Below are 70,561 nucleotides of genomic sequence, written 5' to 3'. Positions count from 1 at the left end.
CGCCCGATCGGGCGGTTGGTGATGACGTCAGTACGAGGTCTGGAGATGAATTCAAGGTTGAAGAGTCAAAAAGAAAAGGTTTCGCATATTGACAGGCGATTTTCGCGTCGTTATACGAAAACCACCTAATCAAACAAAATTTATAAGAACACCTAACTAACCAACTATGTTGATTATAGTGGCAAGTTCGGGATCGTCCCAAGAGAATGAATATGTTTGACTCTTCAATCTAATGCGTTCAAAAGCTAATTCGAATGGAAAATGAGTTTGAGTATTAAACTAATGAAAGCAAGAAAAGCACAAAATACAAACAAGTAAAGAAATTCTAGAGATTTCGGGAATCGGCAATGGAAATTAAATTAAGGGAAGAACAAGGTCAAAACAATCATGATTATGCAAAGACTTGATGCATAGGGGAATATAAACTAATGACGTGCTCGCCACCTCTCGGATAGAGCACGCGAAGCATCTAATCTATGGAAAAGCTTTCGCATAGTCCTAAACTAGACCACTTGCATATAAGACCTACTATTCACTTGCATAAAAGAGGTTCATAATGTCTTGCCAAACCTAAACTATGCATTCCAATCAATTCTAATCAACTAGCATTTGCAACTACTACTTAATTAGTCATGGATATCCTATCATCAACTCACATTTAATCACAACATCGATCATGAATTTCCCTATAATTTCCCAAATTCAACCCCAAGGCTTCACCCTAAATCTCTAGACTATGAACTACTCAATTAGCATAATTAAAACTAAGATTAAACTAAAACGAATCCTAATCATGAAACTACTTAAGTAAATCAAACTAATTCAATCAAAATATTCAATCTAAAATCAAACAACAAAATCATGAACTAATTAAACAATAAGAACAAAAACAATTAAAGAGAGAACTAAGGAACAAAAGAGAGAAATTATACCATTAGAAGTTGAAATTGAAGCCCAAAATTGAAAAACACAGAAACTGAAAATGAAGAACAAAAAGAACCAAACCAAAGAGAAAGTAAACTTAAATTTGTATTTGTAATTCATAAAACTGAGAATCTAAACTACAAAATCGAAATGCTAGCTTCTCTAATCTACTCGCTACTGCTGCTAACTGCTATGCTAATGCTGCTGCAATCCTACGCTAATGCTGCTCCCTCCTTTCGAAGAAATCAGCCCCAAACGCAGCACCAAGAACGAAATTCAAAACCTGAAAACAAAATTCAATCTAATCTACCTATTGATTCTCAATCTCTACTCTACTATTAACTAATGCTAGGCTATTCTATTCTAAATCGCCGCTTGAACTCGGCTATGAAAACCTAAAACGAAAACTAAAACTAAAACCTAAAACTAACTACTGACTCTCGAATTGCTGTTTGTTGTTGCTTTTATATGAATTGCAGTGCGGGCGCGGAGGACTGGGGTGCGGGCGCGGTGGCCGGTGCGGGCGCGGTGGTTATCGGCGCGGGCTCACCACAAGGGAACTCCAATTTCTGTCTCCAAGGCAGTAACTTTTCGAGTGCAAGTTTGGTGAGGCTGCGGGCGCAGTGACTTTTGGTGTGGGCGCACACCCTGCGCGTTGTTGTTGTGGGCGCAATGCCTATGCGTGTGGGCGCAATGCCTATGCGTGTGGGCGCAGTGCCTATGCGTGTGGGCGCAGTGCCTATGCGTGTGGGCGCAGCAAGCTAGCAAGGCTGCTATTGCTTGTGTGCTCGTGGCATGCCCATGGGGCTTTCGTTGCATCGTATAGCATTCGTCGCTGCCCATCGTCAAGCATCGTATAGCACGCAATGATATCGTCGCTGCACACAATAAAGCATCGTATAGCTCATTAGAAAATCGCCTAGCACATTATAAAATCGTATAGCACAAAGACAATTCGGAAAGCACGTTATTAATTCGGAAAACACTTTATTAATTCGTATCACATTTTTACAAATCGTAAATCATTTCAATCGTCTAACACCAAATTCATATTATTTAACACTTTAATACTCCAAATGACCCTACGCAACGAAAATGAGCATAAAAGGTGCATTTAGAGCAAAAACGACTAAAATATACGAAAAATGAGATAATATTACGATTAATGCAAAAACGCGATAAACGAACTAAAAGGCGATAAAACTAAGTAAAATAATAATAAAATCCTAATAAAATGAAATAAAATCATAGGCTAAGAGCGACATAAATGTCGCTCATCACATATCGCCCGATCCGGATCGGGCGAGGAGCGCCCGAGCGGGCGCGCAGCGACAGTTTCAGAATTTTATTTTTTCGCCCGATCGGGCGGTCTGCGAACTCAGCGTAAAGAAGCACGGGTTTCTCACTTTCCCCTCATTCTATTCATCTTCAACCTCAAAACTCTCTCTCTTCCTCCATTAAACCCCAACTTCCCAAAACTTCAATCCCTCATATCTCCCTCAATTCTTCACCAAATTCAACACATCTTACATCAAAATCTTCCTCTCATCATCCTCTATAACCTACACCTAACTAATTTCAGTTTCCTCCACTCTCCACCAAACCACCAAATTCCACCAAAAACCTCAAAAACCTTCAAAAATTCAGATTTTCAAGATGTCTAGCCGTCCTAAGAGGAATTGCACACTGCAAGCAAGGAACCAACATGAGGCTTCAACTAGCCGAGCCCGTGAGCCGACACCACCACCGCCGCCACCCTAGTTCGAACCCGACCGGGACTTTTCGGATGTTATTTTCAAAACGGTGTGGCAACGGGATCGATTCGTCCACCTCAAAAACAGGGAGGTAATTCCAACCCGATTTATTTGTCAAAGGTCATTGAATGATATGGGTATTGAGAATGATGTTAAACGAGTCTTTTATGGTGTCGGTATGAAAGGAATGTATAGCATGTTGCGTCTCACCTTTAGGCGTTTGACTTTGGAATTTTTGAGTTCTTTAAACTTGCGCAAAGATGGTTATAGGAATGTGTCTTCGGTTCATTTTCGTTTAATGAACCGTGATGTTAGCTTTAGTATTGCTGATTTTGGTGGAATTTTTGGATTGTCCACTACCCCTAGTAGGAAGCCTGGTGGTGCCTATAATAATTGTGAAATATGGGGAAAGCTGACTGGTAATAGTGATCCCGGTAGTATGCAACACTTGCATGCTTCCAAGATACAACACCCTGTCCCCATTGTTTTCTACAGGTTCCTAGGGTTTACTATATTTGGTAGAGAGGACACTCAGAATGTTAGGAGTACGGAGCTGGAGATTTTGGGTGGCTATGTTTTGGAGGGGGAACAGAGATATACAATGAACTTAGCCCATCATATGGCTTCCCAACTTTATTCTATAGCCACTAGCTCCCACACCACTCGCATTACCATTGGTGGGTTGATCACCCACATTGCCATGGCCACGGTAAACTTTGTTGAGGCTAACCAGACTCCGGTTTTGGGTAGCAATTTACTAGACTTGGCCTATTTTGCTGGGCTTCGCCGCTTGCAGGGTGAGCATGGGTTGTTTCGCCCGGGTGCCATGTATTGGATGTTCGAGGGTAACAGGCTTTTCTCCTTGCCTGACCCTCAAGGCCGCACCCGTTTCAGACCCGGCCAGGCTCACTATTTATATATTGGATTTGAGCAAGAGCAGCTTGACCCACAGCCCCAGCCTGACCCACAGCCAGAGCCCCACCAGTTTCAGCCCGAGCCTCGTACCTACTTTAGGAGGGGGCGTCGAGGGGATGAGGGGAGGCAACAGGGTGGCCCGATACCAGAGGAGGAGCAGGGGTCCGTTCATGAAAGGTTGGGCAGGCTTGAGATCGGTTTTCATGAGTTCGTGAGTGATCACCAGAGGGCCATGTTCCCTATCTATGATCAGTATGCCAGACAGGGTTATATTGCTCCGGATGCCCAACACCCTTCCTGGTTTACCTATCCCGCGGAGGGATATGGAGCTGCCGGTTCCATGGGCACCTTCACACCCACCCACTACGGTGGGTATGGAGCAGGCACCAGCGGTTATGGTGGTGGAGGTGGTGATGATGGTGATGATGGTCAAGGCCATCAGTGATGCTGAGAAGGATCGAGATGGTTTGATACCCCTTGAGCCAATGAGGACATTGTCTGATTTAGCTTGGGGGGGTGTTTCACTCACTTGTACATTTTAGGTATGTTTTCTTTTTATTTTTGCATTTACTTTTTTTGGTGTGTTTATTTTGGTGTGTTTATTTCTTTCTAGATTAGTTTATTGCTTTGGGAAAAAAAAAAAAAAACAAAAATACGTTCCGATGTATACAAAATCATGCTTCCTTGTGACCCTTGATTGAAAATTGTTTTGGATTCTTGGTATTTGATGATGAGCAATGTAGATGTGTTAGCCATGATTTGATATTCGATTGCTTTGATGCCTTAGCATGAGTCAACTCTGACTAATTATTTGTGGACTTGGTGCTTGGCTAGTTGACTTGGTTAGGATGTGTGATAGCTTCCTGGTGTGTCTTTGATTTTGAGTATTGGTTTGCAACTGTTAGTAGCGTTTTATGACTCATATACATGCACATTGTGGAGGACGAAGGCAATTTTTCTATTTATGTAGCCTTCGGATGAATTTAGATACATTTGTTCCCTCTTCTTCTACCCATGTTGTGCTTGTGCCCTTTATTCGGTGACTAACCACATTACAAGCCCGTAAATTCCCCATTGGTTACTAGTCCCAAGCCTAGCTTGGGGGAGCTAATAGTAGTGAGGTGAGGGAGTTGTAGTGTGCTACATTTTGAGCACAAAGTGAGTGTTGAAAAGGGAGTTCTTCTTATCATGTTTGTTGTTGAAAAATGAGTTGAAAATGAAAGAGATGAAAGAATGAAACAAATGTGAAGGTTTCTAAAAGAAAGGGGAAAAAAAATTGAAAGAAAAATGAAAGAGAAAAATCTATTACTCTCAGAAAAAGTTCAAAGTATTGTTTCAATCAAGTTTTGCAAATTCATATCCTTATGAGTGATTGGTTATAATTGTGAAAAAGGCAAGAAAGTATGGTGATTGGTTATTTGTTGTTTTGTCATGTATTGAGTGGGAGAGTTATGGTCATTATTTCGGTTGATCATGGTTGTATTTAGGATTTATGCTCCCCAAAGCCAAGGCTTTAAGCTCACATTTTATCCAAATTTACCACACCCTTACCTAAGCCTAGCATTACAAGCTTTGAATATCTTCCGACCTTTGTGCATAGAATCGTATTTATGTGAAAATAGTTGTTTATCAATGCAAGTTATGACATGACACATTTCGAGTCGACTACTAGGTTGAGTGTATGTTTTTCTAGACACACGAGTGTTGTGAGTTTGGGAGGGCATTGTCCACTTATATGTTGGGAGGAGAGCGAACGGGTACATCTTTTACCCGCCACATAAATGAGTGACGAGTGTGTGAGCACTAGTCTTGAATTCCAATGTGTACTTGTGGTTCGCTCTGCGTGACGATTGTTAGGGAGGATTTGTGGTTTGGTGGATTTGATTGGTTGACATTGATGCATGCTCGTTAGATTTTGCCTTGAATTATGTTTCTCATTTTGAAATATGTTGGGGGTGAAGTTGGTCTTGTATTCATCGATGATTTCCTTGCCTAGGGACAAGCAAGGATCTAGCTTGGGGGAGTTTGATATGTGTGTTTTATATAGAGTTTTACCCCCCCCCCCCCCCCCGTCCCTTAGTACTTTTATGCATCAAATGAGCTCTTAGGAGCCGTTTTTAGTACTAATATGTGTTATTGAGTGTGCCTTGAGTTTCAGGTTTGATTAGTGAGAAATTGGTCTTTTTAGACCCGTTTCATGGTGATTTAGGCCACTACACGAGCCCGAGGAAGTTCGGGACCATTATCGTCGACTTTCGGGAGCCTTGGATGCTTACGATTGAGCCCCGAGAGTTAGACTCGGTGATATGGGCGAAGGATATTGAAGATTGCAAATCGCCCTTTGAGCTGAGGGCGAAATGCAAAGATCAGGCGAATTAAGAAGGAATCAATGCTGTCAATGCGCGCCCGATCGGGCGCACTTTGCCCGGTCCGGATCGGGCGGCCATCTGGGAGCTACTGGTGCCTTTCGCAAACCGCCCGATCGGGCCGACTATCGAGTACATCGCCCGATCGGGCGAAGCGACGCCCGATAGGGTGACGCCAATCTCCAGCAGTTTTTCGCGAAGGTTATTTCCGTTTTTGAGTGTTATTTTGGCAGACTATATATACTTAGCCCTTTTATTTTGAGTGACATTCATTATTCTAGTTTTCAATACTTAGTTTATTTTTAGTTTTCTCTCTATTTTGTTCAAACACCTAGTTTTTAATTCCAAGTAAAAATTCAAGCTTTATTATTTAATTGTTCTTCAATTCGGTATTGCTTCTTACTTTGATTTATTTTATTGTTTTAATCATGTTTTCCATTATGTTAATTGCGTTTATTTATTATCATGAGTGAGTAGTTCAATTTCTAGGGTTTAGGGGATCCATGAATGCATGATTGGGATTATAAGTGGACTTGATTATTGATTGATTGATTATAATTTCTATAGCTTATTATTATTGCTCGTCAATTCTGTTCGGCTGGACTTTTTTTTATTAGAGTTTGATTAACCTTAGATTATGCGCCGAGAGGTATAAATCTGATGTTTTTGGTCTGTGGATTTTAGATAGGAATTATTTCTATTACATAGCGAGAGCCTGCTAGTTGTTTTATCCTAAGGAATTCATAAGATTCGAGAGATGCATGTTTTCCTAGTTATGATTGTTAATTGACTGTTAATGTCCGTTGTCCAATCCCGGTCTGCATTTGTGGTGAACCGCTACCTTAGATTCCCTTAATATTGTTATTTTCCAATTTAGCTTAGTATACAAACCAATTCAAATCTTTGATACCAATAGTCTAGATTAGTTAATTAGTAATAGAAAGAACACTGTTTCCCTGTGGATTCAATCATGATTTCCCTTTGCTACCTAGCTAGTGAACTTAGGTTTATTTTTGATAAGGTGATACGACTTTAGCCTATCATAATGCACCTGCTACATTTCAACGTTGCATGATGAGCATCTTTTCTAAGTTTATTGAGTCTGTAATGGAAGTGTTTATGGATGATTTTAGTGTCTATGGTACTTCTTTTGATTCCTGCTTGGTTAACTTGACTAAAGTCTTGAAAAGATGTGAAGAGTGTAACCTGGTCTTAAATTGGGAAAAGTGTCATTTCATGGTTACTGAAGGGGTGGTCATGGGGCATTTAATATCTGATAAGGGCATTCAGGTGGATCGAGCTAAGGTCCAAGTGATTGAACAATTGCCCCCTCCAATTAATGTGAAGGGTGTTAGAAGTTTTCTTGGTCATGCGGGGTTTTATCGCCGATTTATCAAGGATTTTTCTAAGATTGTTAAACCACTGACCCAACTCCTCCTCAAGGATGCCCCATTTGTGTTTACTGATGCTTGTCTTGAGGCTTTTGACAGGATTAAACAGGCACTAATTTCGGCTCCTATCATCCGTTCTCCGAATGGGATCTTCCGTTCGAGATAATGTGTGATGCTAGTGACTATGCAGTTGGGGCAGTTTTGGGTCAGGGAAAGGAAAAGGTCTTGCATGCCATCCACTATGCTAGTAAGACCTTAGATGAAGCTCAAGTTAATTATGCTACTACTGAGAAGGAGCTTCTAGCCATAGTCTATGCCTTGGACAAGTTTCGCACTTATCTGATTGGGTTCAAGGTGATAGTCTATACTGACCATGCGGCCCTTAAGTATCTGCTCTCTAAAAAGGAAGCCAGGCCTAGGCTTATTCGATGGATACTACTGTTACAGGAGTTTGATCTAGAGATCCGCGACAAGAAAGGGGCTGAGAATGTGGTTGCAGACCACTTGTCTAGATTGAGGTATGATGATGGTACAGTGTCTACACCGATCGATGATTCATTTCCGGATGATCACTTACTTGCACTTGCCAGTCAGTCACCATGGTTCGCAGATTATGCGAACTACATTGTAGGGGGTATTCTTCCGGCCGATCTTACATATCAACAGAAGAAGAAGTTCCTACATGATGTCCGGTTCTACTTTTGGGATGATCCTTACTTGTTCCGTGCAACTGCTGAAGGGTTGTACAAGCGATGTGTTTGATGAGTGACATTTATGTCACTCTTAGGATAGTATTTTGCCTCCTTTTTATTCTTGTTTTCGTTTGTTTTCTTCCCCTTCTGTGCTCATTTTAGTCCCCTTGCTCTTACGTGCTTAGTTGACTCGGTTTTTCTTAATTATCGTCCTTTCGCCTTGTTTTTCTTATTTTTTGTCAAGCTTTTGCTTTTCACGGGTTTATTAATGTGTAGGAAAGCAAGTAAAACGGACGGAAAAGTAAATGGAAGTCAACGGTACCCAAGGAAAGGTCGAAGTAGAAGAAAGGAGTCAAAGAATCAAGAACTCAAGATGTTCGGCCGAACTTGAGAAGTGTTCGGCCAAACCGAAGCAGAATAGCCTGAAACAAACAAGCCCAGAGTTCGGCCGAACATTTCCAAAAGTTCGGTCGAACTTCCTTGTGTTCGGCCGAACATTGATAAAGGGAAAAACTAGGTCGTTGCTAGTCTTACTCCTGAATCAATCCAAATACCTAGACCAACCACTAAAAACAAGTAAAGTGGCAAGCAAAGGGTCGAATCCACAGAGAATTGCGGGTTTCTTAGCTAAAAGTGCTAACACGAGATAGTTCGAAAAAGGGGGTTGGTTGTTAAAAAGGAAAGTTCAAACTAAGCAATTAGAAAGATAGACAAGGGTTAAAAACACTAGGTAATTGGGGTTAACCAAGGGGCACATGCGATAGGGGATTAAGGATTTCGATGATCAACTAGACATGCAAAGACAAGTCGAAAAAGAAAATCGATTCTTTAATAATCTTAAAACAATGAATAGTGCTTCCGCATCAACCCAAGGGCTAAGAATCAACCAAACAATCCGATCGAAAACATACAACGCAATGACTCACAATCCTTGCCAAATCAATACATTGCCTTCCATTGACTAAACAAGGTTACGTCTAACCAAGCAAGCAATAAGGAACCCCCCAACTCATACATTTAATTGCAAAAACTAACAAATCCTACCTTAAAACCCCGAACATGGAAACCCTAGGCTACACCCAACCACCTAGATGAAAACTACTCACTCATGAAATTAACCACAAATTTCAACATGATAAATTCGATAGAAGTATGCATTTCCGAATAATCAAAGCAAAAATCTCTAACCAAATAGTTTAAGCTAATTTCATAATGGAAATCAAATCTAAAAGCAAAATCATCATCCACAATACAATCAAAATCACCAAATCTTAAAAGATTAGCAAAGAAACTAGTAAGTCTAATCATAAAGGATTAGGAAAAGCTAAATAATCAAACAAGTAGGAAGGAAAAATATAAAAGTGCCTATTTTGGGGGGGTTTTGATTAATGAGAAAATAAGAGACAAAAGTAAGAAAAATCAGAAATTAATGACAATAAATGGAAATAAAAGTTGAGAATTTTTACAATGAAGCTTCAAATCCAAGATTAGGGAGAATCCCAAGCAATACAATGAGCAATGAATGAAGTTCTCCTCCTTTCTCTCTCTAAGATAAAAATTCATACTACTTTTGTAAAAAAATTAGGTATTCTAAAAGTTCCTAAAATGCTTAAAATAGTCCCGAAAAAACGGCTCAGCGCTGACAGCAGGTTCGGCCGAACATTAAGAAGTTCGGCCGAACTAGGAGGCAGGTTCGGCCGAACTAAGAGGCAGGTTCGGCCGAACATGAGGAGATCGAGAACTTCTCTTGGAAAGGTTCAACCGAACAATTTGGGAGGTTCGGCCGAACACAAGGAAGTTCGACCGAACTTTTGGAAATGTTCGACCGAACTCTGGGCTTGTTTGCTTCAGGCTATTCTGCTTCGGTTCGGCCGAACACTTCTGAAGTTCGGCCGAACATTTTGAGTTCTTGATTCTTGGACTCCTTTCTTCTACTTCGACCTTTCCCTGGGTACCGTTGACTTCCATTGACTTTTCCGTCCATTTTACTTGCTTTCCTACACATTAATAAACCCGTGAAAAGCAAAAGCTTGACAAAAAAATAAGAAAAACAAGGCAAAAGGACGGTAATTAAGGAAAACCGAGTCAACTAAGCACGTAAGAGCAACGAGACTAAAATGAGCACAAAAGGGGAAGAAAACAAACGAAAACAAGAATAAAAAGGAGGCAAATTACTATCCTAAGAGTGACATAAATGTCACTCATCAAACTCCCCCAAGTTAGACTTTTGCTTGTCTTCAAGCAAAACAAGAGAAGAACGAAGGAAAGACAAAATTTTATTCAAACAAAACAAAAAGGAAAAACGGGGGTGAGAATATACACTAACTCACTGTCGTAGGAATCACGATTGCATTTAAGCACATGCAATAAGCTCTTTAAACCCCTAAGTCGTTCTAGAGGGCGAGTGAGATCTCGCAAGGGTTTTCCTCGAGTTTTACCCATAACTCAAATGAAAAGAGAAATAAAAAAAATTAAACTAAACAGTCATGCCCATGTTAACCCATCACGGAAGTGTTCCACAAATTAAGACAATTGAGTGACTTCTCGGAAAAGCCTCTTCCAAATGTATGCCAAAGTTAGGAGTAAAGGTGAGGACTAATCTAAATTGCTAGAGGACACTTCTATTAGCGCTTTTACTTTGTACATTAGAGCACATCTAGCTATTCAAAAGGTTTCATAAGCTATACTTTGGTTAAAAGAATCCAAGAATAATGTTCCACCTCCCCCAAATGCACGATTAGACCCCCTTTTGCTTCCCTCTACTCAAGACATGAACGAGGATAAACTAAGCGTGGGAGGCATACACAAATTGACCTCTTATTAGACTTTTTTTTTTCCCTTTTTTTTCACGCATTTTTTAACTGTTTTTGGCTTTTTCTTTTACCCTTAATATGGGATTTTCTCTTTACAAAAATAAACTTTATTTGAACAAAGAAGATGAAAAAATACACTTGTGGCTTATGATGCCACTTATTGAATGATACGAAGGTAAAACTAAGTCTTTTATAGAGTTTCACTTTGGAAGGAATAAGGGTACACTTAGGGGCTCAAGGGACCACAAATTGGGCTACTTTTACTCAATGATGAGCGAATTATACAATTTTTCAAACTAGATGACAATTGCACGGTTGAAGACTAGCTTTAGTGGTACAACGAGCAATAGACATTAAGCAACTCCTAGAACACCCTAACTCTAGCATACATTTTTCCGAGAACAACTCCTACAAATTCCCACAAAGGCCTAAAAAGGGAACCACATTGGATTTCATCATTTGGGCATCGTCCTGGGGCATTTTTGACCGTTTATTAAGTAATAAAGAAAGGCCTTTTTTTTAATTTAATTATTTATTTATTTATTTATTTATTTATTTTATTTACAAAAAGGAAATTGCGAAAGTTGAATAAAAGGAAAACAAAAATAGTAAATGAAAATCTTTTTGTAATTTTAAGTTTAGAAAATAAGAAAAGAGAATAACAAAAATTAAGAAAAGAAAGTGAAAAGAATGTAACAAAAATTAAGAAAAGAAAACTCAAATGAGAGAAATTGTTAGTCACTTTGGATTTTGAGAATTGAGAGCGATCATCCACCAAGGATATTGTAGACACCTACTTTTGTCCCCATTCCCGAAAGGCAAGGTTCGATGATGAAAGCATAAATCTCCACTTGACAACGCATCTCCTATAAAAATAACGAATCTCAATTCCCCTTTTCATTTCACCCGAAACCTGCTATTTATAAAAACCTGCTATTTATGGAAACCTGCTAAAAATAGTAACTGCCGTAATGGGTAGTTGTTAGAAGTGGCAAGTCATAAAAGATAGAAACCTGTCAGAATTAGGTGTTGCACTCCAACATAAATCCTAAATGAGATAGAAATTGCGAGAGAATCCTATTCCTAATACGATTCGAAAATAAGAGTTACGTATTAATTGAAATCCTAACGAGCCTAGAGTTCGTAACGGGCCCAGACGCATCCCGTCATAAAATTAATACGCACTAAAAGACTCGATTAAGTCTCATACACTCCGGATTCTAAGAGTCCGAATCTGACAAAGAAACGGCCCAAACATCAATTTCTGCCTGGATCCTATTATCAACGCCCAGAGCTGGGCGCTGAAATCTTTGACGCCCAGCCCTGGGCGCTGAAAATACCTGGGACGTGTCCTTTCCTAATTCCTCGTGGATTAGAGTTCTACAATTCTATCTTTCCACGAACTCTTTTCTATAAATAGGGCCCTAAGTTCGACGTGAAAAAGACAACACACAATTCATATTCTGAGTATTGACTCTAACCCCTAAGCTTAAGCCTCACGCTGCGAAATTGATCACGCGTTCTGTCGCAATCGATCCAAAAATCGAACAGAACGTATCCTGTCCCTTAGTTTGAGATTCGTTAAATAAAAGGAGAAATAGCAAAGTCAAAGTGGTTAGTTTTCTGAGAACCGTGACGCACCTCTCAAGGGTGCGTCGTAATGTGCCCCTTCGCATGATTTAATTGCTTTCCTCGCCCTTTTATGAACTGTTAAACTAATCAAATCTGATTGTTCTATCACGCCTAATGAAGATAATATGTTGGGAAATTGGATTATCATGCTAGGTCCCTTAAAACAATCTAAATCAGATAATCGCGATCGATCTAGTATTCTATGTTGCATATTGTTAAAATCAACTCAGATTAGTTTAATAGTTAACACATGTCCCTTCAATTATTTATGTTGAGCTAGTAAGGATATCCTGCCTCTGGAGTTATCGACGAGCGAGTACTCCTCTCGGTAGTTACAGTCCCCCGAACCCTCAATCTCTACCTTGCGGGTGTATGTTGAGAGATCCCCACACCAGGGATCACAAGGGAACCTATGGCCGTTGTGGTCAAACATAATTGCACTCCCTTTATGTCACGATAACCGGGTTTTGTCAGTTTTTCTCATTGTCGTTAAAAACTGAATGGCGACTCCTATATTACTAGTCAATTGGGTGTAAACTCACAGGAAATCCAATTACACTTGATTTGACAAAAAGAAACGTCACACCCACGAGGGACGAGGTCACGCATTAGCCTCGTGCTTTTTCGACCCCCTCACAGATATTGATGAGACATAAACCAAACACCACAAGCATACACCAATCATACTCATAGCAAGCAAAATCAAACAAGCAAGCAACATCATCAAACAACCAACACAACCAACACGCAATGGCAACAAGCGACAACCACCAACCATCAACCAACTAGCAATAGCAACAACCAACAACCACCACCAACAAGCAACAACTACCCTTCCAACCCACCATATGCTCCCAAATTACCATCCCCCCAAGCTAGCTAAAGTCTTCCCCCCAAGCTAACCATTTGCTCGTCCTCGAACAACATAATCTAATCAAGGCACAAAAAGGGGGGGGGGGGGAAGACTCAAGCATCGTCCATATGATCATCACCGTCCTCTTGAGGAGGTCGGTAGGGATAATAGATGCCCGATGGATCATATTCACTAACAAAATTGGACGGTGTCGGGGAGAATTTGTAATCGCTATCCACATCGGGCCCGGAGGCGTCGGTGTGGGGTGGCCAATCATACCTAGGGGCGGTGGGGCAAACCGACATGGATGGTGCTTGGTATGTCCCCCAACATGCCCCCAATTTTCAGAACGGGGAGGGTAAACATCGGGGCATGCCGGGTCATACGCAAAGTCCGCCCCGCCCGGCCTAGTCCATTCATGTGGAGGGGGTGGGGCAATTCTCTCCTCTCGGGGAACATGGACACCATAGTATGGGTAGCAGAGTGGTGTGCCATCTCCACCCTAACGAGGAATTGGCCCTTCTTGAGGCGGGTGGTTAAGGTAATTCAAGTACGGGTCAATGAGGTTATTCCTCATATTAACGTCGTAGTTCGCCCGTGCATATATAGTACCACCAATGATCTTGCCCGTGAAAGATATCACTAAGCAAGGTACGTCATCTTCTCCCCATTTGAATACCCATTTAGTTTTGAGGGTATTCAAAGTACCCTTAGTGATATCTTTCATGGGCAAGATCATTGAGGGTACTATGCACGGGCGAACTACGATGTTAATGTGAGGAACAACCTCATTGACCCGTACATGAATTACCTTAACCAGCCGCCCCAAGAAGGGCCAATTCCTCGTTGGGGGGGGGGGGGAGATGGCACACCACTCTGAAGGAAATAATGCCCTTGGTCCAAGTATGCATTCAATGTTAAGTCTAATAAATGCGGTTCAGTATTAATTAACAAGTTAATAATTCAGTGAGATCAAGTGAGCTGAATGCCTAGCTAGAGGCCGCTTCAGTTCAAGTGGAATTAATGATATTAATCCACAGCTTACTCTTGACTGAACCCGTAGGGTCACACAAATAGTACGTAAACGGATCAAGTATTTAATGGCATTAAATACTCCAACTATGGATATTCGGAATCGACGGATCTTGGTTTCAGTGGGAGCTGAGATCGTCACAGGCAAGAAAATAATACTCCGGAAACGATGATATTGCCGGAAACGGAAATATGGATCGTATCGGAAATATAAATATTATCCAAGTCGTAGATGTTGCCGGAAACGGAAACATGGTACGTATCGGAAAATATTATCGGAAATAGAAATATTGCCGGAATCGGAAATATTGCCGGAAACGGAAATATTGTCTGAATCGGAAATATTATCGGAATCGGAAAATAATTCCGGAAACGGAAATATTAAATATTTGTTCGAAACGGAAATTAATTCCGGAATCGGAAATGTTAAATATTGTTCGTATCGGAAATGAATTCCGGAATCGGAAAATTAATCGGAAGCGCGTCGTACGAATTAGCATCGGACGAGCTTGCTAGACGAAGGCCCAGCACGAAGCCAGGCCCACGTCCAGCAAGGGAAACGCGCGCCACAACACGCCAGCCCAAGGCTGCGCCAGGCCCACCGCAAGGCAGGCCCACCGCGCGCCCAAGGCTGCGGCAGTCGTGGGCTGCGTTGCTAGGGCTGTGCGCGCGCGCACATGGCGCCCCTCGTGGGCTGCTGTGCGTGCGTGTGTGTTTGTGTTCACATACGAAACCTAAAACGTACAGGATTCGTTTAATGATTAAATTCCTAATCCTAAAAGATAAATTAATTAAATAAGAGTTTCACTAGGATTCTAATTTAATTAATTCGTATCCTAGTAGGATTCCAATTCTCTTTCCATACCCCTATAAATATGTGGCCTGGGTTCACAATTTATAACGAGTTTTCAAGTATTCAAAGTGAGTTTTTGAGAGAAAAATTCAGTCACATACCTTGCCTAAAAGTGCCGAAATTATTAGTACCTTAAGGGCGATTCTAGTTGGTCAATCTTAAGGCGGATCCGGACGTGCTGTGGACTATCTACGGAGGGACGACACTTGGAGTCCTAAAGACTTGTTCTTGTTCGGTTCGGGCGCAGCTAGGGAAGGCACGCAACAAAGAGTATGCATCTAAACTATGCTATATGATTATGTGTAAATAATATGTATTCCTGGCTAAATGGTTTTTCCGCATGATTTATGAATTGTCATATGTATCATAACCTAACAGTGGTATCACGAGCCTCTTATTATTTTCATAATCTAAATTGCATGAACATGGTTAAATATTACAAATTTGCAAGAATTAAAAGGGGTGATTAATTTTCGTAATTGTTAATTAATTGCAAATTGCGTTTATTTAATTATACGTACGCAGTTTTTCGGCAGTTTCTTCGTTACTCATCCAAATCGAGTGATTTTTGTGTCAATTCCGCATGTAAAAGGCATTCTAAAATTCGAAGCCTAACTATGACTTTTCGAAGGTTTTAGTTTTTCGAATGCAAAATTTCGTAAATTTAAGATGTTAAATTAAATATTTGCGATTCTTGTTGATAAATCTTGAATTTTTGATTGACCTACTGTATATGTTTAACAAGTTTGAATGCCTAGCCTTGTTAATTATGCAATCTAATTTGTAATTATGATTAATTTGTTGAAAATTAGAATAATTTAGAATTAATTTGATTTTCATAATTAATTATAACTTAATTAGATACCTATGATTAAAAACCACCATAAAAATTGTAAATTTATGATAAATTTTAAATTTTTATGACCTAGGCTTGAATCCATGTTAATCGGAAATCAATTAAATGATAAATTTTCGATTTTTCGCCCTAAAATTATGAAATTAATATTATTTATTAATTTGTCATTAATTTTAAATATAAATTTTTTAAATTTTATGCGATTCGTTCATATTACTTGCACGCACAAAGCAATGGACGCTACGTGTTACCCTTAAGGGGTGTTGTATAGTGCGGGCATGTGACGACGAGCAAGGGAGCTCGTCGCCCATGCGGCACGAATGCAATGAGCAAGGGCATGGTGCACGAGCACAAGGCAGCAGCCCTGCCTTGTGTCGTGGGCTACGAGCAATGGACGAATGGGCATGGGCGAAGGCAAGGCACGGCAGTCGCGTGTGGGCAGCAAGCGAGCTGCGCCACAACGCGCACTGCCTCGCACAAGCGCGCGCAGCCTCGCGCGCAGCGAGCGCAAGCTCGCGTGCCACGAGTGCTGCGCCCAGCGTCGATGCCTCGCGCAGCGAGCGCTGGCGAGCGCGCACAGCGAGCCCCGGCTCGCATGCAGCAAGCGCTGGCGAGCGAATGCAGCGAGCGATGGCTCGCGTGCATCGAGCGCTGGCGCGCGCGCAGCGAGCACCAGCTCGCGCGATGGCTTACGAAGGGTAGAAGCAACAGCTATGCGACGCAGCGCATGGGCTGCGCGCACATGGCCAGCGATGGCTGTGTGCGTGTGGCCCATGGGCGTGTGATGCGTGAGGTGTTTGCGTTGCGATTAGATCGTTTTGAAATTTTAATTTGAAATTTTCAGTTTGCGTAATTTTAATTAATTTTAAAATTAATAATTTAAATTATTTTCTTGGATTTTAATTTTGAATATTGTAATTATAATAAATTTTATTTATTCTAATTATTTTACTAAAATTAAAATCATGAATTAATTTAAATACGACTGAAATTAAATTAAACTTTTTGGATTCAATTATAAATTTATATGAGCTTTAAATTTTAATTAAATTTGTATGTTTCCGGTTAGACTAGAAATACATTTTTATGTTTAAAATTAGTAAAGCATATGAATTTATTGGTTTGAGTGGGAGCCCTTTTTAGTCATAAACTCTTGATTAGGTCTACAAATCCTTAAGGTTAAAACAACTTGATTAGAATTAATAAGGACTGAATAATTGGTAGATTATTGGTGCCCTTGATTAATTGCTGCAAATGTTTACGTGATGCATAATGTGTTTTACTAACCAGCTATGTGGGCCATTCATGATAATGAATGGGTGAATGGTATATATTGTATATGTACTGTTTTGCAGGTTATGAAGTGACTAGTATGGCCCAAATAGGATAGAAAATATGGTCTGCGTACCATTAATTTGAATGTAATTGGTCTAAAGTACCAAAGTCGTTTTTCAATTCAAATATGGTCTGCGTACCATCAAATAGTTGTAATTAGTTATAGCTTATCCTATTTGAAGAAAATGGTGCCTCCCACGGAGATTTTCAAGACGGACTTTGAAGTTGAAGCTTCAAGATGAAGTCGGGCCATACTAGATCACATTTATCTTATGCATGTTTTAAGTTATTTATTGCTTTTAAATATGTCTTAAAATGCATGAGATCAAAAGCTTGATTATGTTGCATGATTAAGGATTTTAGTTCACTTAAAATCTAACCAACATAGTAAGAGCCTTAAGTTCCAAACTTAAAAATTGAGTTAAAAGGTGCCATGCCAAAATATACACTTGCTTGGATATCCTTTACATCAATCTAGTAATAGTTTTCGCTCAGCGAGGTGTTACTTATTGGTCCTAAAGGGGCAAGGTACACAAATAATTGTGAGTACATGTTAGTTTTGGTGAAACTCAACGATATAAGTAAGGAGTCCTTTTATGTCGTGGCAAAATCGATAGGTTTACCTAATAAGTTCTTAGACGTACCTATCAACCAAGAATAGTTTCTAGACTATTAGCAAAAGGTTTTTGCTTACCTAAGATGTTTTAGGATTAAGTCGACAAACTGTGCTTAGTTCTTCAATGATTTTAGGATCTTGGAATCATTTTATTCACACCTGCCGGAACACATAACTTGAATAAAATGCTTAATAAACATTGAATTATGCATGTATGCTAGAATTTAAGTTTATTAAGAGAAACTGTGAATGGTTATTTATTTGTTTATTCTTTTCAATTGTAGTTTTAAATATGGAAAACAACAATCAAAACATCATCATAGGTTCTGAGCTTATGGTCAAGCTGAACCTGGCAAATTTTCTTGAATGGGAAGCTAAGCTAGTTGAAATAGTCAAACTCAATGGACTTGAGTATGTACTGTCACATCCCATGCCAAGCTACTATGCCAGAGACATGACCCCTGAGAGATTTTACGCCTGGGATGCGGATCTCAAAAAGGTTATGAGTCTCATGCTGAACAATATCCCTGATGATTGGGCTAGAAGGTTTATAGCCTATGAACCTTTTACGCTCATCAAGAATCTGAGGGATATCTGTCGTGGAAGCACGGAGGATAGGGACCTGAACGTCCATGAGTTGATTGAATCAATGTCTGGTCTAAAGGTTAGTTCTCCCAACAGGTGTTATAGGATGGAGGTCCAAGAAACACGTGTTCAGCTCCTTCGCACTAAACAGAGGGTAGGCGTCCCACTGAGGTTCCATGTGGATCTTATGCGTTCATACTTTGATCGCCTAAGTCTACTAGGAACACCAATAAGCGAAAGGATGGCAGTCTCTATCTTGCTCAATTCACTACACGGTGGGTTTGGTCGCTTCAAGCAACTATACCTAAGTGAACCAAGAGAAGAAACAGTTGCAGAATTTGTTCACCTTGTCAGAAAGGCTGAAATAATACTGGACTGTGAAGCCAAAGATTTACTCAAGGCTAGAAGGAGACCATTCAAGAAAGGTGGAAAGTCCAAGGGCAATGCTAAATCAAAGCAGGACAAATCCACATCAAGCTGTCTTTATTGTGATGGAATAGGCCATTACAAAAGAGAATGTCCAAAGCTAAAGGAAGATCAGAAGAACGGAACAGTCGTTCCATCTTCAGGTATTTTCGTTATAGACTGTATACTTGCTAATTCAACTTCTTGGGTATTAGATACAGGTTGTGGCTCACACTTATGTTCCAATTCACAGGGACTAAGAAGAAGTAGAAAGTTAAGCAAGGGTGAAGTCGACCTACGAGTGGGAAATGGAGCACGGATTGCTGCATTAGCTGTAGGAACTTACTATTTGTCGTTGTCCTCCGGGCTAGTTTTGGAACTGGAAGAGTGTTTCCATGTTCCAAGTCTTACTAAAAACATCATTTCAGTTTCTTGCTTAGATGCTAAGGGATTTTCCTTTTTAATAAAAGACAATAGTTGTTCGTTTTATTTTAAAGAGATATTTTATGGATCTGCTAGATTAGTCAATGGACTTTATTTATTAGATCACGACAAACAAGTATATAACATAAATACCAAAAAGGCCAAAAAGGATGATTCAGATCTCACCTATCTGTGGCATTGTCGATTAGGCCATATAAACTTGAAACGCTTAGAAAGACTTCAAAAGGAAGGAATTCTAGAACCATTTGACTTAGAGGATTATGGTAAATGCGAATCATGTTTACTTGGCAAAATGACAAAGCAACCTTTCTCTAAAGTTGGAGAAAGAGCAAATGAACTATTGGGTTTAATCCATACAGATGTATGTGGACCAATGAGTACAAATGCTAGAGGTGGTTTCAGCTACTTTATCACTTTCACTGATGACTTCAGTAGATATGGTTATGTCTACCTAATGAAGCATAAGTCTGAATCCTTTGACAAATTCAAGGAATTTCAGAGTGAAGTAGAGAATCAATTAGGCAAGAAGATTAAGGCACTGCGGTCTGATAGAGGCGGTGAATATCTGAGCTATGAATTTGATGACCATCTGAAAGAATGTGGAATTCTATCAGAATTGACTCCTCCTGGAACACCACAATGGAACGGTGTGTCGGAACGGAGGAACAGAACCTTGCTAGACATGGTCAGGTCAATGATGGGCCAGGCCAAACTTCCATTAGAATTTTGGGGACATGCACTAAATACAGCTGCACTCACTATAAATAGAGCTCCGTCTAAAGCTGTCGAAAAGACTCCATACGAATTATGGTTTGGAAAGCCTCCAAATGTGTCTTTTCTTAAGATTTGGGGATGTGAAGTATACGTCAAACGATTAATTTCAGACAAACTTCATCCAAAATCTGACAAATGTATCCTTGTGGGATATCCAAAGGAAACAAAGGGGTATTACTTCTACAATACATCTGAGAACAAGGTGTTTGTTGCTCGAGATGGTGTCTTTTTGGAGAAAGATCACATTTCCAAAATGACAAGTGGGAGAAAAGTAGACCTCGAAGAAATTCGAGTCGAACAACAAACTCTAGAGAATGCTCAATATGACATTCAGGATGAAACTCAGAGATCTTTAGAAGAATCTGGTGAGAATCATGGTCAAACTAGAAATGTTACCCCGGGTACTTAGGTATTTTGACGAACGAGAACTATGACGTTCTATTACTTGAAAGTGATGAACCTGCGACTTACAAACAAGCTATGACGAGCCCTAGCTCCAAGCAATGGCAAGAAGCCATGCAATCTGAATTAGACTCCATGTCTGAAAACCAAGTATGGGATTTGGTCGATTTGCCAGATGGCTACCAAGCCATTGGAAGCAAATGGGTTTTCAAACTGAAAAAGGACAAGGATGGGAAACTTGAAGTTTTCAAAGCTAGATTGGTTGCAAAAGGTTACAGGCAAGTCCACGGTGTGGACTACGATGAAACCTTTTCACCAGTTGCAATGCTAAAGTCTATTCGGATAATGTTAGCAATCGCTGCATATTACGATTACGAAATATGGCAGATGGATGTCAAAACTGCTTTCTTAAACGGCATTTTAACAGAAACTGTGTTTATGACACAGCCTGAAGGTTTTGAGGATCCAAAGAATGCTAAAAAGGTATGCAAGCTAAAGAAGTCAATCTACGGATTGAAGCAGGCATCCAGGAGCTGGAATATACGTTTTGATGAAGCAGTCAGTGACTTTGGTTTCATCAAGAACGCAGACGAATCTTGTGTATACAAGAAGGTCAGTGGGAGCAAAATTGCTTTCCTGGTATTATATGTCGACGACATATTACTTATCGGAAATGACATTCCTATGTTGAACTTTGTCAAGATTTGGCTTGGGAAATGTTTTTCGATGAAAGATCTAGGAGAAGCACAGTACATATTGGGCATCAAGATTTACAAAGATAGATCTAAAAGTATGATTGGACTTAGTCAAAGCACTTATATCAATAAGGTGCTTGATAGGTTCAAGATGGCGGACTCCAAGCGAGGCTACCTACTCATGTCTCATGGAATGACTCTAAGCAAGAATCAGTGCCCAAAAACACTTGATGAGCGTAGACGAATGAATGGGATTCCATATGCATCATTGATTGGCTCAATAATGTATGCTATGATATGTACACGCCCGGATGTTGCGTACGCACTCAGTGCTACGAGCAGATACCAGTCAGACCCAGGGGAGGCGCATTGGACTGCTGCCAAGAATATTCTGAAGTACCTGAAGAGGCACAAAGATGACTTCCTGGTCTATGGTGGAGATGATGAATTAATTGTTAGAGGCTATACGGACGCAAGTTTCCAAACCGACAAAGATGATTTCAGATCACAGACTGGGTTTGTCTTCTGCCTCAACGGAGGAGCAGTAAGCTGGAAAAGTGCTAAGCAAAGCACCATTGCGGATTCTACAACTGAAGCGGAGTACATTGCTGCACATGAAGCAGCAAAGGAAGCTATATGGCTAAGGAAGTTCATAGGTGAATTTGGTGTAGTCCCCTCCATTAAAGGACCAATAGCCCTGTATTGTGATAATAACGGAGCTATTGCACAGGCAAAGGAGCCTAGACACCACCAGAGAGTCAAGCATGTACGTCGTAGATTTCACCTTCTACGAGAGTTCGTTGAAAGAAAAGAAGTCGAGATAAGCAAAATTGGAACTGATGACAACATATCAGATCCATTCTAAACCTCTGCCGCAGGCGAAGCACAACTCGCACACTGCAGCTATGGGAATCAAGCATATTGGAGAATGGCTTTGATGTCTCTGTTTAATGTTTTAAAGTTTTAGAGTTTAAATCTTTGTAAAACATTATTGGTTAATCATTCACAATAAATGAAGAGAATTCATTTTTCCATTTAATTTGTGGTTTATTAAATGATGAGTCCCTTCAATTTGACGATATATTCAAGATAGACTGTCAGGACCAGTCCTGTGACTAAGAAATGTCTATCAAGTGAACTTGAATGTCAAAGGTTGAAAATGGTCCCTAGTCGGAGTTTTCTATAAAATTGGACGCATAGAAAACGTTAGACGATTAGAATGCAAGATGACTAGTAGTTCTGTTTCTTGAACTATGTGGACATGGCAATGTCATAATCATTTGCATAGATACTTACTTTGTGAAGACTAGTATCGGAAAAGACCTATGAAACTTTACTGTAAGAGATGAAAATCTGTCATAAGTAAATTTCATTAAAATTATTAGACACTAAATCCTCAATACCTGAGTGATTTGAGATTACTTGTTTGAGAACTGGTTGCTTTGACGTTGACCAACCGTCGCACCGTAAAAGGAGGCTATAAAGGCAACGCTCAGGTAATCACCTATCAAACGAAGTCTAATCTCAAGATCGCAAGATTGGGATTGTCCTCCCATAAATCGGGATGAGATGCTTAAAAGTTGTACAAGGCCACTCGGAGAGCTAGAAACTGTGAAATGCATGGCCGTGCTCGGATGAATCATAGGCTATGATTATCTGTTTATTTGATCAGTTGAACTCTGAAACCGAGAAACACCTCTGGAGATAATAAGGATGACAACTCTTACCTTATGTTCAAGAGCAAGCATCGAGCGACAAAGGAATTAGGAAATGCACACTTGTCCCTAAGGACAAGTGGGAGACTGAAGGAAATAATGCCCTTGGTCCAAGTATGCATTCAATGTTAAGTCTAATAAATGCGGTTCAGTATTAATTAACAAGTTAATAATTCAGTGAGATCAAGTGAGCTGAATGCCTAGCTAGAGGCCGCTTCAGTTCAAGTGGAATTAATGATATTAATCCACAGCTTACTCTTGACTGAACCCGTAGGGTCACACAAATAGTACGAAACGGATCAAGTATTTAATGGCATTAAATACTCCAACTATGGATATTCGGAATCGACGGATCTTGGTTTCAGTGGGAGCTGAGATCGTCACAGGCAAGAAAATAATACTCCGGAAACGATGATATTGCCGGAAACGGAAATATGGATCGTATCGGAAATATAAATATTATCCAAGTCGTAGATGTTGCCGGAAACGGAAACATGGTACGTATCGGAAAATATTATCGGAAATAGAAATATTGCCGGAATCGGAAATATTGCCGGAAACGGAAATATTGTCTGAATCGGAAATATTATCGGAATCGGAAAATAATTCCGGAAACGGAAATATTAAATATTTGTTCGAAACGGAAATTAATTCCGGAATCGGAAATGTTAAATATTGTTCGTATCGGAAATGAATTCCGGAATCGGAAAATTAATCGGAAGCGCGTCGTACGAATTAGCATCGGACGAGCTTGCTAGACGAAGGCCCAGCACGAAGCCAGGCCCACGTCCAGCAAGGGAAACGCGCGCCACAACACGCCAGCCCAAGGCTGCGCCAGGCCCACCGAAAGGCAGGCCCACCGCGCGCCCAAGGCTGCGGCAGTCGTGGGCTGCGTTGCTCGGGCTGTGCGCGCGCGCGCATGGCGCCCCTCGTGGGCTGCTGTGCGTGCGTGTGTGTTTGTGTTCACATACGAAACCTAAAACGTACAGGACTCGTTTAATGATTAAATTCCTAATCCTAAAAGATAAATTAATTAAATAAGAGTTTCACTAGGATTCTAATTTAATTAATTCGTATCCTAGTAGGATTCCAATTCTCTTTCCATACCCCTATAAATATGTGGCCTGGGTTCACAATTTATAACGAGTTTTCAAGTATTCAAAGTGAGTTTTTGAGAGAAAAATTTAGTCACATACCTTGCCTAAAAGTGCCGAAATTATTAGTACCTTAAGGGCGATTCTAGTTGGTCAATCTTAAGGCGGATCCGGACGTGCTGTGGACTATCTACGGAGGGACGACACTTGGATTCCTAAAGACTTGTTCTTGTTCGGTTCGGGCGCAGCTAGGGAAGGCACGCAACAAAGAGTATGCATCTAAACTATGCTATATGATTATGTGTAAATAATATGTATTCCTGGCTAAATGGTTTTTCCGCATGATTTATGAATTGTCATATGTATCATAACCTAACACACTCTGCTACTCATACTATAGTGGTCATGTTCCTCCCGAGGAGAGGATTGCCCCACCCCCTCCATATGATTGGACTAGGCCGGGCGGGGCGAACTTTGCGTATGACCCGGCATGCCCCGATGTTTACCCTCCCCGTTCTGAAAATTGGGGGCATGTTGGGGGACATACCAAGCACCATCCATGTCGGTTTGCCCCACCGCCCCTAGGTATGATTGACCACCCTACACCGACGCCTCCGGGCCTGATGTGGATAGCCAATACAACTTCTCCCCGACCCCGCCCGATTTTGTTAGTGAATATGATCCATCAGACATCTATTATCCATACCGATCTCCTTAAGAGGACGGTGATGATCATATGGACGATGCTTGAGTCTTCCCCCCCCCCCCCTTTTTTGTGCCTTGATTAGATTATTTTGCTCGAGGACGAGCAAATGGTTAGCTTGGAGGGAAGACTTTAGCTAGCTTGGGGGGATGTTAATTTGGGACAATGTGATGGGTTGGAAGGGGTAACTTTTGGTAGTTGTTGCTTGTTGGTGGTGGTTGTTGGTTGTTGCTATTGCTAGTTGGTTGATGGTTGGTGGTTGTTGCTTGTTGCCATTGCGTGTTGGTTGTGTTGGTTGTTTGATGATGTTGCTTGCTTGTTTGATTTTTCTATGAGTATGATTGGTGTATGCTTGTGGTGTTTGGTTCATGTTTGGACAAAGCCAAAAAAATAGAGAAAAAAACAAGACAATAAGAAAAGTTTCAATTGAAACACAAAAAAAGGAGAAAATCAAATCAAGAAAAGTTCAAAAAGAGTTTTAGTTTAGTTTTGTTGTTGAATAAGCTTGGGGGTGCCTCAAATAAGTTGTGTGAGTTTGTTTTGGTTCGATTTGCTAGAGTAAAGTTCATTTTTGCGCTTCACTTTAGGATTGAGCACCAATTTTCAAATTTGTTCCACACCCTACCCCTAGCCTATGCATTACACCATAAAAGCCCTCTTGGCCCTTTTGAGTTGAGTGATTGTCGGTGGAGGGAGAATTCGGACAAATTTATGAAATGGGATTGTCATGCTAAGATGTCGAATAACCTTCTCTCCTCTCTTGCAATTCTTGTCTTTTCCGGCGCCTTCGCGGCGTCACGAGACTCTATCTTTGAGGGTGAATGGGATCTAGAGAGTTGACGCGGTAAGATCGGTTGAAGGGGGATAGATTAGTGCAAATCCTTAGTTCTCTTTGCTTCACACTCGAATCCTTCACTCGACTTAGGACATTGGTTAGCGTGCATTTGTTTATTGGTTAGTAATATTAGCATTCTTTTGTGCTCGTTCCATAATAAACGTCCTTTTCTTGTATTTTGTAGTTTTATTTTACTTTCTTTTCCTTTCTTTTCTTTTCCTTTCTTTTCTTTTTCTTTTCTTCCCTTTTTCTTGGTTTGTTTTCCTTTTAGGTCTTACCTTGATTGTTTTTTTGGAAGAGTTATGGGTGGTTCTCTTTGGAAACCCTTGCGAGATCCCACTCGCCCTCATGAGCGATTGTAGGGTTTAAAGAGCTTGTTGCATGCGCTTAAATGCAACCGTGATTCCTACGAAAGTGAGTTAGGTTGTATATTCTTGTAGTTCTTGTTTTTGTAGTTTTTAGAATCTGAATAATATGCTCATTCTTCCCTATTTCGTGCTTAAGTTGCTAGAGACTAGCAAACGCCTAGCTTAGGGGAGTTTGATGAGCGGCATTTATGTCGCTCCTAGCTTAGGTTTTCGTATTAGTTTTATTATGATTTTCGTAGTTTATATAGTTTTTCATAGCATTTTTATGTTTTCTTTCCATCATGTGCATTATAGGTGAATCTTGTGGAAAATGGTGGAAAACCAAGTAGATTGGAGCAAAAAGCAGAGATGTGCGACCGAACATGGTCTTGTGCGCCCGAACAGTGAAGAAAAGGTGGACTGAAGGAAGAAGCAGAGTTGTGCGGTCGAACGTCATTCTTGTTCGATCGCACAATGAGCCCCGGTGCGGTCATGCTCTGTTTAACGACCGCACAAAATGGAATTTCTAACCATAATGTCCCCGGATTTTGCATTCGATCGCACAGATAAGCACTCGCCCGCACAAGAATGTGTGCGCCCACACGAAGTTGTTGTGCAACCACATGGAAGATTATGAAGAATTTGGCTAAGGCAGGTGATCGCACAGAAATTTCGTGCGATCGAACGTGACGAAGGAAAATACTCTTCGCTCTGTTTGCTCGCACAAAAATAATGTGTGTGATATGCGTGTTTTATATAGAGTTTTACCCCCGTCCCTTAGTACTTTTAGGCATCAAATGAGCTCTTAGGAGCCGTTTTTAGTACTAATCTGTGTTATTGAATGCGTCTTGAGTTTCAGGATTACTTAGTGAGGAATTTGTCTTTTTAGACCCGTTTCATGGTGATTTAGGCCACTAGACGATCCCGATGAAGTTCGGAACAACTATCGTCGACTTTCGGTAGCCTTAGATGCTTACGGTTGAGCCCCGGGAGTTAGATTCGGTGATATGGGCGAAGGATGATGACTTTTGCAAATCGCCCTTTGAGTTGAGGACGAAATGAGAAGACTGGGCGAAATTCTAAGGAACTGAAGTCTTCAACACGCGCCCGATTAGGCGGGCTTCGCCCGGTCCGGATCGGGCGGTCGTTCTGGGCACTGTGTTGGACGTTTCGAAACCGCTCGATCGGGCGGAATTTTGGCCCGATCGGGCCGACTATCGACCAGAACGCCCGATCGGGCGACGCCCTTTGACAAAGGCAGATTCAGTATCATTTGTTTTTCGCGCATTTTAATTCCGGTTTTGGGCTTTATTTTGGGCAATTTATAAATACTAGCCCCTTATATTTTTAGTGATATCTATGATTCTAGTATTGACACTTAGTTTTACTAGAATCGGACCGCGCGATATCGCGCGCGGATGCCCACAAAAAATAAACGATAACTTGTGATCTCTAGAATCAAACATGATAAAAGTAAAGAAAATATGCTTGTTTGCTCTGAGTTGTGGTGATAAAACTATTTTTTGGCGAGTCATTGTCTCCTCTTCAATATTTACATAGGCTAACAACTCCAGCAATTTAACTGCAATCAGACAGAGTCTATTAGAATGTGTAAGATCTTATAACCAACACTGCAATAAACTGTTTCAAGAAACTTAAACGTGGAAGGACAACAGCGCGAAACAAATGAAACTGAACTCACATATTTCCGAACTTTTGCCTAAATGCAACTACCTAAAATACATAATGATTCCCGAAAATAGGAATATGAGAGTATATTTCCAATAACACGGTAATGCAACCCAATACAATGAGTATGCTAACGTATGTCGATTTCCATTTCTTTTTCAGGTTCAAGTATCTGAAGGCCTTTGAATACATTGATGATTTCTGGGAAAATGATGGCATATCCAACTCCATGGTGATAGATGTTCCAGTAAATTCTAGACTTGTGCTCTTTCTTCGGTCTTAGAAACAGCATAACTATCTACAATGTCCGAAATGAAAATAGCCTTTCAGTGAATAGAACAAACAATAACAATCACAAAAGACCCAAACTTAAGGCACCATTTGGTAGCTGGTATCATAGGTCCATAGTGACATTCCGTTAAGATATTCCAAGAATTTGGATGTCATGTAGATATTATTGGGTTCAATCACGTGGTGTTACGTTTGAAATGACATTATACAATGTCACGCACACCGATGTTCAACCTTAATACCTTTTGTTTCTTATGAGACGATTCCAAACTTACAGTGGTTTCAGAACCAAAATTCAAGTCTGCTTTAGCTACCTGGAAGCCTAAAACCAATCTCCAATACTCCAGCAGGATAAGATGGGACCAATTATAGCAAATCACGCACTTGCATTCAGGAAATAAAGAATGATATAGATCAGACTCATCAAATTATCAAAACAATGACAGAAACTGGATCCATAAACCAACTTCAAATAGTAGAATACAATTTAGTAATTCCTTTATATCATCATTGGACCAATTATACCAAGTCACACAATTGCATCTGGGAAATAAAGACGTCTTACCGAAAACAAAGACAGAAAATGGATCCTACACTAACTTCAAATGATAAATTACAATTTACCGATTCCTTAGGATTTTATTTTCTTTTGAAAACAGTTTGAAAGAGAACTTCATTCAGTAAAATGGAAGATGTCCAAACTTCCTAAGAATAGATAGGACCAGTTCCTTCAATGGTCAGTGGTCCATTGGTTAAAACCTGTACTATGGAGTGTGGACCACCAAGTCCTAGGACAATGTTGATATTCTCTCATAATCAATTGCAGTAAGCAAATAATCTCATTGGCCTTATTGCAGCTCTCCTCAAATGAACTTGAAAGTGATTGCCAACACCAAACACCACCTTTCACTCTTCCAGCCATCCCAACCCCCCCCCCCCCACCCCAAAAGTGCATAAAGGTTGCATATCCATCATCTTTTACGACTTGTGCATCGGCCTTTCACTCGAATGAGTGTAAATTTGAAAAACAAGCAAGAGTTAGTTACCTGTAGAATAGCAAGTGCAAAGAGGGCAATACCGATGTAGCGGTGGCTCGTGTATACAATCCAAACCGACTTGTTCCAAGCTGAAGACCAGTGGCCCAGCCGGCAACACCAATAACATATCCGGATATTTGGCAAGCAACATGAATATAAAACCAGGCAGGATATGTCGTATACAATAGTCCTCAACTAATTGCGCTCAGTATTCCATGAGTCTGAAACACAAACAAACAAAAATACACCACCAGAGTTTCAATTTCATATTAGCAAATAAACATGAAAACCAGAATTTGAAGGAAGGTTGGTTGACATGTAATTCAGGAAAACAATGACAATTGACAAGTAAAATCAACAATGTTTCAACAGTTTCTATTTATAGAAATTAAAAGAAGACAATTTCTGAATCACAACTAACAGCTTCAAAGCATCACACTAAGATCCCAAAAAATAACAGGAAAACATAAAACACTTTTGGTTGGTTTACTGGGTTTTTTTCTCCAATCTTGAACTATGGTTGACTCGTGGTTGATGAGCAATTCAACACTGAATTTACATTAGGCTGTTGTTAACTAACAGCAGGATCAAACTGTCAAAAGGCTTAAATGGCTTATGCAGTTATGCTAACAATACTATGTGGAAGACTTGCACAAAGTGGTAAGGAGCTAGTACTTAAATAAATAACTTCTATAGTACGAGTAAGGACAGTCAAGATTAGGCAAACATATCCCCACAATGGTCATTTTAGTATGATCAAAGTTGGTTAACTTAGCAATTAACATTGCCACGAAGAGTGTTGAATGTTGATCTCCCCATTATGACCCAATACACGCCTAGGATGAGCACGATCCCAAAATATATCCCTCTCTTCTACTGTTATAGACACCTGTAACTATTTATAATCTACAGGATCAAAAAAGTTCCGGCCAGTCAGCCACATAGGGCAGGGACGCAGATGAAATCCGATCCTAAATCTGGAGTAACACAAGTGCATTGAAGAACTCAAAATTTAAAGCATACTTATAAGTTCCTATTCTAGGAATCTTGAGATCACATCGAGTTTAGTACTCTGTATCAGTTAATTTTCGGTAATCCTGCAAATTACAAACTAACCACACACACATACGTACAAAACATAAACAGGGAGAAGACGATGTGCTAGTGATCTTAAGCATAGTGATTACACATCTAGTCAAGTTTCAATCAAGAAGCCTTTCTCAAGAAATTTCTTCGGTAATCCTCCTGCAAACTAACTAAATTAAGATAATGGATAATCTGTCTGATAAGCAAGTTTTCAACCGGAGCAACTTAAGACAATAGTATGGTCATGTACAATCATGGGATAATAATGTCGTCATTAAGAACATGCAAGCACGAGTGCCAGATGTCAGGAACACCATGTCAGGCACCGTAATTGAGGGAAACTGGCTAGATCAAATGATATCATTGGGCTAGGAAGATAATAACAATAATAATTCAAATGTTAGTGGCTACATCCCTCAAGGCATGCTCTTCAGCGCTGACCTTGACAAGAGAATAAGGATATACATTATTTATCTCAATGCAATTTAACTTTATCTCCAGAACTCCCATTAGTTCCACCTCTTGCAAACCTAATTGCTAATTATGATCTCAACAAAAATTAATATGCTAAGAATACATTGTCTATTCTATCTCTCCTGTCTCCCAAGCATCTCAAATTTCGGCTATACAGGTCTGCCTTGATCCACTCCCTCCATAAAAGATTCTCAAGGAGCAAGGGTCTGTCAGAGGAATTACTGTATGTGCCCGAAAGTTCATCAACCTCCGCCAGCATTTAATTTTTCAGTTTGCTTTTAACATTTCAAACACTTAGGCCCACTTCTCTTGACTCTGAGAGATAAAAGATGACATATACATCCAAATATATGATGAACGACCGACACGAAGAAGCAGAATCCGGATATATATTTTTTGGGGTAGTAATAAACAGTACAAATAGTGCAGAAATACTCTACAGTTAGGTATTAGAAAAAAGGAATATCGTCCTACTAATCTGTCTGCTCCTTATTTGTGTAGCATATACTCGGGATTCCAACAGAGTTCTGTGGATTGTGAAAAAAAAATCTTCAACTTGTACAGTTGTACAAGTGGTTTACCCCAGTTAAATTTTAACTGGGGAGGGGGGAATTGAAGATGTCAGCTTATTTTATAACCTCTTACTATCCTACATAATGGTACAGCAGTATAGCTATAAGAAACACATCTTTTATTGCCAAGAAGTTGCTACAAGGCTGCAAAAGCAGCTTGTACTGGATCTAGAAGTAGCCGAACATGAGCAACTAAAAGAACCAGAGGGCAGAGGCCTACTCTAATACTTACTATATCTTCAAGGAGACAAGGAGAGGGTTAAAGTTTCTCTCTAAATAAGGAAATAGCTAATGAGACAACTAAAATTTTGGCTTGTTTGCTTTTGTCTTTCAATTCTCATACAACAGTTGCACACAAAACTGAACCTTGAGGACTCTTATCATAGTGTTGTTCTTACTCATCTATATAAATGCAGAGAGAGTTCGTTCTCTCTTCTTTTTAATTTTGAAAAATGAAACCTTTTACAATTTTACGACGTGGGTGCTATTTACAATTTTACCTGTTTCCATAGATAAGGAAATGTTACTTCTAAAAACCAGCTTCAGCAAAAGATTTAAGGATCACAAGCATTCCAAAAATTTGTTCCCCAAGAAAGGGTTATGCAGCAGAAGAAGAATGCATTGAACGGTACCTTAGGTGGCTCCATCTCAGGAGAAAGAGATCCCATGCAGTATTGCAATACAGGTGAGTTGGAAGCATTGATCCGTTCAGCTTGCTTTACAGATCTATGGTCCATCCAAACTATGACATTTCTTCTAGAATCACCACTCCAGGAAACTGTATCAGCATCTACAGCCACTGGAGAAAAGAAACCACGTTAGTCATAATATCAGAAAGTAACTCTAGAAAGAAGTAGAGTCTATCCTTAAGTTTCCAGGAAAAACTGACAAAACATAAGAACAAAACGTTTACGCACCAAGGGAACATGTTGCTGCAAACCCGATGCCCACTACTTCTTTTCCATCTACATTTGCAAGAGAGCACGCTGATTTCACGGCTGAACAGACAGCAAGTCAGATATCGGTTGAAGATTGCTGGTTAACTGAAAAGCCCAAATGGAAGGAAGAAAACCTAAAATAATAAAATAAGAAGTACTCTGTATCTTATCCAACTTCTTTAAAACGCAGCAGGTTACAGCCTGCCATGTATTAAAAAAATGGTGGTGTTGGTTTATTATAAATTACTGAATGACTATCTCACCTCAATACAGTCAGCTTCCTTCCAGATTTGTACAGGACAACTTCCAAAACCTAGAAGCTCTCCTTCTACATCAAACAAACCTGTACCCGCGCAAATATATCAGAAGCACCCCAGCATATGGAGCCAGACTACATAATGACATGATGACTAAAAATGAAACTTCACCATACTTCCTTATAGTACCTAATAGGTATAACAAATCACGTAAAACTGCTTATCCTTTACAAGCTTATGTTCATCAAGATATGGTTATAAACAAACTTTACAAGTCACCTGAGAGGTAATTTCGTGACTGATCCTTGGAAAAGATTACTAAGAAATAACACAGCTAGTCAAAAAGTGTGTTTATTACTTGGATGGCTGTTCAACACATACTTGTGACAAAAGATAAGTTGCTGCAGTGGAGGTTATCTATTGATCCTGTTTGTGCCCTATGTGGGGTTGCACCTGAAAATATTCATCATCTTTTCTTTCAGTGTTATACTACTTATGGCAGAAATTTCTAAAGTTGCTTGGTGTTTCTAGGCAAGTCCAAACCTTTGATTATGAGCAAGTCCGCTTATAAGGATTGCAGGAGGAAAGGGAGGAAAGTTATTCTTCACAGCATGTTGTTCACAGAAGCCATCTATCCATTAGGATTCAAAGGAATAAAAAACAAAAATTGTAATCAATTGTTAGATAGTACTTCTGTCTTCAGACTTATTTTTTTTAGGGTGGCTTATAGGTGTAAAGATGATATGGTTGATTTATGGTTGTTACAGCCTTGTGCTAGTATATGATTTTTCTTTCCCTCAACCCTTCCTAGAGAGGTGGGAGGGCTTCAAGACCATGATACTGTTTGCACTTGGTTAGTCGTTTAGGTAGATGGACCATGATACGGCGCTGTGATGATCGTCTTGTTTATTAAGCATCCCCCTTGATTTAGTACATAAACATGACAATGCTTGCAACTATTACATCAGTAGTGATCATAGGTGCAGTAGTAGCTATTATATCCATATACTTTCTAAGAAGGCGGATGATGCAGAGAGGTAATGTATATGCTTCTAAAGAACTTTCACTAACATCAGTTATATTAGCATGTCAAATGTTCTCATATTGACTCGAATCAATTAGGAATGGAAGAGCAATCAAATAAAGACAAGTTCGAAGTCGGCCAACTTGAACTACACGAGTCACCACTTTATACATATCATTTGCTGAGAGTTCCTACAAATAATTTTGGTGAAAGTAACAAACTTGAAGAAGGTGGCGTTGGTCCATTTCACAAGGTAATGTTTGTTTCATCATATGGAAATCAATCCGGAATATGACACCACCAAAGTTTTTTTTAAAAAAAAATTCCTGTTCTATCTATTTCAGGGGATATTAAAAAATGGACAGGAAATAAAAGTGAAAATACCTTCAAAATCTTCCGGACAAGGCCTGGAAGAGTTCATGACAGAAGTGTAGATTTCCACAAACTCAATCGACTGCCATAATTTGAAGAAAAATGCAATTAAAAAATCGGATTAAACCAATAAAGGAAAAGCAAATTCATCTGAAATACTGAGCTTAGCAAAAACATAAATATAGTAACATATTACCAACGAAACAACCAATACATTAACAACCACAATAAATCGAAAATCAAAAGGAAAGGCTCTGTATAACATCATACCCACACATGGAATTCTCAATAAATTACTATAATAAAACTAACAATAGCAGAAAGAAATAAGAGAACAAATTCACAAAATAGAAAACCTTTAATCAACGTGAATTGGTGGAATTAAGAGAGAACAATTGCAAACCTTTGATCAACCTCAAACTCGACTCCATCTCTAACGCAGACCAGGAGGAGAATGAATGGGTGAAGCAACAGAGAAGGCGGTGGAGTTTAGCCGGTGAGGCGGTTGCTGTATAGATCGAGGGAAGAAGCCATAGAGACAGATCAAAGAAGGGAGGCGCAAGAGAGAGAAATTTAGGTCGGAACAAGGGAGAGTGGGTGAGAGACTGAAGGGCAGAAACGAAATTGCAGGCCCATAAGGGTAAATCGGTCAAAAAATGACGGTCTTGTTACTGTTCCAATGAGGCATTTCTCACTTTTAAAAGGGTTATAGATTTTCCTTAAGCTTAGTTTTCTCTCTAAATTGTTCCAAACACTTGGTTTTAATTTCAATCAAAGCTTTAATTTTTCGTTCATCCTTTCGTTCTTCATTTAGGTATTGATTTCAACTTTGCTTTATTATTTGTTTTTTATCATGTTTTCCATAATATTAATTGCTTTGTTATTTGTTAATATGAGTGAGTAGTTTAATTTCTAGGGTTTAGGGGATCCATGAATGCATGATTGGGATTATATGTGGACTTGATTATTGATTAATTGATTGTGATAGCTATAGCTTATTATAATTGCTCGTCAATCCTGTTCGGCCGGACTATTTTGATTTGAGTGTGATTAACCTTAGATTATGCGCCAAGAGGTATAAATCTGATGTTTTGGTCTGTGGCTATTAGATAGGAATTGTTTCTAGTACATAGCGAGAGCCTGCTAGTTATATTTTTCTAAGGAATTCATAAGATTCGAGAGATGCATGTTTTCCTAGTTATGATTGTTAATTGGTTGTTGTTGTCCGTTGTCCAATCCCGGTCTGCATTTGTGGTGAACCGTTGCCCTAGATTCCCTTAATATTGATATTTTCCAATTTGATTATTGCCTTAGTTTAATCTACAAACCAAACCAAACCAAATCTCTTGTTACCAATAGTCTAGACTTGTCGATTAATTGTAGAAAGAACATTGTTTCCCTGTGATACGATCCCTGCTTCCCTTGCTATATTTTTAGTTGGTGAACGTTAGGTTTATCTTTGATAGGAGTGCGATTTAGCCTGTCAGTGTGCCCACACGATTTTACTCCGTTCGATCGCACAGAGGGTCTGTGCGACCGAACGTCGACGCGGGCTGGGTTTGTTTGGATTTTAAGTTTCCATTTGGAGAAACATATAAATAGCTTTATTGATTTTATTTGAAGAGAATTAATTTTAGAATATCAAAATTAGTTTTCAGAAACTCTAGAGAGCTTAGTTCTTAGTTTTGTGCTTTGGAGGAGAGAGAAAATCATCAATTGGAGGAAACTTCATTTGTAATTCTCTAAACTCTTAATTTCTTTAATGCTTTTCAATTCAATTCTTAATTGCTTCTTTTGATTCTTGAATTCTTTAATGTTTGAATGCTTTGATTACATTTTGCTTGATTCTCTTCATCTCATAATTCTCAATTGATTGTCTACTTAGATTCTACTTGTTGATTCTTTCAATTTCAATTTTCTTTCAATTTCAATTTACAATTCAATGGCCAATTGCTCTTACTCCTTGATTTCATTAGCTAGAAATATGAATTGTGAGTAGATTCTTAAGTTAGGGATAGGGGTGAAGCTTGGGAATTAATTTGGGGAAATTGAAGGGATATGCATGTTAGTGTTGTGATTAAACTTGATTTGATGCTTAGGAATTCCATGACTAGTTGAATTGGTAGTTGCAAATGCTAGTTCTACTAGGATTGATTGGAGTGCTTCGGCTTTATTTGGTTGGGAGGAATTGGAAGGAAAAGAAAAGAAAGAAAAGGTAAAATAAGGTTTCCTGTATTTGGTACAAATAATTATATGGGAAGTGGAAGGAAAGGAAGGGAATTGGAAGGAAAGCTCCTTTATAAAATTTTCAATTTCCTTTCCTCCCAAAATTGGAGGAATTTGGAAGGAAAGAGAAAATTAAAAGCTGTCATTTATATTTCCTTTCTCTTCCCTTCATTTCTTTCCCTTAAACCAAACGCAGGAAAATAAAATCTATTACCCTTCCCTTCTTTTCCTTTCTTTTCCCTTCCTTTCTTTTCTCTTCCTTTCCTTTACTAATAATGAACCAAATAGGGCCTTCATGATTAATTTGGCAAGAGATTGTGAATTAGGATGTAGTATGTGAAGAGCTAATTGTAATTGCTAGTGACTTAATCTAGGGATCATGCGAAAGCTCTTCCTAGGATTAAAGAACTAAATGTGGTCTATCCGAGAGGTGGTGAGCGCATCATTTGTTGCTTTTCCCCTAATTGTCAAGCCGTACCTGTTTTACTAGCGTCTTTTTCTTCCAAGCACAATGCCTTTAAACATTGCTGAATTAACTACAACCAATTGCATGATGAATGTATTAACGTCTCTAACCAAAATGCGTTCATCTACTTCTTTAAAACAAAATGCATTTATCTACTAACACATATATAAGCAATAGATTGTTCTTACCTGTGAAAAGAAATAGGAGCAGAATCGCGATCATTTAGTTGGGCACAGTCATGATCACCGCACAGATGATGTTGGTACAATTCCAATCCAAATACTGCTTCGCATCATAAGCCTTGAATTGCACTGGTTCTCCAGCAGTGTACAAGATCATACCTGGCAAAATCAAAGACAAACACAACTAGTTTCTGCATGCGTGCTTATGCAGTAAAAAAAGCACCATTTAACAAGTACACATATCAGCAGAACGTCACAGAATCTGAAGCTCCGATTTTCTAACCCCATTGCAGAAGCTTCCCCTCTCTTTAAATGGGTTTGGAAAATCAAAGCAGATGTATTTCAGCTAAATCACTAAACCATGAGTTACATTCTAAACACTTGATTAATTTCTTTTGGGATCCACTTCCTTCTACGGTTTATAAAACGTGCAAAAGCCAAATAGAAAACCCAAATTATCAATCAAGCAGTGTATAGAACATTAACCATACACCAATCTGCACTTACCGGCTTTCCAATCAAGTGGAGTGAGAAAATAGATTATTGGAACTACCAAGTTCCGACCAAACAAATTACACTTCATCAGCATAACGTCTTCTAACAGCTTTACCAGGATTCCTCTGCTTAAGCTTGACCTTCACATTAACTCCATTATCTATAATTGATTGAAGGACAATCTGAAGCTTTCCCTCCAACTTGTCACCTTTCCTGGGCGTGTATATCACATCATGAATATCATCAGCCAAAGCACGTTGCGCTAGAACAGTTCCCACAGTGGCTGCAGCGACTCTACTTTTGGTAGACCCAAGACCAAATTTTATGTCTTTAGAAATGGAATGTGCAACAACGACAACCTTGCTTGTTGCACGGTGGACTACACAAGCACGAACTGAACCTTTTGACACATAAATGTCTAGACAAAAGGGTTCATGGAAAGGCCCTGTGAGTTGGTTGAAAGTTGGGTTTCTTAACTTCTTCCCAGCAGAAAAACCGTCGAGATTATGAGTACAAACAACATAGTTCTCCTCGATAGATTTAACAAGTCGTTCCTTGTTCACCAAGGAAGAATCATTTAAACCGGACTTCTTGCTAATTACCTTACCCTTTAAAGACTTTTCACCATTTTGAGCCAAATCACATTTCAGGTTTTCTCTCGTCTTGGTTTCCCTTCCATCATTTGTTCTGGATTTTACCTTTTTTCCATGGAAGTCAAATTGGTATTCTTCAAACTCCATAGAACTTTTCTCAATCTTGTAAAACAGGCTTCCATGGGTTCTCATATCTTCAATCTCATCAATATCAAGATCATCCTCAACCTGTTCAACATTACAACTAATCCCATCATCAAGTTCCTCTAAACCAATCAATCTCAAATGTGGCTCGTTTTGTTTGCTCTTTGACACACCAACCAAACCCGAAGCAATAGACCACGTATCTAAATCAACAACCTCGATTTCACGGCTATCTAGTTGGGGTTGATCTTGGTAAAGAAATGGCAAGCAGGATATCCCACCAAAACGATTCCTTAAACCATTGCCATCATCAACTGAAGTCGAAGGATAAGATTTCCATTCACCCTCATCAATAGAAACCCGGCTATTTGAACAATATCTATTAAAGATAGAAATAATACAAGGATTTCCTACCGAAATAGAGGCAGAAAATCTCCTTAGTAAAACTAACATCTTGCGGTTTAGCACGAAACAGTGGCTAATGAAAGTGAAGTTTCTTCGAAATCAACTTTCAACTTTGAGCTTCGGTTTCACAGGCCATTTTTCTGCACTAGAAACAGCAATGGGAATCAGGGAAAACCAGTGGAGGATCCAGAATTTTCCAGGTGTTGTGTCACCATCATCCACACACCACATAACAATCAATATAATCAATACAAAAATATCAAAGTATATTGATTAGCATATTTTACAAAATACAAACTACTAAACACAACCAACTTAGAGAATGATGTGTAAAAGACCAATAAAACTAACAGATTATGGAACGTGCTAGAGTAGTTTCTATAACAAGCAAAGACCTAATCTTCTAAGTATGACTTAGCATTATCTTCAACATAAACCAATTACATCATTAGCAATTGAAGCTTAATCATAAGCTAATTAAGCATATCAACATCGACAAAATGTCCCACACATCAAGCTAATTAATTAAGCATATCATCAACGCTCAACAACACAGCAACACTAATACAGACATACAATAACACCAATTCACCCAATTATACCTTTATGAACAAGTTAACAACAAGAAATTAAAACACAAAACTCATAAATTAACAAGCAATTAAAGATTTAAAGCACACAATTGATCATGAATATGAAATTAAAATTCAATTTTGAAAGGAATGTAGGTACCCTAAGATTGAACGGTGGAACCTCGTAACTTCTCCATGAGCGGAAACGCTGTGTGTGTTGGGGCGGAGAAGCAGTGGGTGCGTGGCGGAGATTCAGTGGGTGTGGGGCGGCTACTCTCCGGAACTTCGCCTGGTACTTGGCGGCGTCTCCGTGGAGTTTGTGGTGATGTTTCAGAAATTCAGAGGTGGCCGGGTGAAAGTGTGAAACTGTGAAGGTTGTTGTTGAGGTGGGTCTGTGAATGGTCGGCGGTGGTGATGACTTTGGATGGCCGGCGGTGGTGGTGACTGTGGCTGGCCGGCGGCGCTGAGGTGAAATCGGAAGAGAGAAACCGGTTTGTGGATTTCTGAGCTGAGGTGAAACGTGAATTTCACGAGCAGTACCACGAATTGATCTTTTTACATTTTCCAAAAATTGGCTGTGTCACGTGACCTATAAAGATGGCTGTGCGCCGGGCCGTGTTTTTTTCGTGCCCGTGCCGTCAGGCCTCAAATCGGGCCCGGCCCACAACCATCTTTAGTGACATAGTGGTACACTTGTTAGTTCCGCAACTAAGCGTAGAGCCGTAGAGTACTCCGTAATTCTTTTACATTACTCCCTCCCTCCCGTCTTCCCCTTATCGTACATGAATGTCTCTATTTGGAATCGGGATTGTGATTCTCACCATGTCTCTCTTCACACATTACTATTTAATTATAGATAAATCTATCAAAAGCGAGTGTTAATCAAAGATTATAGGTTCATCTCTTATTAGAGATAATTGTTCTTAAAAATGAAGGGACAATTGGAGTTAAAAACGTTTCATAACATGCGGCGTCATACCATGGCTTTTCTTTGAGTTTTAATAATACACTGATAAGAATCATAAGATGATATACTTATAGAAAAAGTCCATATTTTGAGTAATATCACCGGCAATGGAAGGTTTCTTGAACGATTTTCAACATCATTGTAGATGTGGAGAATGATGTTTCGAAGTTCGAGTGGATCTTTTGTCACCACTGTTTCCGGGAGGCAAATCAAGTAGCAGACTTTATGGCCTATCATGACCATAATTACCCTACCATGCATTATTGACTTAACTCTTGTAATGATTTGTTCTCTTATATCATCCGAAAGGATGAGTTAGACTGGTCTTATGTTAGGCACTAAACTAGTTTTTATTTCCTTGAAAGAAGATAAAAAGTTAATGTTTGAAGAGGCCTAAAGTATGAAGTTAAGCTCATTCAACACTCTTAACTCTAATAACTGGTTTAAGCCGACCCATTTACAAACCAATCAAGCCAATTCAAACTTTTAGTCAATCCAAATAGTTCAAGTGTGGCTCTGTTTAGAAGCTTTCCTTTACAAGAAAAGCACTAATGGTACCCTGAGTAGCCAAATACTTGTATACAAATACAGTACTAATTACTGCAAAATGTGAAAGGGACTGCAAATCTGAACTCTTGAAGTTCTGTTGAATTTTCACTATTTCTGTATAAGTAGTGTACAACCAACTTACAGTTACAAACATGTGTTTGTTACAAGTCATACAACATCATCTTTGAATTGAATTGAATTGAATTGAAACAGATGACACAAGCATGAGAAATAGTAAATTTTAGTGTGTTTATTGACAGGATTGTGCAACTATTCCAAAACTTGGACATGAACAAACCCATCAAGGCTAATCACAGAGCTGAAGTCAAGACCCTGCCGAAAGACAACGAGGTTCAACATGTTTGCTTTGCATCAAGAGTACTCGGTGGATTTTCGGGCACATCTTCGAACCCTCCTGTTCAATACCCGAGTCAGCTAACTAAACCAAGTAAAATTCCGCAATTTGGATTATACACCTAAGTGCACAATAAGCAACACTCATTGAGCATCTAATGAACATGGAGTATGATTTCAATGTACATGTACAAGTGGAATATTTGAACTATTTGTTCTGTGGATTTGAACTATATGTTCCTTTACTATGTGTTCTTTGCGTATGAACAATATGTTCTTTGTACTTGAACTATATGTTCATTTAAAAACAGGGTGTATAAACCATATTTTGGTAAAATTCAGCTAATTTTAACATGTCAAATTGGGGGATTATGAGAGAAAGGGACTGTGATCAGAGTTACAAACTTGTTATAAGCCGGATTGTCATGCTGGAAGAGTTGAGCAGCCTCGGGATTTGCGGGACTTGAAGGATTCGGGTCAGTTAGAAGGGACTGCAGTAAAACACATATGTCGTTCACCAAGCCATAAACAAAACAAAGAAGCAGTCAAGCAGCACGTACAAGGCGAATATCAGGACAATAGTGTACCTGTATAGATGTCAAGATTGTAGCTACATTGTGGCAGGGTGACCAAGCATCCTGAATGATGTCCATGCACAATGTACCGTCGTGATAAACTGTGCAACATTACAAAAGGTTTCAACATAATCCCTTGTTGGGTTTTAACTTTTAAGTGTAGTAATCTATCAACACTCAACAGGCAATGTTATAAGATGGTAGTACATTATATAATTACTTCATAGTTCATACACCTGTAGCATTGGACAACACTTACAAATACGGACTAACATCAGAAATCAACCATTAGATAGCAAGATGAACCGAAGACTGATTAGTCTGAGACTCGGAGGGCTAAAATTTTAATCGACAAACGCTCTATTCTCTTCACCTAGTCTGGTCTAGTGCGATTTTCCTAGTTTCTGGTCTTTTGCTTTTTTTGGTCTAATCTGGTCTTAACTTTTCTGGTGTTGTCTAGTAGAGTAATATATAATCCCATTTCTTGTTCATTTGATCCCTCAGCTTCCCATTTCTTGTTGATTTGAGCCCTCCTAGCTGAGATGATGTTACACAATCAAATTCAATCTAACTTCATAATTTTCGAATGCTAGATGATCTTGTAACCTTAAAAGTCTATTGAACTTGTAGTCCCCCAATTCCCTTGTAAGCTTAAAACTAGTTAAAAGTCTCTTAAAAGTACAATGCACAACTATTCTAGTCCCCCAATTCTCCTATAAGCTTAAAACTAGTTAAAAGTACATTGCACAACTATTCTATTCCCCAATTCTTCTATAAGCTTAAAAGTCTATTAAACTTGTACTCCCCCAATTCCCTATGTAAGCTTAAAACTAGTTAAAAGTCTATTAAAAGTACATTGCACAACTATTCTATTTCCCCAATTCTTCTATAAGCTTAAAACTAGATAAAAGTACATTGCACAACTATTCTATTCCCCCAGTTCTCCTATAAGCTTATAACTAGTTAAAAGTACATTGCACAACTATTACAAGCTTAAAGTCTATTAAACTTGTACTCCCCCAATTCCCTTTGTAAGCTTAAAACTAGTTAAAAGTCTATTAAAAGTACATTGCACAACTATTCTATTTCCCCAATTCTCCTATAAGCTTAAAACTAGTTAAAAGTACATTGCACAACTATTCTATTCCCCCAATTCTCCTATAAGCTTAAAACTAGTTAAAAGTACATTGCACAACTATTCTATTCCCCAATTCTCCTATAAGCTTAAAAGTCTATTAAACTTGTACTCCCCCAATTCCCTTTGTAAGCTTAAAACTAGTTAAAATTCTATTAAAAGTACATTGCACAACTATTCTATTTCCCCAATTCTTCTATAAGCTTAAAACTAGTTAAAAATACATTGCACAACTATTCTATTTCCCAATTCTTCTATAAGTTTAAAACTAGTTAAAAGTACATTGCACAACTATTCTATTCCCCCAATTCTCCTATAAGCTTATAACTAGTTAAAAGTCTATTAAAGATTCATTGCACAACTCTTGTACTTCCTTCAAATTTTCATTAAAACCGCATTTCGAGGTCATACACAACATCATAAATGGTCATACACAACATCATAACTAAGACATGTTAACTATTAAGCAATAATGCATTGATATTTCGAGCAAACAAATAGAGTTACAGTTACAAAATTAGTTAAGTGGTGAAATAATACGAAATGGAGGTAGAAAATTACCATTAGGATGAAAAATATCCGAGGTAAAACGAACTCGAGGAGGCTTTTCTGGGTAATTATCAGTAAATGTCAACCTTAGACTAAAAACACCACCTGCAAAATATTACTCCATTACTAAAAAGAAGATCAACAACAACAAAATTAAACCAAGATCAATCTTAGACTAAAAACACCACCTGCAAAATTGCTCCGTTACTAAAAAGATCAAGAACAACAACAAAATTAAAATTAAACCAAGATCCGGGGTTCGAATCCCGATGAGCAAAGATCAATAATACCTTCCCAAGGGGTTTCATCAGGGCCAAAAATGGTGGCACTCCAAACAAACAGATTTTCATCTGACATTGGACTTGCGCTACAACCCTGTTAACATTCAATCAAATTAAACCCCATTTTAATTAATTCTAAATATACTCGATTAACTAATTAATTAATTAACAAAATAATTGTAATTGAAGACGTACTTCAGGGGGTTCGTTGATGATGGATTTGAGATCAGACATAAGACGAAGCTGAGATGAGGAAGAAGAAGACGCCATGGATGAATCAAAACAGTTATTCCCTCTTTAATTGACTTGACCTTTTTCTTGATTTGGGTATTGTGTGATTTTGTGGGATTGATTGAGATCTAACGCAACTATCAGGAAATTGAATAAGAACAAAAAAAAGGGGTGAAAATGACAGAAAGAAATAGGATAAGATTTGGAATTGGAAGTGGGGAATGGAATCAATCAATCAATGGGGGGTGGATGGATTATTTTCAGACAGGAGAAGAAGAAGAGGAGGAATCAAAGGAAAGATTATGATTTCTTTTCTTTGATATCCTCCTTTCTTTCTCTCTCTTCCAAATTTTACAACTTATGAAATGAATGCCCTATACTCGAAGTTTTCTAAATGTAAATGGGCTTGTATCTAAATGGATACAACTCAAGTCCGCCTAATACAAACATTGTTTTTAATAATACTCCCTCCGTATTTATTTAAGAGATACACTTGTCTTTTCCGGCCGTATTTATTTAAGAGATACACTTACCATTTTTAGTAACTTATCAACCTCACCATCTAATTAAATAATATATTTAATTTACTCCATCACCCACCATCCTATTAAACAAATAATTTCATAAACCCACCCCACCTCCCACCCCCTTAAATGACATGGTTCCCACTTGTTTAATTATTAAAATATTTACTCAACCCCACTTACTTTATTATTTTATTTCATTCAATTATTCTTCTTAATACCCGTGCCCGACCAAGTGTATCTCTTAAATAAATACGGAGGGAGTAACAAAGAGCATTTAATTCGCAAATGACTCGTATTTGTACTGCTAAGTAGTACTCCCTCCGTCCCTTATTACTCGCACCGTTTTGACTGGACATACTTATCAATGAATAATTTTGACCACCAATATTTTTAACTACATATTATAAAAACTTATAAAATATTAATATTATAAAAATATATATTAAGTTGAATCCAACAATATATTATATACTAAAATTTGTTTTCATATACTTAGAATAAAATAGGGTCAAAGTGAATTATGTGATTAGTGCAAAAAGTCAAAACGGTGCGAGTATTAAGGGATAGAGGGAGTATATTCGTAAAAAAAGTAGCGTATTGGTGGATCTATGCAACATCTACATTCATCATTACCAATAAGAATCATTTGCGTCCATTTTAGATATCAACCACTTTTTGCATAGACTTTTTCTTTGATAATCGATGCGATTTGACTAGAGTTTGGCATGTGCCGGGTTGTGTAGCCCTGGTGCCTGAAATGAGCCATGGAAAAGTTGTGTCAGGCCGGTTCTTTCCATGCTAGTGGGTCACTTTACTAATTTTAAATTTTTTTGGTAAATTGGTTAAAATAGACATGTTGATGTATGGGTCGGTCGTCTGTAATCGTACCAAGCTTTTAAAATAATGTTCGTTCGTGCACCATAGCCCATTGGCGTGCCTTTTCTGTTGTGTTGAATTCACAACGAGCTCCTACTGTGTCAGATTAATTTCGTACCGGGTTCGGCAGCCCGTGTACCGGCCATGCCACTGCCATCTCCTAGTTTAGTGGTCTAGCGTACTTTTTTTTCACCATAAAAGTTACTCTTTCCGTTTTATGAAGTGTTTGGTTTGTAACAAAATGTTTTCCTGAAAAAGGATTTTCTTCTTTCTAATCATTTTTCGTTGTTTTTATGGCAAGAGGTGTACAACAACTTCCAACAATTCTCTTAATGGTGTAAGAAATTTTCCAATTGAAAGGAAATTGAAATCACTTTTCCTCCTTACCTTCTCCGTCTCTCTTTTTATCAATATTCATCCATCTACTCCTATTTTTCTTTTTCCTATGAATTTTTTGAAGGAACCAAACAAAAAGAAACCCAGTATTGTATGGTATTGTGTTTTCTTAAAAAATCAATTTAAATTGAAAATATTTTCGTCCAACCAAACAGAGTCATTTGAACCCATCAAAAGATCAAATAAACCATTCATAATAAAGCTTGTGTGTTGAGGCCATAGCCCAAGGGAGAATATACATAGTATGTCCCTTCCAAGCATTTGCATATGGTCCTTTGGCTTTGGGCCTAGGGCCTTTTGGTTTGTTGGCTTTCAATTCATGCTAAGAATATGCTCAACCATGAACTAACACAATCTCATATCGGTGTTTATACCAATTGCTTGTTTGGTTCAGTGGTGATTGAGGCCGAACTTGGTAGAAATAATCCGTGTTCAATCCCCCGCAACGACAATTGGAAGGGACTGAAACATATCCACCCAGAACTCGCCCCGAATCCGAATAAGCCCTAAGGGTAAACCGGGTGCTACCAACAAAAAAAATCTATATTGGTGTTTACTAACACAATCCAAGCCTAACCCATACCATCTTGGCAATAATATAAGTTAGGCTATTTTAAATTTGTACCCCTTAAGTATCTGTGTTAAGTTTCAGTCGCTTCTCTTCCTCGATCTACATAGGAATTAGTGCTCTAATACGTTCGGGAAATTATACAAGTGAAATGAGCATGTATAACACATTTTAATTACATGACCACTAATGTGCCTACGAAAACCTGATTCATAACTAATTGTCCTATCAAGTTATGTAGATAATTTTGATAACTAATTTTAATAACTTGGGGGACCGCACACGTTAGCGTGCTTTTAACAACTAGTTTGGTAAAAAACGGTGTACCATATCCTTCAAATTTGAACAGTTTCAAAACCAGAAAGGTTAGAGGTTCACATGTTTCTCGCGTATCCCATGGGTATTCGGCGGGTATATTAGGTGTTTATAACCATCAAAGTCATTCCTCGCCTTTAATTTACCAGGTATTGGGTTTTCATATTCCAAACTTCTTTATATGACCATCCATCAGACCAATTTCTCAAAATTTTAGGAGTTTTCGAGACCAGTCTGAAATCTCCAAATTTAATAAAAAAAACGGTGTAACTTCAAATTATTTTAAAAGGTAAAGGGTCCCATTAGCAAGAAAGCTTGTTGTGTGTTGTATCACTCTCCAATTGGCCTTATGCTTTGGCCACACTCTAGTCTGTATTTTGGTAAAGCTGGATTTTAGCAGTTGAGAATAAATCTTTTGGTTTGTTAAGTCGTTTTTAACATCAGTGTGTACAGTGCAGGTACAGTAGTACAATGTTACAAACTATTCACTATCACGACACTTCACTTGTATGATTGTATCAATCAATGGAGAAAGTTATACATAAATTATGGGATAAAAGATTTGATTAAATATCTGTTTAGCTAAAAAAAATATGACTGATATTAATTTATTTGAACTTATCTTTGCCGAAAAAACTTATATTTGTTAAACAAAACTTATATGTTTGTTAATTTGTGTGAAAGAAACTTATTTTGCTAAAATGAACTTATTTGAATCTTATAGGAGTTTATTTAAGAGTGATTTACGAAAATAAGGCTCTTTTGAAACTTATTATCCATCTACGTCGGAATGATACTCATTTACCAAACTATCGCCCATGTAAGAATGGAACGACCTTCATTTTCTTTTTTTAAAAAAAATATTCAGACCAAAACCGCTATCTCACCAGTAAAAACACCATCCAGATAGCGGTTTACCTTCAACATACCAATCCCTCAATTTTACTAGTATACTTTGTTAATCCAGAGCAAACAAAACCATTAACTTAAACCAATAAATTACTGGTATAAATTATCTCAGATAACGGTTTTGATCGGGAAAATAAAACGGAATAACTTATCCCGACCCTACATGGACGGTAGTTTAGTAAATAAACTAGTTTAGGGCCCGTGCAATGCACGGCTACTACTAAAACAATTTATTATTTTAATAGTAACTAAAAGACTTGTGATATTAGAAAAACATGAAAGTAAAAATGATATATGAAAAAGTATAAATTCAAAGTTGTGTAAAAAAAATATTCAAATGAACTTAATTTGCATATTACTATACAAAGTTAAAAATTATAGTCGTTTACTTGTATGTAGAACGATCTAACATCGTACGTTAACCAAACCCGAATGACTCAAGACTCATTTTCGAAAAGACCCGAGCATAACCGAATTAGTCAAATACAACATATTTTGAATTGAGTAAAATCTTGATAAATAAACTTATATGTTAGTCTACTTACCATGTATTATTATTTTAATTAACATTCTTACTTACCGGTTACCATGTATTATATTATTAATAGTAGACTAACATTAGAAGTTCATTTATCAATATTTTTTATATTTCTTATCAGATTAAAAAGTTATACTAATTCATAAATAAAATTATATCATAAAGGACAAAATAATATTGATTTAGCTTTCCTCCAATAATATATTATGCAGTACACATCTATGGTAATTAAAATACATTTTTATCTTTGTTTCCTAAAAAAACGTAATGTAATTTATTTATTTTAAAGTAAAAAAATAAAAAAATATTTTGGCGGGAAAAAATCACACTAGGAAATGAAACGTGGCATTCCTGGTGTCTCTTTTAGTATATAGTAATAGATTTCATTCCGATACAGAATGATAAAAAAGTTTTAGAATAGCCGTATTTTCGTAAACCGTTCTTTATTTAAACTTATTAACTTATTTTGCTGAAATAAGTCAAAATAAATCGAACAAACCTACCCTAATTTTTTCCTACTTATATCCTCTTACACTACCCATTTACTGCTACCCTTCATTTCTATAAACCCATCAAAAATTTGGCATATTTGGAACTTATATACATACCTCATTTTGGAATTTGTCCTTTAATTCTTAATATCCTTCTTCATCCTTTCTCTCTTCCTCTATTGGGGAATGGTTGCCCGTTTCACCATGGCTCTACTCCTCACAATGTCACTCGTCTCGATTTTCCTTTTCTTATCCACCATTATCGAAGGTAACGTACGTTTCGAGTTCAGTTGTCACCTTACTAGCTAGTTTATTCAAATTATAGCATTAACCATGACTATATATTAATTTAATCTTGACAAACTTTTTACTTTTTAGGCAGACTGCTTTTAACGGTTACACTTACACATGATGATTCAAGCTCCGTTCTACCCCAAGTAAGAATCACACGGGTAATATTAATATTAAAAACTTTATATGACGTTTTTTTTACGTATAAGAACAACAGTTGTACTTTTTAATCAAATAGTTACACATTATGATTATGATTGTAGTTATAATTTTTAATCGAATAATTGTATTTTTTTTTAATGTTGACATCAGCGATTTTATGCAGATAACGAAAGAAGAGAATGAAATGAAGCTACGAGGGCGTGAGATAGGATCAAGGCCACCAAAATGTGAAGGAAGGTGCAAATCTTGTGGTCATTGTGAAGCAATTCAAGTGCCTACAATTCCTGTTACAGTCTCAAAAATTGAGTATAAGCCTATCACTTGGAAATGCAAATGTGGCACCTCTCTCTTTAATCCTTAATTAACAACCTTAATTTTATAGTAATTGATTAGGTTTTTCTATCTTTTTTTTTTGTTTTGAGAGAATTATGTTTTTCTGTCTTGTTCTCTCTTTGTTTTGGTGCAAATGTGTGTTTGTAATTAATTAAGGGTAGCATATTAATGATGTATTAATGATGTGTTTTTTTTTTTTGACATCGGCCATATTAATGATGTCATTAGTCAATAAATGCAAGAATTTTAAAGACATGCTATTTTTGGAATTTGCAATATGTGTTTTTAATTCTTTTGTTATAGTAATGACCTAATGGGAAAATTTTCAGTAAATAGTTAAATTGGTACTCCTTAATAAAAAGCACCTATGTTTTTAACCTGATTATTTTTGGTACTATTAGGGTGCTTATCTCTATTATATAAGTGAAGAGGTGAGTTTATTTTATTAAATCCACTTTTGTATTACTAAAAATACCCTCCGGACTTATAGAATAGAGAATGCAATGACAACCTACATAATAGGAAAAGCCCAAAGAAGAATTTATTTAATCTAGCCCCTTAAATAAATTATTACCATTTTAATCAATCTGTTTATATGCGTTCGACTATATCTAACTTATATGTTTATTATATTCGCACGCATCACATTTATATTATTCCGTATATTTTTTTACATGTTATTTCAGGTTTAAATGTCACAACATAAATTTGTTTCTTATATTCGCACGAATCGCGTGCATATAAGACTAGTATACCATATCACATCAGGTTCTACCTAGGGTGTTCATGAAAAATCACCGCAAACAGCACATAAAAACCGAATGAACTAAACAGTAAAACCGAAAAAAGTAACATAAACCAATACTACTAATTTACATACAAATTCATTTTCATTGACAACTATCTAGACCGACTACCAAACGTGTTATAAAGAGTAAAACTACATAAAATGTGGACAGAATAAAATTTGATTTAGGGTTTGAATAATTATGTTTTTTTAATTCTATAATAAAATTAAAGAAACAAAAGGGAGGAATTTCTTTTCAATGTATGAAAGTTAAGTTACAAACCTAATATGCTGCAACCCTTGGTCCTCCAAGGATCTGGAAAATGATAGTGTCAGTGTTTACACGATTCAATGCTTAATGTCCTATAACCCTAAATTATTTAGGTATGGACCACAATCTATTTGATATTCCATCCGTATTTTATTAAGTGGTAAAAATTTGGAGTTTCAACTACGCATTCATATACTCCCTAATTGATTTAGGTTATTTTTTGATGTTTTACTTTCACCACAAGATTCGCAAGACCTTAAATTACCAATAAGGAACTTATTGTATTTTTGTGTGTCAGCACCCGATATCAACTAGCTTAGTTGGTAAAATTTTGAAAGCTAGTAGCCTAGTACCCAAGACTTGGTAAGAGATTTCGGTGTTTCGCCTATATCTCATGGGTCCACGGGAGGCAGGTTGAGTGCTTAGTACCACCCAATTCGCCTCTTAAAAGAGATTTTATATCCTTTTATTTTTAAGGGTACCCATTGTGTTGAATCAATGTCATTCTGGGCCTTTTAGGTCTCAACTAGTAGGGTTTTAAGGTTTCAATGTTCCAATAAGTGGATTTTTTTATGAATCCAAACTTCCTTTTATGAAACATTTCCCAAAATTTCAAGAGTTATTGAGACCGGGTACCGAAACCCTCAAATTTGGTTAAAAAATCCCATGTACTTTTATAAACTTTTGAATAGTTTGGTCTTTCAATTTGGTCCCGGAAACCTTCAATTTTGCATAATTTAAACTTTTTCGAACCCGGAAAGGTTAGAGGTACTTGAAAGTTGGAAGGGTGAACAAACTGTGTTACAAGAGACCTCTTAGCCCCGGAGGCCGATGACTAACATGATTTGCTGGGTACAAATCAAAAAATGTCAATCTTCAACCTATTTTAACCTTCCATTTTTTACCAAAAAAATGCACATAGAAGTTACAAAACATAGGTTTGTTTGGGTCAATCTAGGTTGGGATCCAAATAAAGATGGTTGTGGCCCAGCCCGGCTCGAGGCCCAACCCGACACGAAAAAAGCACGGCTCGGCACGGGCACAAAATCGTGGGTCAAGCCTGGGCCAATTTTTTGGGAAAGGCACGACAAGGCACAACACGACTCAACCCGAGACGAAAAAAGCACGCTAATTTTAGTAAAATTAGGCTTAGACGCGACGGCCCACCCCAGCCCAAAAGCTTGGGTCCTGTTTGAACTTTTCAGCCCGACCCGACACGAAAGGCCCAGCCCGTTTAGGCCTGCGGCCATCCAAATACCAATTCAGAAGCAGCAACTACGCGGGTAATGCTAGAAACCTTAAACTCATAACTCAGAAGTAGCTAATATATGAGAAATCCAAAGGATTATACAAAGTACGAAGCTTAAGGTTATCGAACTCCTGCTCTGACCTCATAAAAATACCATGGTTTATGTGCATAAATGAAGCATGTGTTTTTGAAGGTGAATTGAAAGGGAGCTCAAGTAAAAAACAAAACCATAATACTCTGAATGCAAAACTCTGTTTTATATCCCATATTCAGACACTCAGACAGGTATATGGTCCTTGGCTCCTTGCACATTATTAGGGACTGAATTCTAAACTGAATATTACAAAAATTAATTCCTGCTGGTCAATGCATTTGACACTTCTAATCCTACTAAAACAGAGGGCAATCCAATTTGCCGGACCGGACTGGTTGCAGATATCAGAAAACAACAAATGGAAAAACGAGTTTAAAAGAAATGCTGATTTCAAGCAGACTCGTCCACAGAGAAGAGAGTAAATCAGCACAAAGAACATAAATCTATCATTCTCAGTTTAAACTTCTGATAAGCACATAATGCTTTCTTTGACATGAAATTAACTTCAGACTCCTGACAGTAACAGAAATATGAACCCCACAAATCACCCTCCCTACCCATCATAAAATTTTGATCGCGTACCTAAGAGGCTTGTGTCCATTTCCGATGGAGCCAAAGATTTATCTGCTCTTTTGGCTGTGTGATGTAATGGACTAAGTCAAAATGGCTCTTAAAACCTCTTCGCTTCTTTTCCATGAATTAGAAGATGATCGTCCTGTTTTCGTCGCGTTATCGCTTTTGGGTCAATTGGAAACATCCTCTCTGCAAATTGCAGGGGTAAGATTGCGTATACCCGACCCCCCCCCTTACCCCGCTTCTTGCCGGGAGCCTTTTTGAGGCAATGGGGTAATGATAATGATAATGATGACGTACCTAAGAGGCTAAGAAGAACAAGCAGAGAATTTTGTCATCCCAAACTAAAATGCAAAACAAAACTCCTTAGGACCTTACAAGCTCCAAAACCCAAAATTCACACAACACTTGGCCATACAATCAAAGGGCAAAGAGCTGCACCAACTGCAGGTCATTACCATTTGAAAGGATACATGGTCTTATGTAATCTTTAATCAGTCCATAGCAGATCTCTCAAATACAATACCTCGATAACAAGTCCTTAGAACTATCTATCTATCACTCTTCTCTTACTCTTTTACTGGTTTCTTCCATAATCTCAATCTCTTCAAAATTATCTAAGGAAAAAAATTGGTAAAGGGCCTTTAAACACTATGCTTCTGACTCCAAAAGGAACTACCCCAACAAAATATATAAGCTCTTGGAAGTTGGAAAATAAAACAGATTAACAGAACAGCTCTTTAAAATCTTGACAAAGCATTAGATTGTAATCTGCTTCCTACTTCTGTTTGACATATTGAACTAATAGATAGAGAATGTTTTCCATCTCTTCATGAGCTACATAGTAGAAATAGCTTCTTACTTATCCCAAATGTCGTTCAAATTAAAGACCGCTAATGCAAATATACCCCAAAAGACTACCCTGCACTACCATATTCTGAAATACCTAAGAGAGACCCAATCAAAAGCATAACCCCCAAATTAGAACTCCTCATAATCTTAATTGTGCATAGTCAAAGCAGACCACACACAGTACTTGTCATAATCCAGCAAAAAACAAAGAAAAAACCTTATATTAGTTCTTCTTCTAAATAAACAAGAGAATTTTGATTTTGCAACTTAAGATAAAGGGGAGCACAAGAAAACTTCAATGAAGCAAATTATTTTGACAATCAACTAGTGTTAATTTGTGACAGAATGTTGGGGCAAGAAAGGTGTTGGGACTTGGGAGATCAGACTTCTGAGAAGATGATAAGAGGACAAGAAGGTGGTTCTGCAGTGAGGACTGAGGAGTAAGAATGAGTGAATGAAGAAGGGTGCAGTGTTTTATATAGGACACATACAAATATTATCGAAAAGCTAAGGGAAACCAGGTAAAAAATAAGTTCCATTCAAATAGGGAAAGAGCTCCTCGGGAAACACTTTGGAGAGAAGCTCCAAAATGGTGTTATTCCTTTTCGTCTTCCCTCCCTAGAACCAACTGTCGCTTCTTGGGAAAATATTTATCCTCTTTGGGAACCCTAAACACTTCCAGAAGCTTGGCCAAACAAGGTCTTAGTTATTTTAACTCCCACTTAGGTTGACAGTAGGCAGAGTTTTGAGCATGGTCACTTAATAGTTATAGTTTGTAGTTTTGTTAACTAGTAGTCTGGTTCTGTGAGGAAATAAAACAATGCAAGGATTATGTGTATGTGCTCATAAGGTGCCACAAGTCTACAATCCACACGGGCGATTTGGCGAAGGATAGGGATAGGGAGATAAGAGGGTGTGATGAAAGATAGGGGTAAAATTATCTTTTCCTCCCATCCTTAATTCCTTATACTATCTCCTCTCAGCCTCCATGTATTTATTTTGGTGGGATAAGAGGTAATTTATCCCTACCCCTATCCGGCTATCCCCTTTTATCCCCATCCTCCTAAACAGACATATCATTTCTCTTATACCTATTATGTTATCCCTACCCCTACCCCTTACCCTACATACCCCCCAAAGGTATTATATATACCTAAGAGGCTAAGACATGGGATCAAAACCCATCTACATTACTGTGTTTTTTTACCGTCATGTTATTGTGTTCTGTATCATTTTATGAGCCATCAAGTAGTTATTACTGAAATACTAAAATACGTACACAAACTACTCACGTGTTAAATGTGCAATGTTATCTGATGTGTTATGATACAACAGATTAGCACACAAGCCAATATCAATTTTTGACGAGGCCAACCATCTCTGTGAAACCCTCACTGCAATAGGACCATTGAGTAAATTAAACTTTGCAGATTGGTTTAAGTTAAACCTAAATATTGAACTGGAGGGTTCTAATAAAGCATATTTCCCCTCTTTTCTCATTGTTCCTGAGATACAGAACAGTACTCCGTATCAAACTAATATAATGAACACTGAATAAAATATCGCTGGTAACATCCTAGCAATTTACACCCATGCGAGTTAGCATCAATATTAGGCAAAGCACGGTCTCAAACAACGACCTTAGAGACTGCTTACACACCCACAAAAACTACAGTAGTTAAAGAAACCTAGCAGAATAGATAACATCCAAACAACCACAGGCCATTGATCCTCACTTTTTCTTCCTCCCTTCCTTTTCATTGAGGGTAAAACAGTGATTTCCTCCCGGCTTCCCATGTATTATTGAGGGTTATTTATCCCTACCTCTATCCAATTATCCCCTTTTATCCCCATCCTCCTAAAAAACATAGCATTTCTCTTATATTAGTTTACTAATACATCTGTGTTAAACTAATATATTGAACAAAATACTGCTAGGAACATACTAGCAATTTGCACCTACGCGAGTTAGCCTCAATATTAGGCAAATCACAGTCTCAAACTACAACCTTAGAGACTTCTCAGTGCTCACACACCCACAAACTACAAATAAATTAAAGAAAACTGGCAAAACAGATAGCATCCATGCAACAACCACATGCCATTCATTATTACTGCGAAGTTCAAATAAATTTTTCATAGAGTAATTTACAAACTATTAGAAGCCTAGGTAATGTTTGGTCTCAAGCTTAGTTTAAAAAGGCGCAAAAGGGTCATAGAGCCTAGGCGCAAGGCGCAGGCTCGCGCCTTTTGGATACGAGGCGCACATAATTTCTAATAAACCTTAAAATTCGGTATAGAACAAAATTAACACAATTTGTACTCAATACAACATAATAATATTAGAGTGCCATATTTTCTTGCCGGTTAATAAGCATCGCGTGATCACGTCGATGAAGTGCCAGAATTATAACCTTCCATGATAGTTACAAGCTGAAAATATAAAAATTAACTCATATTATGCTACTGCCACTACCCAAAAAGCTTAGGTTGTAGAGATATGACAGTTGATAGGTCACATGGGGTGTGTTTATATCATTAAGAAAGAAAAAAAAGTAAATAAAAGGATCTACGTCACCCTATTGCGCCTGAAGACTGCAGGCGCACAAAGGCGCACGAAGGCGCGCGCCTAGTTGACATCAGTGAGCCTGGAGAGCTGAAGGTGCCGAAGGTTGCGCCTAGGTGAGCCTTGACTTGAGCCTAGGCGCGCCTTGGGCGCGCTTTTTTAAACTAAGGTTCCAAGTCATGAAATTCCTAGCTCACATATAGTTGATACATACTCAAAATAAGTCTACAAAAGCAATTAAAAGCTCAAATTAGTACAAAAGATGAACCTGTTGAACAACCTTAACCTTAGAGCCTGCTCACACACCCACAAACTACAATAAATTAAAGAGAACTAACAGAACAGATAGCATCCATGTAATAACCACAAGCCATTTATTATTATTGCAAAATTCAAATAAATTTCTCATAGAGTAATTTACCAACTATAAGAAGCCATTCATTAATGTTTGGTTCCAAGTCATTCAACTCTTAAATTCCTAGCTCATATATAGTTGATACATACTCAAAACAAGTCTACAAAAGCAATTCAAAGCTCGAATTAGTACAAGAGATGAACCTGTTGAACAACCTCAGAGACTGCTCACACACCCACAAACTACAAATAAATTAAAGAAAACTAGCATAATAGATAGCATCCATGTAACAACCACAGGCCATTCATTCTTATTGCAAAATTCAAATAAAATTCTCACAAGAGTAATTTACAAACTATTAGAAGCCTAGGTAATGTTTGGTTCCAAGTCATGAAATTCCTAGCTCATATATAGTTGATACATACTCAAAATAAGTCTACAAAAAGCAATTCAAAGCTCGAATTAATAGTATAAGAGATGAACCTGTTGTAGTTTAGTGTTGAGACCATTGAATGCTCTTAATATCAATCCCTTGTTGATACATTTCATAAAGAGGACTCATCTCCCTCAACTTAAGAACCTGTTTAACAGTCAACTCAACTGCTTTATCAATCTCTTCTTCAGTAGTAAACCTCCCAATCCCAAACCTAATTGAAGTATGAGCCATCTCTTCATCAACACCAAGAGCTCTCAACACATAACTGGGTTCCAAACTAGCACTTGTACAAGCACTCCCACTCGAAACCGCCACCTCCTTCAACCCCATCAACAAGCTTTCCCCTTCAACGAATCGAAACGACAAGTTCATATTACCAGGGTACCTCTTCTCAGCGCTTCCATTGATGACGACAGCATCAACTTTATCTGTAATTCCCTTCAACAATCTCTGTGATAAAACTCGAGCTCTGTTCTCATCATACTTCATCTCTTTCATTGCAACATCACAAGCAGCACCGAATCCAACCACTAATGGAGTAGGCACAGTTCCACTCCTAATCCCTCTCTCTTGTCCACCACCATTCATTTGAGGCTCAACCCTAACTCGAGGTCGCCTTCGAATGTATAAAGCCCCAACCCCTTTCGGCCCGTAAATCTTATGCGCACTCAAACTCATCAAACTCACATTCATCTTCCCCACATCAATCGGAATCTTCCCTAAAGCTTGAGCTGCATCAGTATGAAACGCGATGTTGAATTCCTTACAAATTTCCCCAATTTCGTCAACTGGTTGAACAACCCCAATCTCGTTATTCACCATCATGATGGAAACCAAACCCGTATCGGGACGAATCGCGGCCCGGAGCTTACCCATGTCAACCAGCCCGTCTTTCTCGACGGGGAGATACGTGACCTCGTAACCCTCCTGCTGGAGGTGGCGGCAAGAATCGAGGACACACTTGTGCTCCGTCTGGGTGGTGATGACGTGGCGCTTGGTAGACCGGAGGAAGTGAAGGAGGCCTTTGACGGAGATGTTGTTGGACTCGGTGGCGCCGGAGGTGAAGATGATTTCCTTAGGGGAGGCGTTGATGAGGGCGGCGACTTGGGTGCGGGCGGTTTCGACGGCGGCTTCGGATTCCCAGCCGTAGAGGTGGGTCCGACTATGGGGGTTGCCGTACTGGGAGATGAAATACGGGAGCATGGCGTCGAGGACACGGGGGTCCACCGGTGAGGTAGCTTGCATATCTAGGTAAAGTGGGCGGCCGGATATTTTTACACCCTTCATTGAGATGGGGGAGGAATCATCATCTGGTGGGTGGTCGGTGGATGTGGTGGCGGCGGCGGCGGCGGTGGAGAGGGGGCGGGTTAGGGTTTGAGTGATGGTTGGGAGGCAGCGGAGCTTGGAAACAAGATGCTTCGAGAAAGTCATTTTTTTTGTAAAGGATGAGAGAGAGATTGAGAAAGTAGAGAGGCAAAGTAGATCTGCAGAGAAGAAGAGGATGAAGGAAAGAGAAGAAGAGGGGTTTATGGAGAGAGAAACACCGACTGTTAGAGATTTTGCGGTGATGGGAATTAAACCTGACCACAAATGGAAACATTTAGGGGGGATTACTTACCATAATTCATTTGGATATTAGTGGTCCAAACTAAGTATGGTTGTAGATCGGGTCGGCCCGAATTACTTTTCGAAATATGACGTGAAATTTAAAACGAGGTTCAGGCTTAAGGATCGTCGTGTGTAAACTTCATTTTTAGTACTCCCTCCGTCCCGGAATACTCGACCCGGTTTGATCGGCACAGAGTTTAAGGGACTTGAATTGACTTATTTAATTTAATAGGTAGTAGTTGATAGTGGGGTATTATTTTAATGTAGTTAGTGGGAAATGTGTAAAGGGGTGGGGTTGGGGAGAGTAGGGGTTGAGTTTTTAATTATTTTTTGTATGGAGTAGGGGGTAGGTGGGTTAGTAGGGGTGGAGTGAGAAATGATATAATATTGTTAGAATATTTCCATTTTTAGAAACAGGTCAAGTATTAAGGGACGACCCGATAAGAAAAACAGGTCAAGTATTCCGGGACGGAGGGAGTACTAAATTTCACGTGGTCTGCCGTGCTTTTTCCAAACATATGCGATCACGGCTTACGATTTCGTGGTCGTGTCAAGCTGTGCTTTTTTATATGCCCGTGTCGGGCCTCGGGCCCGGACGTTCCAAAACCATCTTTAGGTCCAACCCAAGTTAAAACAAATGGTGTTGTATGAAGCCGGTGTATACTCCCTCCGTCCCTTTTTGTTTGCCCCATTTTTCTTTCTGTAGTGTTCCTTTGAGATTGCTCCATACTTTACATAGTAAATTTTCCCACTCGTTTTCTCTCTATCTTTCTACTTATGGGACCACTTTATCAAACCATGTGCAAAGTTTATACCAAATTCTTAATAGAGTGAGCTTTTAATATGGCGCAAACAAAAAGAGAAAGTGGGAGTAATAAATTGATTGTATATGGTCATATAAGGTAACATTTTACTTAGTTTACTGTAGTTATTTTTAACATATTTCGATTAACTTTACTCCCTCCGTCCCAAAATACTCGATCCAGTTTGACCGGCACAGAGTTTAAGGGACTTGAATTGACTTATTTAATTTAATAGGTAGTAGTTGATAGTGGGTTATTATTTTAATGTAGTTAGTGGAAAATGTGTAAAGGGGTGGGGTTGGGGGAGAGTAGGGGTTAAATTTTTAATTTTTTTTATATGGAGTAGAGAGTAGGTGGGTTAATAGGGGTGGAGTGAGAAATAATATAATATTGTTAGAATATTTCCAATTTTAGAAACAAGTCAAGTATTAAGGGACGACCCGATAAGGAAAACAGGTCAAGTATTCCGGGACGGAGGGAGTATATTCTAAAGTAATTTTGAATAATTTGTACGAATAAAATAAAAGTTGTTATAGATGGAGGGAATACTATTGGGGTAACTTTACCTCTGTTTGTACAATATCTATTATACATCGTGTGTAATTAAGAGTTAATTAAGAGTTTGTAACTTAAAAATAAGTAGATAATGCCATACTCGAATTAATTAGGCATTGAAATAGTAGTTAGAACTTAGAACCGATTGTCTGTGTACATTAAGTCACATGTTCAAGTTTATTTAATAGGTAAATAAGCCAGAAGTGTAATACAACGTCCAAGGGAAAGAGAATGAACAAGACAAAGCCACGCCCCAGTTAAAGAGAATGAGCACGACTAATTCCTTTGTTGGTGTTCTTGTTTGTGACTACATTTTAATCACTTCTTTTACCCTATCTAGTTCATGTCCAGTACATGGTTTAAGGTGTACATTCGATTCGCCGGATAAAACCTAAACTTATTTGAACTTTTTAAAACTATTAAACCCGATTAATATAACTTGATCAAACTAGAAGTGATCAAAATCTGGGTCGGGCTGGGCCGAGTTTCAATACAAAAATTCTTGCCCACCCATAAATTTGGTACGGGCTTTTTTCGAACTTCTTCGAGCTCGATTCGAGCTTTGGTCTAAACTACGTATTTGAGTTGCCAAACCAGTACACTTTCGGGCCGGGCTGAGTCGGGCCATAAATAAACAGGTATAGATCAACTGATCAAACATACTTCAATCTGTTTAAAACTTATTGAAATTGATCAGATCTGATTACAAGAGAGTAAACTTAAAATAGTACTAACTTATAATATCGGATTGAACTTTAATTAGGGAGAACCCACCCTTAGGTTGAAAAATCTAGTCCAAGACTTTAGATTTAAAAATGAATATCTTCAACGACGTCGTTTAGATAGTTGGGTAAAGAAGCATAAATTGGCACTACTAAAGCAAGCGAGTGATTTACAGTTGAAGGAAAAGCGCCCCATTTCTCCACACTCTCTCTCTCTCATAAATTCAGTTGCAAAGTTCATGTTAATCTCGTATTTAGATTACTCATACTTAATTAAGATCCAAATCTGGGTTTCAAATTTCAGAAAATCTCACCGACATTCCCTCGATTTTTTCCTTTTTAATTACTTGTTTTCCCTTTTTTTACATTCAAAATTTTCCATTTTGGTTTCAATCCAACGCTGATGCCCTTCACCTTTATACCTCATTATTAAGGTGAGTTTTTAATCAATTTGTTTTTGTAATTTTCAGATAGATCTCTTCCCAATCCCCATCAACATTAGATCTTTATTTATTTATTTAACCCCCGAAATTAGTTGTTGCATTAGTAGTTTAAATTACACTATTATAATTAATCCCAGATGGCGGGTTTATATTTATGTATCTATGTATAGCAGTTAGTTTTAAATTTGAATTGAAATGTTGAATGGTTGGTTGCATACTTTGATGAACTTTACTTGTTCAGTTTGTTTTCGTTGTTTCTGTGTTTGTATGTATTGATGTTGTTTCTGGGTTGTGACATTTTAAAATTATGCAATTTGTTAAGGAGTAATTCATACATTTATCTGGGTTCATGCTGATTTGAATTTGTAAGATGATCCTAGATAAGTAGAAAATTGTAATTGTGTTTGTGTTTGGTGATTGGAAATAAATTTATGTCATCTGTTGTACCAGCAGAAACCTTGAGCTGTTTATTTAGTTGTCGTGTTACTAGATCAAATTACACTATCATCGTGATTAGACAAGTATTAATTAATCCCGGATGGCGGGTGTATTATTTATGTATTGCAGTTAGTTTTAAATTTGAATTGAAATATTTATTACTTGCATACTTGAATGAACTTTACTTGTTCAGTTTGTTTTATGAAAGAAGAAAAGCTTGATATTTTCGTAATTATGATGGTGATTATGTGAGATCTTCTTGTTTCTATGTGTGTATTGATTCTGTTTCTGGGTTATGCCATATTTAAATTATTGCAATTTGTTAAGAAGTAATTCATACATTTATCTGGGTTCATGCTGATTTGAATTTGTAAGATGATCTCAGATAAGTTGAGATTTGTGTTTTAAGTTTGGTGATTGGGAATTAATTTTATGTCATCTGTTTGTATAGCAGAAATTTGAGCTGTTTGGCAAGGTTTAGATTTCAAAAGGTGGTAGTAAATAAGGAGGATATTACTTGTTGGTATTATACGGAATAAATTCGCAAACAAACATGTTTAAGTTGTCGCCTCGTAGTAGGGGCTCGAGATCGAACAAGGGTATCAAGGTAAAGCATGCCTTGCAATTGATTCTGTTGTTGGGTGTTGGTATCTGGTTAGTATACCAAATCCAACGTTCTTACAGTAAGGATGAAACGTTTGAAGGAGCTAAAGTCTCGGAAAAGTTACAGGATGGGATTGAGAAGGTAAAGTTGGGAAGGAAGGATCTTCCCGAGTTGGAGGAGGAGACGTCAAACTTAGATGAGAAGAATAATGTGGAAGAGAAAAGTGAGGATGTAAACCCGGGTGAGGACGAGGATGGAGGAGGTAAAGTGGATGAGAAACCCGACGAGGAAGTTAAGGATGAGAGCGTGGAGAAGGAAAAAGAGGGAGAGGGTACGCAAAGTGAGACAAAGGAGAATGAAGAGGCGAAGGAGGAAGAGAAGGGGAGTGTAGAGACGGAGCAAGAAGAGAATAAGGACAAGGAAAATGAAAATGAGATGAAAGATGGTGGAGAAAACAAGAGTGAGGAGGAAAATGAATTGAAGGAAGAGAACAAGGAGAACGAAAATGAGACGAAGGAGAATAAAGACGAGGAGAAGGAGAAAGAGAAAGAGGAGAGCAAAGAAAATAAAAGTGGAGTGCAAAACACCGATGAGAACAAGACCAACGAGAGTAAGGAAGAGAATAAAGAGAAGGAAAATGAATTGAAGGAAGAGAACAAGGAGAATGAAAATGAGACGAAGGAGAAGGAGAAAGAGGAGAGTAAAGAAAATGAAAGTGGAATGCAAACCACGGATGAGAACAAGACATATGAGAACAAGGAAGAGAATAAAGAGAGTGGAAATGAACAAGGGAAAGAAAATCCCGAGTCTCAGGCGGAGGAGAAGAAAGAGAACGAGAAGGAAGCTGAGAAAGAGAATGGAGAAACCGAGGCGGGAGACAAGGACTCTAAGATTAAGAGTTTAGGTTCATCAGATGGTCAGGTTCAAGATGGAATCAACAACGACGATAGAGCTTCCATTGAGGAACAAAAGAAGGAAAATCGTATGATAACTTTAGAGACAAATTCATCTGAACATAAAGAGAGTAATGAAGACATGGGTGATGATGGGTCCCACTCTCTCCCAGCTGAAACCGCGGAGCCTAGTGAAGACAAGCAAGCGAATTCCACTACATTCAGTGATGAGACATTTGTGTCACTGAATCGAAATGGTGCGACTGATAACACAAGCACTAAAGAGGATAATAATAATAATAGTTCCGTTATTCGGGAAGTTGTATCAGAGAAGCCCGATAAAACTGAAATGGGAGCAAGTGTTGAAAACCAATCGGATGCAAGTTCTGATTCTGGGTCTAAAACGGAGGACACAAACAATGTTGAAGGTGGTGGTAATACAGGCTATTCTGATACATCTGGTCATGAAGGTGCTAATGGGGAGAATCCAGAGAAAAACATATCTGGATCGAATGGAACAACTGAATTAATCAACAATGATCAAGATCGTACTTCCCATGATTCAAACTCCGAGGAACATAAAGAGGAAGCTTCAAAAGTAAGTGACACCCAAGTTGCAGAAAAACCAGAGGAGAAGAAAGAGGAAGCATCAGAAGTAAGTGACAGCCAAAATACAGAAAAAACAGAAGAGAAGAAAGAGGAAGCATCAGAAGTAAATGACAGCCAAAATACAGAAGAGAAGAAAGAGGAAGCTTCAAAAGTAAATGACACCCAAGTTGCAGAAAAACCAGAGGAACATAAAGATGAAGCTTCAAAAGTAAGTGACACCCAAGTTGCAGAAAAACCAGAGGAGAAGAAAGAAGAAGAAACAGAAGTAAATGGCACCCAAGATGCAGAAAAACCAGAGGAAAAGAAAGAGGAAGCATCAGAAGTAACTGACAGTCAAATTGCAGAAAAACCAGAGGAGAAAAAAGAGGAAGCATCTGAAGTAAATGATAACCAAGATGCAGAAAAACCAGAGGAGAAGAAAGAAGAAGCAACAGAAGTAAATGAAGGCCAAAATACAGAAAAACCAGAAGAGAAGAAAGAGGAAGCAACTAAAGAAGAATCAACAAATGTTGAGCCCCATCATGAAGCTGATAATTCAGTCACACAAGATATTAAAGATCGAACTGATTTAGAAACTCTACCAGACAGTGGTAATGAAGCGAGCAGCAATAGTGATGCGATTGCCAAGTGAGGTATCTGATTAAGCGGTTTAGATGGCAGTTTTTAATCTGTATTTCCACTTCCCTTTTCTTGCAGAAGTAGAGGCTGAGTATACAACCTCATGTAACATGTCTTTCTCTGTCCTTATTGCAATTATTAGATATTAGTGTATAAAAAGATGGTAATTTGATAGGCTGACTGTTAGTGTCCTTTCTTATGTGGTTCCACATTGTATGCATTTTTGCTGCTGCGATGAGGTAATTTATTCATCTATTACTACTATGTTATTTTTGAGAATTCAATGAGGGCTTCAAAATGGTAGCTAGTTTTGCATTTCAAACTTTTTCTGTTTTGTTGGCAGCCAAAGTTTTATGCAAACTATCTCTTCATATTATTGTGCTGTAGTTTCACCTTGTACTTTCCGAGCTTTTTCTGTTGTGTTTATAGAAATTATGGCAAAACCTTGTACACAACAGGTACTGGATAATGGATACAACAGTCTTGGTCATCCAAATTAGTGATGTTTAGGCTTTATTCTCTTCACCTAGTTTGATCTGATTTTGATTTTTATAGTTTCTGGTCTGGTCTAAATTGATTTTTCTTTTCTAATCTAATACTGCGTAAGCAATAAGGGTGAAGAGAACAAAGCCTTGTACTGTTATTTGAATTTTTATGCAAGACCTCTTGGGAAATTACAGGTATATTGGATATTGCGATATTGGACACAACAGTTTTGGTCATCCAAATCAGTGATAGGCTTTGTTCTATTCACCCGGCCTGGTCTGATTTTTATAGTTTCTGGTGTGGTCTAATTTGAATTTTCTTGTCTACTCTAATAAGCAATAAGGGTGAAGAGAACAGAGCCTTAAAATGTTATTCTAAATGTTTTGCCTTGTGCGTACAATACTTACTGTCGTATGCAAGGCCTCTTGGGAAATTACAGGCATATCGGATAATTGATACAACAGTCTTGGTCATCAAAATCATTAATGTTTAGCCTTTGTTTCAGCCTTTGTTTTCCTCACCTGTTTTGTTCCGCTTTTCTAGTTTCTGGTATGGTCTAATCTGAATGTTTTCTATGAGTATTTTTTTTCTTTTTTGGTCTGGTATGATTTTCTGGTATAATCTAATAAGCATAAGAATAAGGTGAAACCAAACAATGCCTTGGGCCCTTGGCCTATTGAAATAATTCCACCTTCCAACCAAAAAGTTGAGGGTTCAATCCCCACTAGGGACACTTTAAGGGAAGATTTCCCTTACCATCCCCCTACTCTCATAGTGTCTAACCTGCTAACCCGGATAGGTTAACCTGTACGGAGTTCCGAACGAATAGGACATATGACACTTCATCTTCCTTAAAAATAAAATAAGAATAAGGTGAAGAAAAAGTTGCCATATCAACTTTACCAATCCCTTCCCCTCCCTTAGTGCAGGTTTACCAACTTATTAGTACGGAGTAATGTATAAGCGTTGCGTTAGAAACTAAACTTGCGAATTGGATCAGCTATTATGAAGTATGTTTACCAACTTCTTTTGACATTAATAAATAAGATTTCAGTGAAGTTTGCTCGCTAGATTGGTTTATTACAGAGGTGATCAAAATTTGAGTGGGGATTTAACACAAAAATTCCGGTCCAAACTCATAAATTTGGTGCATGCTTTCGGGCCGGGCTCGGAATTTGGTCCAAAATTGCGTATTTTAGGTTGCTCAAACCCGAACTTTTTGGGGTCAGGCCTGGGATGGGCTATAGTTGACCAGGTCTAGTTTATCAAATTTTCCATTTTCTAACCTATCATAGCTCGGTTTGAGTCATAAATAAAAAATGCGGTATTGGTCACGGTCACGGGATTGATCACAGAGTCTCGCTAACGGAAATGATGGGTTAATCGCGGACCGTGTCGCAGTTGTCGTGAAGGAATTTGAAATTTGATAAAAATGTCCCAGTCAGCCCCACTCACTACCGACCCTAGTCCTCATCCCCTAAACCGTACACGTGACATAATTAAATGAATTCGTTTGTTTACCTTCTCTTTTCTCTCTTGTTTTAGATCTAAAATTGGAGTTCTGTACCCTATTTCAGTGGAGCTTCTCCATTTCTTTCCTTTTCCCCCTTTCTTTTTGTCAAAAACATAGGGAATTCGGCTGAAAACCGAGTAGAAGTGAGGTTAATGACGTTTAATACGGACAAAATTCGTTCAAGTCGGTCGAGATCTCGCCGTTTTTAAAAACACCTTTACAATTCGGGATATATCGTATCACCAGCCTCCAAAACCTAGTTAACTCGGGTGATACGAGTTAACTCAGGCGAGTTTATACACCATGACTCCGAGTCCCAAACCATTTCAAACTCAAAATTTTCAAGTTATACTTGAATTGAAACTCGAGTTCAAGTTAAGTATTAGCAAAAATACAAACCGCACTTAACTATCAAGCCATAATCAAATATCTCACAAGTCACAACCAGAATCTAGTTGAAGCATGAGTATAATGGATCTTGGTGACCTAAACAAGACTACATCTCCATTTTGTATCACCAGCTTTAGTTAAATGGACATTGAACTAATGCACAAACATCAATACTTATACAACAAGAAATATTGGTAATTTGAAGATAGAAATGTGCATATAAGTATTAACCACATTTTATTTGAAGAAATATACTGTTTAAAGATAACCCAAAACTCACAAAAAAGATCAATACCCTCACGGCTTCATTTAAATCAACCATACAACGGAAAAACATCGATGTAGAAAATTTAAATGAGAGTTTGATCTGGTCACAAATAGCATTAGATAAAACAGCAAACCAGCGTGATCAATGATGTTCTTCCTTCACCTCAAAAAGACCATCAGGTCCTGAAACACACAAAAGCCGTGTCAGAAACTGGAATAGCTAGGATCGAAAAAACTATCCGTTTGAAAATTCTAACAAAAATCAGACTCAAAGCTGAAGAGAGGTAAAAAAACCCAGAATTTTGCCATGGGGACATGTCATTAGACCTGATCAAAAGCGAGCCGGGCCTATACATAAAAAATCAGCCCGTGTGTTGGGCCGGGCAAAGATCCGGGCTGGTTTTTTGTGCCCAAACCCGCTATTTTGGACCTAAAATGTTGGGGGTTTTGGGCCATTTTCGGACCGGCCTAAATTTATAAATAAAAAGTGTAGTTTTACGTTGCCAAAGCCCATTAAAATTTTAAATTCCGGGCCGGGCTGGTTCAGGTCTAAAAATTCTGCCCATTCACCAAATTTAAGGCCGGGTCGGGCCGGGCTCATATTGATCAGGTCTAGGACATGAACATCAACATGTCAGAAATGGAGTGAAAGAAATTGGTTGGAAAAATGCATTTACAAAAGTGTCATTCAACTTTCCTATCAAAATGGAAAAAATTACAAGCAAGCAAAATATGTTATTATAATCAAATTCCTTTCTAATTTATAGCCAAATTAACGGTTTCCCTCACTTCCCAACTAATCAGCAGCAACAGATACTAATACAATGAACATGCGAGTAAATTCTGTTACTTTCCATTCATACTGATCAATGGCAGAAATGCTAATTTATACTACTTTCTCTTCCTAACCCTCCTGTCCTTGGCATTCCTTCACAAGAATCTTAAGAAACAAAACAGGCTATAAAGAAAAAAATAAAAACGAGGACGCCAATTTTACACAGCAGTAAAGCACAAAGTACAACAGAATCATTAAAATAAGATTTGATAAGGTGAAACCATACCCCATGGGAACTCCTTGTTGCGAATGTGCATGTAAGGGTATGCCTGCAAACACAATCACAAAAAACAAAAAGTGAATACTGCATACAGAATTTTATTTACAAATAATACAATGAAAACCTAAACAAACACCATAATTTATCGAATAATGGTTTTGGTTCTCTTATATCTCTTAATTATCAAGAGGTTTGTCATGTGTGTTCTCTTGCTCTCAGTAATAGATAAGTTATACCCCACTTGTTTTATGATCCTTTGGATCAATTTAGTAACCCACCAAGGCTTTAAGCCCTTATGGTCTTTCGTGCTAAGTGTCCTCCAGTGGTGACGATCATGATTTTACCTTGATGTGTTGTCAGACTTGTCACCTAGGCTCTGCTTATTACTCTGGGTTTGATGTTCATATGCTAGGTGTCATCTATTTTGTCACTGATGACTTAATTAACTCTCGTGCCTGTTGGAATGGTTTATTTTCCACACCATTTTATTTCAATAGTATACATAGGATGGCTCATGCCAGTTACGCCTCTACACAAGTTTTCGATGTCCACCCAAATAGCAAGAACTCTCTCCTCGTTTCATTCCAAATGTCATCTACCACTTATGTTATAGCTCTAGCTATGCTGCTATTATCTCAGCCTTTCCGCCTCCTAATCCCATCCATGGGTCCCAACTTTACCCCAAGAGAGCTGGCCCTAACCTTGGTAATGGAGGTTCAGGCCTTCCCTCACCCCCACTGCAGCGAGTTGTTGGAGGTGAAAATGAGTCTCCTAATGCCCGTCCCTCAGCTTCAAGAGATAGTGCACCTCAAGTCCATATGAATAACCATAGCAATCATCTGTTAAGGCAAGTTGTTTCTGAAGGAAATATCATAATCACTCCAGCTCCTGATGATGCAGTGATTCATGAGATGATCTCTTCTTGTCTACTTGGTAAAATTTGTGGCGACCTAATCCCTAAAAAGTCACAGAAGGAAAAATGCAGAGGAATCTGTGTTTAAAAGGACATATTTCCATCCTTCGAATGGGTAATGAATGGTTTTTAATCCACCTCTATAACCTTGAAGATTACTTCTAGTTTAGGAAGGTAGACCATGGTTTGTTCAAGGGCTAAATTTTGTTTTGTTAGAATAGACCCCCATGTTTAGTTCTTAATCTACATTCTACACCTACATAAAGAATCGACCAATGAGTCAAGCTCCACTCCCTGTCCAAGTGTCTATTACTGTTCTGATGGAAGTCTTCTCTCCACTGTTTGAAGACTTGGAACCTATATCAAAATGGATGAATATACCAAATATAGGAGAAAAGTTGGATTTGCTAAAGCCCTTGTCAATATCTTTGTGGTTAATCCCAATCCCCTGGATCCCTTTACCTAAATCTTAGAAACAGAGGGAAACAAATTCATCTAAATTATGAATGTATGCTTGATGTTTGTCCCTCGTGTGGTTTCGATTCTCACAGCCTAGATGCATGTCCTGAAGTCATTAAGTCCAGTATGCATATGCTTATTGAAAGACTTAATATGAACTATCAAACCTGGAGCCCTTCTGTTGACCCTAAAGCACTTGTCCTTCGTCAATGGATTAAAGTTGCACCCTATTAAGAGGTCGGCCAACCATCCAAGGCCTAGAAAACTATCTGTTAGGGCTTTAAAGGAGAGTCTTACAATTCACAGTCCACCTCATGTACGGATGACATGTACCCCCTGCTCCTGCTATGCACCATTCTTTTGGTACTCATATTGGAACTATTGTGGTTGTTGATCCACACCATGCTATTGTGGTTGTTGATCCACACCATGCAAATCCTTTTGCCATTCTCTTATCTGAAGAACACTTGGAAGATATCTTAAGGGAAACCTTTGATCATGACTCATGAGGCTTTTCTTTTGGAGAATGTTAACCAAGGTTCTCATTCTGCCTAAGTTTCAGACATGTCGATGCACACACCAAAGACATATCAATGAACATTACTATTCTTCTAACGAAAGCATCCCCTTTGCTAGGGCTCGTAACACCAAACTACCAATAACTAAAGGACTGATGGAGTGATGAGAAAAAACATTGACCATTATCGTATTACAGTACCTTCATCTGATCATAACAATGATTGCAAAAGCATACGATTCTCAATCTAAAATAATTGACAACAAAAGGGGCCAAAATGATGATGAGTAAAGCAGGCACAAAGTAAAGCAGAACTCACAGGAGGCTCTGGAAAGTGATGATGAGGCTTGGAAAGATTGTAGATTGCAAAGGCTGTGCAACCAACTATTCCAAGATATGAAATCTTCTCCCATTTTGATGCCTCTTTCGCCTCATCTTAAACCAAGAAATAATAACAAAAATAATCAACACTCTTTTCCAGAAACAAGATAAATGCCACAATTCTATCGAAAAAACAAAAACTTAAAATGCTTCAACAAAATGAAAACCCTAATTACACCCAAAACAAAATAGAGCTCTAATCGTAATTAATTGAATAATCGCACATAAATATATCGCGATTCAGATGTTAGACATCGTAAAAAGGTATTTAAATCAAAGCTAAAATCGCGAATTTCAAATTTAAAGGTCAAAATCTGTAAAATGAATGAGAGAGAGAGAGTTACATTCAATATCGTGATGGGAGGAAGAAGAGAAGGATCGCCTGATAATTTCGGAGGAACGGCCAACGCGTACGGCGGATTGAACACCAGATCTGAGTTTAGTAAGTGTCATCGCCATTGTTGCTTCTCTCTACTTTCTCTCTCCTAATTTTCTTTTCCTTTGTGAATGAAATTGGGAAATTGGAATTGAAGTTTGCGTACCTAATCCTATTACCAGGTTACAGGACCCGACCCGATTTTTTACGGGTTTGTCACTCTTTTTATTGCCTTTGGGGCTTTTGGGCTTTGGAATTTGGGCTGTATATTTTACGAGTAATTTCTTTCTTTAGCCCCTATCTATTTCCCCTTTTCATATTTTTGGTCATTCTCAAAATTTAGGAAATTGAAGTATCGATTTCTCGCAATAATGTTAAAAGATTCGTAAATTTTTAAAATATACCCTTTTATCCAAAAAATTCGAACTTAGACATTATATTATCAGTAATTAGTACAAAATTTATATTCACATTTATACAGTTATAATGTGAATTTGACTTAAAGTTTAAAATCAGCCATGCAACGCATAACTTATTTGGTAAAAATAAAGGTGTCAAGTTTGAAAATGTATAGCGTGTTGGAAGATGCAACGTTGCAAGTTTGCAACCTCCTGTACATTGACCAACCAACTAAGGAAGATGTTGTGACTTCCTCCTTCGAGATGCTCGAGCGGATACGGCGGGGCCCCAAAGGCGAGGGTATCACCTTTTTTAAAGTTCAAAATTACACTAGATGTTTTTGTATACGAAGTAGACTAGTAGAGCTTGTCAAATATGGGCAACCAACCTGGCCCAAAATTACTAGTAAAAGTTTTAGACTTGTAATC

At 38.3% G+C, this 70,561-nt stretch overlaps 6 protein-coding genes across 21 annotated transcripts; 2 read left to right on the top strand and 4 right to left on the bottom strand.

Annotated features, from left to right (window-relative positions):
* Positions 1 to 27,461: 27,461 nt before the first annotated feature.
* On the bottom strand, positions 27,462 to 39,416 carry LOC110791615 (uncharacterized). Of its 12 annotated transcripts, none has more exons than XM_056841082.1 (10): positions 39,015 to 39,416; positions 36,652 to 38,427; positions 33,784 to 33,853; positions 32,919 to 33,006; positions 32,757 to 32,828; positions 32,382 to 32,461; positions 32,098 to 32,178; positions 31,813 to 31,979; positions 29,058 to 29,269; positions 27,632 to 28,018 (listed from the first exon to the last, which is right to left on the bottom strand). In XM_056841082.1, exon 2 carries the CDS (start codon positions 38,328 to 38,330, stop codon positions 37,218 to 37,220), a length of 1,113 nt encoding a protein of 370 aa, XP_056697060.1. In that variant the 5' UTR covers positions 38,331 to 38,427; positions 39,015 to 39,416; the 3' UTR covers positions 27,632 to 28,018; positions 29,058 to 29,269; positions 31,813 to 31,979; positions 32,098 to 32,178; positions 32,382 to 32,461; positions 32,757 to 32,828; positions 32,919 to 33,006; positions 33,784 to 33,853; positions 36,652 to 37,217. The 12 variants fall into 12 exon arrangements, with proteins under 12 accessions (XP_021852068.1, XP_056697060.1, XP_056697066.1 ...); XM_056841088.1 differs by having other exon boundaries at positions 27,632 to 29,269; positions 32,757 to 32,845; positions 36,652 to 36,804; positions 37,153 to 38,427; positions 39,015 to 39,415; XM_056841090.1 differs by having other exon boundaries at positions 27,632 to 29,269; positions 32,098 to 32,252; positions 36,652 to 36,804; positions 37,153 to 38,427; positions 39,015 to 39,415.
* Positions 39,417 to 40,449: 1,033 nt separating this feature from the next.
* Positions 40,450 to 43,875, bottom strand: LOC110791616 (ubiquitin-conjugating enzyme E2 2). The gene is made up of 6 exons (XM_021996379.2): positions 43,460 to 43,875; positions 43,274 to 43,358; positions 42,996 to 43,088; positions 41,312 to 41,400; positions 41,130 to 41,215; positions 40,450 to 40,785 (listed from the first exon to the last, which is right to left on the bottom strand). The coding sequence occupies exons 1-6, from the start codon at positions 43,532 to 43,534 to the stop codon at positions 40,743 to 40,745; spliced, it is 471 nt and encodes a 156-aa protein (XP_021852071.1). The 5' UTR covers positions 43,535 to 43,875; the 3' UTR covers positions 40,450 to 40,742.
* Positions 43,876 to 48,175: 4,300 nt separating this feature from the next.
* Positions 48,176 to 49,154, top strand: LOC110791609 (EPIDERMAL PATTERNING FACTOR-like protein 2). Of its 2 annotated transcripts, none has more exons than XM_021996363.2 (3): positions 48,176 to 48,383; positions 48,494 to 48,552; positions 48,732 to 49,154. In XM_021996363.2, the coding sequence occupies exons 1-3, from the start codon at positions 48,302 to 48,304 to the stop codon at positions 48,927 to 48,929; spliced, it is 339 nt and encodes a 112-aa protein (XP_021852055.1). In that variant the 5' UTR covers positions 48,176 to 48,301; the 3' UTR covers positions 48,930 to 49,154. The 2 variants fall into 2 exon arrangements, with proteins under 2 accessions (XP_021852055.1, XP_056695890.1); XM_056839912.1 differs by having other exon boundaries at positions 48,494 to 48,567.
* Positions 49,155 to 54,864: 5,710 nt separating this feature from the next.
* On the bottom strand, positions 54,865 to 57,680 carry LOC110791618 (cysteine desulfurase, mitochondrial). Of its 3 annotated transcripts, none has more exons than XM_021996380.2 (2): positions 56,132 to 57,680; positions 54,865 to 55,160 (listed from the first exon to the last, which is right to left on the bottom strand). In XM_021996380.2, exon 1 carries the CDS (start codon positions 57,513 to 57,515, stop codon positions 56,142 to 56,144), a length of 1,374 nt encoding a protein of 457 aa, XP_021852072.2. In that variant the 5' UTR covers positions 57,516 to 57,680; the 3' UTR covers positions 54,865 to 55,160; positions 56,132 to 56,141. The 3 variants fall into 3 exon arrangements, with proteins under 3 accessions (XP_021852072.2, XP_056697058.1, XP_021852073.2); XM_056841080.1 differs by lacking the exon at positions 54,865 to 55,160 and adding an exon at positions 55,241 to 55,518; XM_021996381.2 differs by lacking the exon at positions 54,865 to 55,160 and adding an exon at positions 55,720 to 55,808.
* Positions 57,681 to 59,936: 2,256 nt separating this feature from the next.
* Positions 59,937 to 63,661, top strand: LOC110791619 (uncharacterized). 2 transcript variants are annotated; one of them, XM_021996382.2, is made up of 2 exons: positions 59,937 to 60,206; positions 61,108 to 63,661. In XM_021996382.2, the coding sequence occupies exon 2, from the start codon at positions 61,207 to 61,209 to the stop codon at positions 63,388 to 63,390; it is 2,184 nt and encodes a 727-aa protein (XP_021852074.2). In that variant the 5' UTR covers positions 59,937 to 60,206; positions 61,108 to 61,206; the 3' UTR covers positions 63,391 to 63,661. The 2 variants fall into 2 exon arrangements, with proteins under 2 accessions (XP_021852074.2, XP_021852075.2); XM_021996383.2 differs by having other exon boundaries at positions 59,938 to 60,206; positions 61,105 to 63,661.
* A 2,319-nt stretch (positions 63,662 to 65,980) lies between these two features.
* Positions 65,981 to 69,884, bottom strand: LOC110791620 (cytochrome c oxidase subunit 6a, mitochondrial). The gene is made up of 4 exons (XM_021996385.2): positions 69,703 to 69,884; positions 69,297 to 69,412; positions 67,095 to 67,137; positions 65,981 to 66,216 (listed from the first exon to the last, which is right to left on the bottom strand). The coding sequence occupies exons 1-4, from the start codon at positions 69,815 to 69,817 to the stop codon at positions 66,176 to 66,178; spliced, it is 315 nt and encodes a 104-aa protein (XP_021852077.1). The 5' UTR covers positions 69,818 to 69,884; the 3' UTR covers positions 65,981 to 66,175.
* Between the last annotated feature and the right edge of the window lie 677 nt (positions 69,885 to 70,561).

This window comes from Spinacia oleracea, chromosome 3, assembly GCF_020520425.1.
Source record: "Spinacia oleracea cultivar Varoflay chromosome 3, BTI_SOV_V1, whole genome shotgun sequence".
Taxonomy (NCBI): domain Eukaryota; kingdom Viridiplantae; phylum Streptophyta; class Magnoliopsida; order Caryophyllales; family Amaranthaceae; genus Spinacia; species Spinacia oleracea.
Note: the sequence above shows the minus strand (reverse complement) of the source record. Positions and strands in the feature narration are given on the sequence as shown.

Excerpts from the sequence above, each read along its gene's own strand:
- LOC110791615 (XM_056841082.1), bottom strand. The coding sequence starts at position 38,330 with ATGTTAGTTTTACTAAGGAGATTTTCTGCCTCTATTTCGGTAGGAAAT.
- LOC110791616 (XM_021996379.2), bottom strand. The coding sequence starts at position 43,534 with ATGGCGTCTTCTTCTTCCTCATCTCAGCTTCGTCTTATGTCTGATCTC. Across the intron at positions 43,359-43,459 it reads TCATCAACGAACCCCCTGAA|GGTTGTAGCGCAAGTCCAAT; the intron begins GTACGTCTTCAA and ends GAATGTTAACAG. Across the intron at positions 41,401-42,995 it reads GGATATTTTTCATCCTAATG|TTTATCACGACGGTACATTG; the intron begins GTAATTTTCTAC and ends AATGTTGCACAG.
- LOC110791609 (XM_056839912.1), top strand. The coding sequence starts at position 48,302 with ATGGTTGCCCGTTTCACCATGGCTCTACTCCTCACAATGTCACTCGTC. Across the intron at positions 48,384-48,493 it reads CTTATCCACCATTATCGAAG|GCAGACTGCTTTTAACGGTT; the intron begins GTAACGTACGTT and ends TTTACTTTTTAG. Across the intron at positions 48,568-48,731 it reads CCCAAGTAAGAATCACACGG|ATAACGAAAGAAGAGAATGA; the intron begins GTAATATTAATA and ends GATTTTATGCAG.
- LOC110791618 (XM_021996380.2), bottom strand. The coding sequence starts at position 57,515 with ATGACTTTCTCGAAGCATCTTGTTTCCAAGCTCCGCTGCCTCCCAACC.
- LOC110791619 (XM_021996382.2), top strand. The coding sequence starts at position 61,207 with ATGTTTAAGTTGTCGCCTCGTAGTAGGGGCTCGAGATCGAACAAGGGT.
- LOC110791620 (XM_021996385.2), bottom strand. The coding sequence starts at position 69,817 with ATGGCGATGACACTTACTAAACTCAGATCTGGTGTTCAATCCGCCGTA. Across the intron at positions 69,413-69,702 it reads CTCCCATCACGATATTGAAT|ATGAGGCGAAAGAGGCATCA; the intron begins GTAACTCTCTCT and ends TCTTGGTTTAAG. Across the intron at positions 66,217-67,094 it reads CAACAAGGAGTTCCCATGGG|GACCTGATGGTCTTTTTGAG; the intron begins GTATGGTTTCAC and ends TGTGTGTTTCAG.